Below are 70260 nucleotides of genomic sequence, written 5' to 3'. Positions count from 1 at the left end.
TGGCATTAGGATGTGCCCCAGGGTCACACTGTTTCCAAGGCATGCCCAAGGGGCCCTCAGTGACTTCATCCCTGTTGGTCTCCTCTAGCTAATGCACTCGCATTGACTCCAATTGATCTCACTGATTAACAGTAAAGGCCACCACGGGTTGAGTGCCTCACTCATTCTCATAAACAATCCTCATATCTTCCTTTGCCAGATGAGGGGACTGAGTTATTGGCAAGCTAAATCAGTCGCCCAAAGTCCCGCAGCAGTGGGGAGTGGGCAGGGCAGGGACTCAGAGGGGCGCGGCCTCCTCACCAGCTCAGCCCCTGCCACTGCAGTTGGGAAAATGCAAATCGATTCGTGTCTCTCCTGGGCTAACCCCTCTTCCATGGCTCCCCATTTACCCCAGGGACAAAAATCTGTGCTCTAAGGATGGCATTCTATGCCCTTTTTCTCCTGTTGACCTCACCTCCCCAGTCAGCTTTCCTGCTTTCAGTGTATTGAGCCACTGCTGATTCTGGAAACCATCATTTTTTTCATAATGGGCACCTTTTATAAAGGAGGAATCGGATGGTCAGAGGGGACGGAATTTGTATAAGATCCATAGAACTGTTGGGGGACAGAGTCAGAATAAACACTTAGGTGTGGCTTCTCCAATGCCTTCCATGTCCAAGGTTCCCAAATGTTAGGGGGCCTGTTCCGATGGCAGCTGCCTGGGCCCAACCTGGGAGATGCAGGGGTGTGGGGGCTGGTAACCTGCCTTGTCAGTGATCTCACCCTCCCCCTTCCCTGCCATGAGTTTGAGCACCTCTGCTTCCCAACACTCCGCGGCCACCAGGGCTGTCTGGTGGACTCCCAGTTGTCGTAGAAACTGTAAGACTTCATCCTGTGGGGCTTTTCTAGCCAGTGGGCCCTACCCACCCAGGGCTCTTATCAGCCAGAGCCCACCTCCCAAGGAACGCCTGACTTCTCACTCCCCTTCTCCCTCAGGGTCCTGCACGCTTCCCTCCCCTTTGTCTCTCCTTCCCTGGGGGCAGGTACATTTCACAGACCTGAGGAAGGGCTTGATTGTGCTCCTCGTCCTGCGGAGGGCTCTAGACACAGAAGGCCAGCCCCATCCCAAATCTCTGATTTGGAGGTCCCAGGTGATGCTGCAGCTGCTTCAGGACCACACTGTGAGAACCACAGGTATAGAGGATGTGAGATGCAGGGGTGACCAGCCAGCAGGCAGGGGGTGGGGGTGAGGTCACCATTTTCTACCATGTACAGCTGTGCCTCAGTTTCCTCATCAACCAACATGGAGAACAAAAATACCTACTTCTCAGAGTTGTGCTGAGGTTTGAATGGTGCATGAGAGTAAGGGACTAGTAATTTGCTTTTCTTTCCCAATCAGAAGTCCTTTTCCAGGCTGGTTCCTTCCACAAATGTTTCTGAGCCAATGCATGTGTCTCCCCTGAGGTTCTTGGGCTCCGGTTCCCACAGGGGCAGGGGGAATTTTTGCCATCACTCTGATTTCTGTGGGACTTAAAGCACTAGCTCTGTGGGGCAGGGGCTGGTGGTTCAATAACCCCATTTGACAGACGGGGATACTAGTGGTGGCTGAGCATCCTCTCTGCACACAGCTGGAAAATGGCAGGGAAGGGAATCAAACTGGGTCTCAGTGTCTAGTAGCCCTCAGTGCTTCTCAGGGAGACCACCGCGCTCACCCGGAAGGAGGAGACCCCCGGCGCCCGGCTTCATCCTCTGCCTGGGGCTTGGTGTAGACAGGGTCAGCAGGGCGATTTTTCAGGTTACGGCGCCCTCTAGTGGTCAGCGTGCAAAGGCGAGGAAGGCCTAGAGATAAGAGGCTTGAATTCCAGTAGCTAAGAGAAGGAGGTGGGGATGGAGGTGGGTATCTGTCGGAGTTTTAGGCAACAGGCTCAGGTGCAAAGGTCCTGAGGGCGGAGGAAGCCTGGTGAGTGCGCTGGCGGGATCTGGGCTGAGTGGGGCAGATGGGAGGGGGACAGTGATGGGAGAAAGGGAGTCAGACCCAACCTCACAGGGCCTTCAGAGCCTCCGTGGGAAGTTTGCTTGTCCCCTTGGTGCGCCAGGATGGTGTCATGGTCAAGGGGTGGGCTCTGGCCCTAGGCCATGTGGGTTTGAATCCTGTCTCTGTCTTATGCCAGCTGGGTGACCTCTGGCAAGTTGCTGAAGCTCTTTGTGTCTCAGTTTCTTCACTTGGGCAATTGGGATCTTAACAGAGCTCCCCTCATAGAGCTCCTGTGAGGAATGAGTCTGCACAAGTAATACTCCTGGAACGGGGTTGGGGGGGCAGGTTGGAAGCGCCCGGTGAGTGCTGGCGGGTGTTGTTGTTGTTCTAGTTATTGGAGGGTTCTGGGGCGGGGCGACAGGATCGGAATCCCAGTGGCAGGAGGACTCTGGCCTCTGAGGAGGGTGGCTTGAAGGGGCATGGAACCAGGGAGAGTAGGGAGGGGCTGCTGCAGCCCACCTGAGGTGAGATGGTCACGTGGACTGGGGTGCTGGTGGGGAGGAGACACATTCCACATGTCATGAGGAGGTCAGATCAGTGGGGCTTGGCTGATGGATTAGATATGGTGGGGTCCGGGCGTGAGGGAGAGAGCGGTCCCACATGACTCCCAAGACCCAGGACTGCACAGCTGGACAGAACACCAGCTGGGGACCAGGGGGTTGTTACTGGATGGATTGGTATTAAGTAACTGATGGGGGGCGGGGCGGGGCGCGTGCTGGCGTCTGCAGGAAGCGCAGGGCTAGTGCGCAGCTGCAGGGCGAGGCCTGGAGGAGGTGTCGGGGAGTGGACGGCTGGGAGGCCCAGTGCTCCAGGTGAGAGGGTTTCTGGGTCACCTGCGTCGAGGCCGCCACCGCGAGGGAGAGGATGCGGATGTGAAGGAGGCGAGGCCTGGTTCTGAGCACCAAGGAGAGTCCACTAGCAATGGCTGGTTAGGGAAGGGTGAGCTGGAAAAGATCCCTGGGGCTAGGGTTTCTGGACCTAGCAGCACCTGGCCCAGGAAGGCGCATTTCTGTCTGCCGGGCCTGAGCCTTCTTCCTCAAAAGCCTGTTCAGCTCCATCCACCATGTACATTCTTCTTGTTTCTTGTATTTTTGTTTTGTTTTAAGATTTTATTTATTTATTAGAGAGAGAGAGAGTGCAGAAGCAGGGGAAGCGGCAGAGGGAGAGGGAGAAGCAGACTCCCCGCTGAGCAGGGAGCCTGAGATGACTTGATGACTCGGGGCTTGATCCCAGGACTCTGTTATTTTAAAGATTCACCCCAGGGTGGGGGGATGGCTTAGCCCGGTGATGGGTATTAAGGAGGGCACGTACTGCATGGAGCACTGGGTGTTATACGAAAACAATGATTCGTGGATCACTACATCAAAAACTAATGATGTATTGTATGGTAACTAACATAACATAATAAAATTAAATTAAAAAAAAAGATTCACCACAAAGGCAAAAAACAAGGAAAAGATTGATAGCCTTGGCTACCTGAATTATCATTTTTTCTCTTTACGTATAAAACATCTAAGCAAAATTGAAAGTCAAATAAGAAACTAGGAGAAATACTTTCAACATATCTGGCCAACAAAGGATGATTGTTTTTACTAGTATTCTTACTCTTTGGGAATAACACTTAGCCAAAAAATCCGCAAAGGACAAGGAAAAGTAATTCACAATAAGATAGGCAGTACTCAAACAATAAAATGCAGTTGTTGCCAATAATAATACACAGTGATTGCAACATCAAGGAGAGGCCATATATTTAAAGTATCTAATTGATTAAGGATGAAAAATAAATCATACCCAGAGTTTGTGAGGTTATAGGGAAGTAGATAGTCCCACGTTGCTGGGGAAGTTGTAAATTGTTTCAGGGTTTTTGGAAAGTGGTTTAGCAGCAGAGGTCTAATGTCTTAGATCTTTGCATATTTTTTGACCTAACACTTCCTCTTCAAGGAATTCCTCCTATAGAAATTCCTATAGAAATTATCCTATAGAAATTGTGAAATGAGCAAAAAGAGCTTCAAGGACCCGCATGATAGGGCTGTTAATAATTGGAAAATGTTGCATACAATTAAAATGTTTATTAGTAGGAGAACGATGAATACATTATGGATCATCCAATCAATGGAATACTGTGCAATTCTTAGAATTAATGACAAAAATATACAGTAGCAATTCGGAAACTGCCAACACATGGTAAGGACCCTGGGGAGCAGCTGCCCTAGAAGCGACCGCTCAGCTAAAGAAGCCTCGGGGCCACAGGAGTAGAGCAGGGTGGGAGCCCAGGTCCCTGGGAGACTCTCAGGGTGATCCCGCCATGCCTCCCAGCCCTCTGGGCCTTCTGTCTTCCTCCAGACTTTCACTTAGGCCTGTAGTCCCTGTACAACCCCTCAGCTGGCCCGATCCTGTCCATCTCCCTCTTCTCTCTCCTCCCCTCCCTGCCCTGCCCTCTCTCTCTTCCACAACACGCACTTCCGCGTTCACTCACACACACTCACACCCTCTCTCGCACATGTCCACACTCACGTGTACCCGCCCACATTCACACACTTAACACTCCCAGAAACTCACACCCACCCCCCCACATATAGGAACACTCAGCCACCATATATTCATATGCACTCACACACTAACACGCACACACCCTTTCACACCCGCACTCCCGCTCAACACATCCTTACACCACCGCTACACACTTACATACACATCACTCCCACCCACACATCCGCACACTCACCCACATATTTGCACATGCTCACGCTGACACCTGGTCTTATATTCTCCTGCACTTGCACTTGACAGGCACTCACAGGCTCACTCCTGCAGCCCCCCGCCCCCCTTCTCTCTGGGATCAGCAGCTGCTGCTCTGAGCAGTCCCCTCCTCTCCTACCTGGGCTGCCCCTGAGGACGGGCTCCCTCTAGGTATTTGAGGCGGAAGACGCGTCCAAACTCACGCTGGGTGCCTGGGGGCCGAGGATGGCTCTGCAGATTCCCAGCTCCCTCTCCTTGAGATTCTATCATCTGGCCACACCGTCCTCCCTTCTGCCTCATGGCTGCCATCTGCCACCCCACTGGACGCCCCCCCAAATCACAGAAGACGGGAGCTCACTTGGGGGGACCTGGATGCTCACAGGAGTGGCCCATCCAAATGCTGAGCTTCATGCCCTCCCACCTCCAGTGACCTTCTCTTCCCCGGCCCCTCAGCCCCCTGGCCCCACTGCACACCAGTGACCTGTCATCCTCAGAAACTACTACCCTGCAATCCCCCCGTGGCTCTCCAGGTTTCCTGTTCCACTCTGAGAACACAGCTTCCCCCGGCTGTCTTTTCTCAAGCCCCCTCCTTCTCCCTTACTCACAGCTGATGATCTCAACTTATTCTTCATGGAGTAATAGAGGTCTCCAGGGGCAAAGCTCACATTCCCCACCACCAAACCTACCACCTTCCCACATGGTGGACAACACCTCCTCTCTCCTGCCACACAGCAGATGTCCTTCTCCCCACCACAGCCACCTCGCCTTTTGGGCTCTGGGTCTCCTTGGGCTTTCTCAGGAGCCTTGCTTATTTGATTTTCCCTCCCTTCCACATCACTGATGTCTTCTTTTTTAGCTGATCTCCCTACAGCATCGTCCACAAACTATGACCCATGGGCCACATCTGGCCTGCTAACCCCCTGAGTGCAGACCACCTCCATCTTTGTCCCGGACCACTGCGGTGGCCCAGCACGTCTGTCTGGCCTCTCCCAGCCCCCGGTCATTGTCCACAGCTTCTCCAGAGCTTGATTGAGCACCTACCTTGTGCCAGATGCTGGGGGTAAAAAGTGAGTAAGATAGACTTGTCTCTGCTTCCATCCAGCTTCTGATAGGGTGAGAGAGAAAGTAAACCGACAGAATGTGATAAATGCAATGAAGAAAGGACACCTGGGTGGTTCGGTCAGTTAAGCAGCTGCCTTCGGCTCAGGTCATGATCCCAGGGTCCTGGGATAAAGCCTCACATCAGGCTCCCTGCTCAGCGGAGAGCCTGCTTCTCCCTCTCCCTCTGCCTGCCATTCTCCCTCCTTGTGCTCTCTCTCCCTGACAAATGGATAAATAAAATCTTTTTTAAAAATGCTATGAAGAAAACGGGGTGCGGGAACACACATCCGCATAGTGTGGTCAGGAAGGGTATTTCTGAGTACGTGACATTTAAGCTGAAACTTTAACATGGCAAGACCTTGCAGGCCCTAATGTGGAGCTTTGGGCTGGATGACATAATCTTTGAAGGATTTTAAGCAGAGGAATTATGTAATTTGGTTTACGTTTTGAGAAACTCTCTCCAGCCGCTGTGTGGCCATCGGATAAGGTGGGGTGAGGTCAGGAGAAGGTGGGAAGCCTGGACCGGCCAGGCCATGTGCACAGCCCTCTGCCGGGGGAATGACACCAGCTGACAGCATCCACACGCATGGGAGTGGGGTGGGATTTGTCTCGTGGCGAAAATTGAGGTGCTGTTTCCCAAAGGAGGGGAATGAAGGCTGGGCAGGAAAAAACAGCTGTCCACGTCAGGGACCAGAATGGAAGGTATCAAAAGGAATATTACGGAGGTGAAGAGCATAAGGAAGGAAAGGGCCGTCTCCACCTGGGATGTGTGGAGGCTCAATGAAAGAAGAGCTAACATAAGTAGAAAATATGGAGGGCTGTGCACTCCGGGAGGAGAGATCTCTCTTCCCTGCTGCTGATTCAGGCAGAGATGGAAGAAGAGTTAGTGACGTTCTATGGTGGTTTCTCGAGGGTGTTCAAGCTTAAAAAGCTGTGGTCCACATTGTCCGGTCTGAGAGACAAGCCAATTTCAACAGCTATCAGAAATAACTCCCTCTTGGACACCTTCACCTGCTGTCTTCCTCACCTACCGGGTAGTCATTTGTTCAAGTGGAGAGCCATCTGGGGGTGCCTACTAAGAGGTGGGCACTGCTCTGAGCACCAGAGATCCAAAAGTGAACTAGATCTTATCCCTCCTCTTGAGGACAAAAGGTTTACTGAAGGAGACAGAGAAGTAAGCAAGTTAGTACAGATTAACCCAGCCCGGTGGTACAGGGGTGAAGGGTGGCATCTGCCAGGGAAGACTTTCTGGAAGAGGTCATGTGGAAACTGTGAGGTTTGAATGGAGAGCAGGTGAGTAGGAGTGACCCTGGTAAAATGTGTGTGAGTGTATGCACTTGGAGTGGGGGCAGAGAGGGAAGCATGTGTACAATTGGTATGACTCTCAATCCATAAACCCAGGCATGCATGAAATGAGCTTTTTTTTTTTTTTTTAAGATTTTATTTATTTGACAAAGACACAGTGAGAGAGGGAACACAAGCAAGGGGAGTGGGAGAGGGAGAAGCAGGCTTCCCGCGGAGCAGGGAGCCCGATGCGGGGCTCGATCCCAGGACCCTGGGATCGTGACCTGAGCAGAAGGCAGACGCTCAACGGCTGAGCCACCCAGGCGCCCCTGAAATGAGCTTATTTTCCTCACAACTTCATTTCTACTTTGAGACCCCATTCCACTGGGTTTCCTCCCTTTTCCCCAAGGTCATGGCCAAGTTCCAGGGGCTTGTATCAAGCCAAGATGTTGATGGGGAGTGGACGTAGAACTCAGGAGCTGATCCTCAATTCCATCCATACGGTGACCCAGACTGGTCCTAGAGCATCAATTACCTGCGGAGCCTTTGTGCCCTTTTTGCTTTCTGCCCTGTGGAGAAGAGAGATCCCAGGTAAGGGAGGAGAGGAGAGATCCCAGGTAAGGGAGGGAAGTGCCAGGGGTCAAGGAGACTCAGTTAATATTTAAAAGCTAAGAGCCTCCCACTTTCATAAAATTGGCTTATTCTGGCTAGGGCATAACAAAGTGCAGGGTCAGGGTGATGGGCTGTAGGAACTGTAGGGGAGCAAGAGAGGGCAAGAGTTGGAGTGGACCCCACCCATCCTCGCTCTTTTATCCATGAAGGAGGGGGTGGCCTGAGCCTGACAGGGTCACTGTTCTCTCCATCAGCAATGGGTGGGCTCTTAAAGGCCATCTGGGGGTCTCACAATTTCACTCTTCCCAGATCCTGCAGTGAGAGGTCTTCTGGGTAGTTTGGGGCTACCACCTACCTCTTGTGTTACTGTAGAAACCAAGGGTAACAAACAAGTGCCAATCACTTTGCTGGCGTCATGGAGCTGACATAGCCCACTTCTCAGCCCCTACCCAGGGCACAACGCTGGTTTCCCTTGCAAACAAATGGGGAATGATAAACAGCCCTTGGACACTCATTGTCCTGATTTAATGATTTAACTGCTTAGCATTAGCTGGGCAATTTTGCAATTTATCAGGAAAACCACAGCTCTGGGGAGAGGCTTAAAAGGTGAACCAGGGCTTAAGTGTTTTCTATTTTATGTGAAGGAGGAAGGGAGAATAGCAAGGACTATTTACAAAGATATATTCAAAAGCTATCATCAAGGTACAGTATACATCCTCTCCAAACCATCTCCTTATACTTTTGTTGTTGTTGTTGTAATTGGCCTGATAAATCACCCAGACTGGAATGAAGCTGCCTTGGGACTTTTGCACCCACTGTTCCATCTACCTAAAAAACCTTTCTTCCTTTTCTCCACCTGGAGACCGTCTGCTCCCCCTTCAAGATGCTCCTCGAGAGGTGCCTCCTTCCAGAAGTCTCCCTTGACCCTCTCAGGGTAGATCAGGGCTCTGACATCCTCCTGGGTTTCGCCTGGTCGCTCTGCTGTGACATCTGCATCCGTTTCTCTCCCGCCCCCTGGTGGCGAGTTTGGTGAGGTCGAGGGTGTACTGTTAGATTAACCTGCTCCCTGGGCTGGGCTCCCCTGGGCCAGCTCTCTAGACGGCTGCCTCGCTTTGTCACATCTCTTTTCCCACTGTCCAGACCCTTCTTGCATTAAACAATGATAATGACATTTCCAGGATTCCTATGCTGAAACCCTGATCCGTCAGCGCGACTGCCTTTGGAGATGGGACCTTTGGGGAGGTCAGGAGGGTTAAATGAGGTCGGAAGGGTGGGCTCGTCCAGTAGGACTGGGGTCCTCATAAGGAGAGGAAGAGACGCCAGGGCACTCTTGCTGTACATGTGCGCAGAGGAAAGGCCAGGCCGGGCCGTGATGACAGGAAGAGAGTCACCAACACACCACCCTGCCAGCACCCTAACCTTGGACTTCCAGCCTCCAGAACGTTTCTGTGGTTTAAACCACCCAGTCTGTGGTATTCTGTTATGGTGGCCCCGGCAAACTGGGACACGAGTGTAGGGGAGCCCCCCGCCCCCCCGCCGTGGCCAGAGCAGCAGGTTTAGCAGCACTGCCATCCTTCATCTATATTTGAAGAATTTTTTTTCTTTCCGTTTTTTTCTTTCCAAAATTGTGGTGGGGTGCCTGGGTGGCTCAGATTGTTAAGTGTCTGCCTTCTGCTCAGGTCATGATCTCAGGGTGCTGGGATCGAGTCCCACTATGGACTCCACGCTCAGCAGGGAGTCTGCCTCTCCCTCTCCCTCTGCTTCTCCCCCTGCTTGTGCTCTCTGTCTCTCTGTCTCTCTGTCTCTCTGTCAAATAAATAAATAAAAGCTTAAAATAAATAAATAAATTAATTAATTAATTAATTGTGGTAAAATACACATAACATAAAATTTATCATCTTAACCATTTAAAAATATTTTATTTATTTGAAAGAGAGAGCAAGAGTGAGCTGGGGGAGGTGCAGGGGGAGAAGGGAGAGAGAGAATCTCAAGTAGACTGCACGCTGAGCACAGAGCCCGACGAGGGGCTTGATCCCAGAACCCTGAGATCATGACCTGAGCCGAAATCAAGAGTCGGCCGCTTAACTGACTGAGCTCCCCAGGCGCCCCCCATCTTAACCATTTGTAAGCATACAGCTCAGTGACATTAAGTACATCTTTATTGTTCAGCCATCACTATCATCCTTCTCCAGAACATTTTTCATCTTCCCAGACAGAAACTCTGTGCCAGTTAAATACTAACTCCACACACCCCCTTCCCCAGTCCATGGTAGCCTCTCTTCAGCCTTCTGTCTCTATGAATTTGACTACTCTAGAGACTGCATGTAAATGGAATCATACAGTATTTGTCTCTTTGTGACTGGCTTATCTCACTCAGCATCATGTCTTGAAGTTTTCTTTTTATTGCATTTCCCACTTGTTTAATTTTAATGTGCCTGACACAGGGTTGTATGTGTGGGTTAGACTGAGCCAGTCAGATCAGTGGCCTGAGGTGGGGACCAGAGTTAGGGGCCAGGGCCTGAGGGTTGTATGTGTGGGTTAGACTGAGCCAGTCAGATCAGTGGCCTGAGGTGGGGACCAGAGTTAGGGGCCAGGTAGCATCCTCCTAGTATTGCAGGGTCTGGGGAAGAAACCTGTCCTGGTCCTAGCCCCAGTCCTTCCCCAGCAAAGCTGCAGCCCAACCCAGACTTTGATGTAACCTCAGCCCGGCCCCAGTGTCACCCTAACTTGTCCTCCTCAAGCTTCCCTGGACCCACAAGGCCATTTACAGGAGCCGGGATTCCCAGGTCATCTGGTGACATCTCCAGGATCTGCTAGGGGTGGGGTGGGGGCAGTAGATTCATCCAGCCCCTGGACCTTGACTGCCTGTCCAGCCGTTTCTTTCTGCTTGAGTCTTTGCTCACTCTCTCAAGACCACGAGAGGGCGACCATGCTCCATCTTCTACAAAGAAACAGCCGCTCCCAAGGAGGAGCCAGGAAAACCCTCTTCTCTGGACCCCAGGACTTCCAGGTTCACGGCCTGGACGGTGAGAACAAGGAAGAACTCGTTGTTCCAAGGGGATGGGGCCCTCCCAAGGCCAAGCTGCTCCTGACCCTGCGCAGGCTACTCCATTGCCCTGAGCCCTAGCAGGAGCCTTCTTATCCGGAGCTTGGGAAGCCTGGCCTGTGGGAGGAAACCTGCCTAGGAACCAACTAGCCAGCAGAGTCCTGGGATCCTCTTGGAGGAAGAGAGGCTGGTTGTAGCAGAAGGAAAAGTCTCCTGGGGACCTCTGTCTGGGCCCTGGTCTGTTCTTCCAGCAGGCTGCCCTGCGTCCTCTGTGCTGGGGCAGCTCCCTTCTGCAGAGCGTGCTTGGGCCAGTCTCTGCTGGACGTCTGCTGTCCACCCTCCAAGGCCCAGCTCTTGTGTGACTTGCTCAGGGAAACCTCGACCCGTACCCAGGCCTCTGTTAAGAACACCACCAGCTGAAACCCCCCTTCCCTATCCTTTCTCCCGAAAGGGTGGAAAGACAGGAAAACTGGCCCAGGAAGGAAGGTCCTGGAGTCAAATCTGGATAGCTCTAGAACTACCTGGAACTACCTCTCAGAGGGGGCAGAGGCTGAAGGGAGACTAGAATTGCTCAGAATAATGGAGAGTGTTCTGGTTTTTTTTTGAAGGTGCAGGGTGGTACCAGAAAGGGAGAAGAACACTAGCTAGCAAGGGAGACTAGATGGGAAAGGCCAGAGACATCTCATTGGGAAATTTCTTTCACTTCTGTCCTGTGCTGGCAATGGGCATCTTCTATCTCCGCCCCTACCCCCCTCCCCGCTCCATCCGTCCATGGTGGGGCAGATCTCCCTGGGGGACGTGGAGGTGGGCATGGCCAGTGCTGAAGCTGTGAGCAAGGCCAGGCTGTAGGCAGCTCCCCGCTCAGTTGAGCTGGGGGAAGGCCTGGCCCTTCCCACGCCCCTCCTGGAATGTAGGGCTGCTCCTGGGAGTTGAGCAAAAGTGTGACTTTCGCTCTGGAGTCTGAGGTCAATCAGCCTCCCAGGCCTGGTCCAGCATTCTTGATGGGGAGCCAAAACAAGCAAGGGGCAAGGGGCCGGGGCAGACTCAGAGGCCTGGCAAGCCCCCGCCATTTGATTGCCCCTTGCTTTCATTCCTTGTGGGGAGGAGGTGTGCTAATGCCAGAAATTCCACCCTGGGGGGAGGGGATGTAAATACCAAGGTTCTCCTATTTGGTAGACCCTGCGCTGGTCACCTGTAGATGCTGCTAACAGTGTCACAGGGCCAACTCCTGAGGCAGTACAGGGCCTGAAGGAAGGCCCAGGGGACTGTGGAAGACAGGCCCAGCTGGGATGGGGGGGTGGGTAGTGGGACAAGGGAGGGAAGTGATATAGCACAGCCTATAATACTGGTAAAAAGAATAACCACCGTTACTGAGCACCTCCTGAATGCCAGCCACTTCCTGACTCAGTTGGTTCATCTTGACACAAAAGGGGGCTGAGACCACAAAGATCCAGAAACTGAGGCTTAAAGAGGGTCAGTAACTTGTCTAAGATCCCACAGCAGAGGCAGGCCTGGCCCCCAGGCTCATCTGTCTTCTCTGCTATGCTCTCATCACCTCCTCACCTCTGCCACCCACCTCCCCGCTAGGCACCAACATGCTGGGAACAGCTGCTCCAAGCTGCGAAGCCAGGGTGCAGACTCCCCTGGGCAAAGGTCCCCAGGAGACATTTTCTTTCTGCTACAATCGGCCTCCCTTCCTCCCCCTGCAGGCTTGAGGGGATGGTCCTACAGGCCCCACCTAGGAGCAGGGAAGTGAGGCATAGAGAAGGGGGCTTCCCATTGTACAACTCAAGAGGCCATATCCATGCAAGCTTCAGGATGAACAGCACCCCCGGGGGCCGCTTGGGGAGGCCAAGTGCCCCTGCTTGTTGGGGAAGAGTGTGGATGTGAACTCAGGTCAGTTCTGTGGACTCCTAAGCAGGCCCTTTGGACTCCTGGGAGGATGGCTCAAGCCTTTCCTGGGCAGTTGCGGGGAGGCAGGTGAGGGGCAGTCTGAGGAGCTCTACTCAGGGAGAAAGGTTACACCTGGGCAGGGCAAGCCAGGAGGGGAGGGGGCTGAGGAAAGCTGACTGGCTGCCCCAGGCACTTTGTGTTGATGCAGCTGCCCTGGGCTTCTGGAAGCTTCCCCTGGGTGCATTTAACAGCCAAGGCGGGGGCTCTGTTCCCACTGTGGATGCCTGGAATATTCGTGTTTTCCACATCCCTGTGTGGGAGCCAAAACCAGCTTCCAGGAGCCAGGAGAATTGAGCCTGAAGGGAGACGGGAAGATTCTCTGGCCCTGGAACTGGCCTTTGTGTAAGTAAGGGACCCAGCTAGGCAGATTTCTCTCTTTGTCCTTCTATGTGCACAGCCTGGTTCCCTCCCCTCCTTGCCCCACATTTCTTCTCTTTTCTCCTCCCCCTCCTCTTGCTCATTCCCCCCAACCCCCTTCTGATAATTTACCCACAGACAAACTGTGATGCTGTGGAAAGAGTCAGACCTGGTTCAAATTCCGGCTCCACAGCTCACAGCTGTGTGATTTGGGGCAGGTCATTGCCCTCTCTGAGCCTCTCTTCCCTTGTCTGTAAAATGGGACTATAATATCTATCTGACAGACTCTTGGTGGGGTCAGTGAAATCACAAGTGCGTATGTTCCGGGACCATTTGCCCTTGAAAACCACTGGGTCTAGATCCTGGGAACTACTTTGGTCTTTGAGAGGCCATATGGAATGGCATAAAGTTACTTAATCTGAGTCTTGGTTTTCCCTCGTATAAAATGGAAGTAATGTTGGGACCTACTTCAAAGAGCTAGAGTGGGGAGTCAGAGATGTCATGGATGTCCTTAGCACATGGTAAGTGTTCAGTAGGTGATTTGTTATTATCTTTGCGGAGGATTGTTTGTCCTGCAGGAACCCGGGCAATGAGGGAAAGAGAAGTCTCCATATAGAACTCCTCTGAGGCTAGCTGTGCTTCCAGCAGTGGGGTGGTGAGGGTTGGGGCACAGGCTTTGTACATTGAAGCCCTAGAATAGAAATATGATGTACCAGGAAGCATGACCCAGGCATTAGTGAAAGCCTGAACAGCCTGGAGAAAGAAGGATGTTTAAATTATATCACCAAATGATCTATGGTCTTTATGTCTTGAATTTAGTCTGTCCTAGCAGCCTCAGGACCACGCTGGTCTGAACGTGTCTGTTTATGAGTCTGCCTTCCCCTCTAGATTGGTTGGTCCTTGAGGGCAAGGGCCATGTCATCCTTGGTTTCGTGTCAAGTGTGGATATGTGACAGAAATTGATTTAGAGATTGGGCTTTTGATCCAAGGGGTCAAAAGACAGATGCCCTGAGACTTTTCCTGAAAGGTTTCTAAAGGGTCACTAAGCTGGTATGATATGAGTGAGGAGCCACTGGGGACCATCTTGGTTACCACAAAGGGAGAGCCTGCCTGAGAGTGATGTCAACCCAGAGGAAAGCAGAACTGAGACAGAGGCAGACGCCTGATGACATAGTGTGAGCACCTGGATCCAGCCATTCCTGAAGCAAGGGTTGACCAGTTTAGTTGTGTGAGTTGTTTCTTAAGTTGTTTTTCTTGAGTTGGGTTTCAGTCTCTTAAAACCCAAAGAGTCTAGATTAGTATGGTCTTTCCCCACCTTTATTTAAAAAAGAAAAAGTCTTGATTATCAGAAGATAGCTATGAAAATGTCCCCTGGCCTAGTAGAGATAAGTGATATCTTTCAGAGGCACATTTTGCCTTAGCTCTGAAACAGGCACATCTAGGGTCCAATCCTTCTTCTACCTTGAAGGGACCCTGGTTCCCTTACCTGTAAAATAAGACCAACATTGTTGTGAAGAATCATCGAAAGAAGTAGGAAAATCATGGTTTCTTCAGCTTCATAAATGCAACTTCATTTCTCTTACCCCATTGCTCCCCAAACTCAGTGTCACCAAACCAGGCTACTTCAGCAAGCCAGGAAAAACAGGCCTAAGCAGCTCCACCTTCTCCCTTCGCCTGCTACTCCTGATACCATGCAAGGCTCCACCCCCAGAAATCTGGGTCCTAAAGCCTGGTCTGGAGGAAGCCCAACCGAACTGGTCAGCCTGGCCTGGTCTCCACTGGAAGCTTGCAGGCCTTTATCTCCACCGTGACTAAATTTGGATCTCAAACTCAGACAATCAGCCTGGGAATTCCTGACGAATTCCAGCAAGCGTTAGCTGTTTTCATTGGTTTTTACAGAGACGGGAGATATTTTTTCCAAGTAACAAGTTTAAAAGCAATAATTTGTCATTAGAGAAAATTTAGAAAACAGGGGGAAAAGTCCAATAATACCATTATCCTGACACAGGCCCCATGGAGATTTTTGCTTCTTTCCTGTTGGTTATTCCAACACAGTCTTGTTTGGAGGCTGTTGTTTGTTCGTTTGCTTGCTTGCTTGTTTTTACATCCACGAGATCAGAGTGTCTGTGCAGTTTTATATCTTAATTTTCCCACCATGTTTTGACATAAACATGTTCCCGGGTTACAAACTCTTTGCTGAGTGCCAGACGCGGTGCCTAGCACATCACCAGCATGATCTCGATAATGCTCACGCCCATCCTAAAATCAAGAAACCTTACAATTCTTTCTTTGCAGATGAGCAAATTGAGGCACAAAGAGGTTAAGTGTCTCTCCCAGTCATGGTAAGGACAGGGCTGTCTGGCTTCACGGGCCATACTATTAACTAGGTATACATGTGTATCACAGTGCGTTCAATGTTTCTTAGAGAGATAGAGATGCCCATTGCTCCTGCCTGCCCAGCACTAGTTCTTCTCTGGAGACTGTGATTTCCTACTCTCAGTTCTAGGAGAGCAGCTATTGGGTGGAGTTGAGCGCCTATGCTGGGTCTGGCCAATCAGAGGCCCGTATCTCCCTGGCCTCTGCGATTGGCTCAGGAAGGGACATGTGATCCAGGTGGGCGCACACAGGGAGGCTGTAGGCTGCGCCTGCGTTGTGCTGTGGCCAGTTGTCTTCAGAACCTGCCTGGGAATGGGCCGCTGCAAAGGAGGACAGAGCGAGAAGCGGGGGAGACCAAGTCCCGTTGCAGCATTTCAGATTCTGGATCCAGTTGCACCTGAAGTGGGTTCTTGGGTTCATGATACTGGACTTTGCAGTTAGCTGAGCTTTTTAATTCCCTTAAACCAGTTTGAGTTTGGTTTCTGTCACTTGCAACCGAGAGTTCTGGCAAGTTCACCATTGCTGTTGGACGTTAGGGTGGCTTATACAATTTTTTTTTTACCATTATAAATAATGCTGCAATGAACATCTTTACATACAGAGCTTATCCTTGATTAGAACTATTTCCTTGTGATATTTTCACAAAAGTTACTTGGCAAAAGGATCAAACATTATCAGGATTCTATGGACATTTTGCAAATCGTTCCCTCAAGGTCGGCAATGTTTTGTATCCCTCACCTTCACTCCCCAACAGTATGTGCAACTGCGATTTTTTAAATTGAGTTCTGAAGAAGCTTTCTTTTTTAACAAGCCAAAGTTGTATTTGTTTTTTAAACAGAAAAATTATGTTAATATAAAACAGGTAAAAATAGACAAAAACCAAAACACACAACACACAAAAGCACAACACACAGGACCAGTGCAAACCCTTTCCAACCCACTCCCCCCAAGTTTTAAAACCTTTATTACAGATCCCCAAAGATTAGATTGTATTGGAGAAGTCACAGTATTGAATCAGAAAAATAAGAAAAGAGACATTTTTAAAAAGGTCTGTATACAGGTAGTGGGGGGATGGGATGAGAGAGTACACTTCATCACTCCTACATCAAAAACATAATGCAGAAGGGTTTCAGTGATGAGCACATATGTCTAGAATACTACTATGTATGCTAGTCCCCTGCCCACTTTTTAAAGTTGCTTTTAAAAAGGATAAAAAGTGCACAGACACTTTCATAAGGCACAGACAGATTGGTGTACAAGTCATTTCATTAGGGGCTTGGGGAAGACAAATACCAAGAAATGCCACATGTTCCTGAGCAGGCATCCCTCTGCCAGAACTGGGGCAGGGATGGGATTGGGCAGGGAGAGGTTACTGCCTCTCGTTCTCCAAGACTGCACAAGCCCATTCTCAACTGGAACTGATGGGGCTCTCTGGGGACCTAGGTATTGATTCCAGCAACCACTCCCAAGCCTGAAAGTAGCAGGTAGCCATCTCTCCACGGGTCTCCCTGGTGGGACCTGAGGGTAATCATCCAGCGGTGGGGCCTTTGAGGGTTCTGCCCAAGGCCATTTTGGCAGCAGCTCACTGACTACAAAATACCTGGCATTTCTAATGCAGAGGAGGCTTCTCAAAGCAGGCAGGAGGCTCTGGGTCAGGAAAGCAGTCATGGGCACTCACCAGAATAGATCCCCAAAGGCAACAGAATGGCCAAGAAAGCCCAAAGGATTCTGTCCCTAGCATCTCATTATCCCCTAATGTCTCTACCTCTGAAGGCAGAGCTAGGGTGCTGTCCTCTCTGCTCCGCATTCCCAGCACCCCACACCTAGTAGGCACGCAGCAGATGCTTGTTGAATGACTTTGTGTGCATGTATATGTGTTTTACCAAACCCCTGAGCCCTCGTAACTTGATTTCGGATTTCTCCTGTAAACCTTTAATGAGTACCTACTATGTGCTAGCACAGGACCCAACGCTGGAGGGAGCAAATAAAAGTTTACAAATCTGTCCAGCTCCGGACTGTCCGCTCCCTGCGGCTCTGTCTTTAGGCCCAGTTTCCAACACTGCATGCAGAACCCAGGCCATGCTGATGAGCGGGTGTTTAGCAAAGTGTTACCGCACATAGAGGGGCAGCTGCCCTGGGCAGCTAAACCCCAGCAACCTCCCAGTTCTGGGAATGGACTAGGAAAAGGAGCTTGTGTTGACTTGGAAACAGCCCAATTTCTCTGGTGGTTCAAAATAAGCAGGCACAAGACCACAACAAGGGAGTATCTTCTGGTCGCCCCCTTCTTAGCCCTAGTGTCCCTGCCTGAGGGGGTGGCAGTGTTGAGGCCCAGGAAGGTGGTGGGACAACGCCCTCAGCCCCTCCACGAAGTTGCCCCGTATGTGCACCCCTGTGTCACCAAAGGAGGCCTTCAGGTTGGACTCAGGATCTCACATAGCTCAGCTCTGCCAGGAGAAGGCAGGCAGCGGGAAGGTGAGCCTGAAAGGAAGGACACTTGTCCTTCTAGGGTATGGGTGGCAGAGGGACCACAGCCTGGGGCTGGAAGCCTCCATACAGGCGCCAGTGCCCAGGCTCTCTCCAGGGGCTGCCCAGAGAAGTTTCAAGAAAGAAAACTCAAGGCAGTCTCAAGCTTTCCGGGGCTTGGGGCCAGGCAGCGGAGAGAGTGGGATTCAGCACCAGACACTCCTGGGTTTGAATCCCAGCCCTACCACCTACTGCATGTGATCCTATCACTTCACTCACAGGACCTCAGTTCTCTTACCTGTCAAACGGGAATAATACCGTGTTTTGTCAATTCTAAATAGCACAGCTTTTTTTTTTTTTTTTTCACATTTCAAGTCTCTGATTAGAATGAATCATATAGCTGTGGTATCTTACAGTTAAAATTCGCATTTTTTCCCTTAGCGGTACATAAAATGGTGTATTTTACAATCAGTGGTGTTTTAGATGTGACTCAGTGGGGTAAGAAGACCTGCCTCACAGGATTAATGCGTGGAGACGCCTCTCCAGCCCAGCGCCGAGGCACATAATGACGTGAAGTGAAAGAGAGGGGTTCCCTTTCCTCTTTCTCCCGCCATGTGGGGGCCATGTGAGCAGCTCCTCTATAGCACTGAATAAATCAGTTTAGAGCATCAGGAAATGTCTGATTTTTAGAAGACAAACACCCCCTTAATTCCTCTTGGAAACAGGGAGGCTATTTATAGCAGCTGCGGAGCAAGTTAAACAGGCCACCAGCTCCTTTTGATCCAGGTAGCAGGTCACCAGGAGCATGGCCCGGTCCACGTCAGGTCCAGGCCCTCAGTCACTGGTTTCCTGGTGGTGGCTGTACATGACCCTGGCTGGAACCCAGGGGTGGGGGCAGTTAGGAAGAGCAAGAGGCAGGGGAGACCAGCTGCCTCCCACTGGCTTCGAGGACCACCAGAGCTTGTGATTGGCTCAATCCAGTCAGTGGGCACTGCTGCCTGGAGAACCAGCTCTGGTGGGGAGGAGGTCACGAGTCCTCTCCCACATGGTCTGGGCCCATACATGGGGAAATTGGAAGGCTCCTGCTGGCCAAATGCAGCTGGGCACTGAGTGCTACCCAGCGTCTCCGGCTCTTGTCCTCCCCAAAAACTTCCGTCACAAAATTTAAAGGTGGGCATGTTTCCCAGATTCACTAGGGGGACAATAACCAATCAGGGGTTCTTGCAGGGGCAAGAGTGGGGGTTCTGAAGTTGAGATCAGGTCGGAACACTATGACCACTCCAGGCAGAGAAGAAGCAGTTGGTCCAAGACCTAGAACATTACAAAGACCACCTGGTCTTACAGGCTTTGATTTGATGAGGGCCCAGCTAAGCTGGGCTCTGGGCCCCCAGGCACCCAGCACATATGTGTTCTATGAATGCAGAAACTCTCTGAATGTTCTCCTTTCTCTGCCGTCATCTGTGCAGCAGAGGAACAGATTAGGAATTGTAGTAAAAATGTTACCTGTTCTTTGTAGGGTGTCTTGGGCTTTTTAGATGTTATGCTGGTTCCCTCGTGGGTTCTGGAGTGGGACGGACAGATTGAGAACTGAGAATCAGAGAGGCCCAGGGGCTTCCTTAAAAGTACAGCACAAGATAGGGCAGAGGTTAGGCCCTGAACTGGGGGCAGAAGGGAGGAGTGGGCCTGGGCCAGCCTATCAGCCCAGGGGTGGTCTGGGAGTCTGCAGACATGGGCCTCCGCAGGGGTGCGGAAGTCGGGGACAGGGCCAGGTCCCAGGAAATGCCTGCAAATGGCCCTGGGAAGGGGGAGAGTCCCAAGGTCAGCATTTTAATGTCTCAGCTCTTAACATCTTAATGATCATTTAACATCTTAGTAATCAGCAGCTAAAGGGAAGCTGAGAATCAGAACCAGTTGCAAAGTCTTTTCCTCCTACCGTTTCCCCAGCAGGCTGTCCTAGTGATGCCCACTGCTGCTGGTGAATGCCAGGCCCGGGCTGACAACACGAAATGTGAAGAGCCGTCTGCGTGATGGGGTGGCCTTTCCAACTGCAGGTGAGTCACCTGCCTCCAGGATTCTTTCTCTCCCCCAGGAAAAGAGAACCTGCTGCTTGCCTTCTTCTTGGGGACAGCAAGGGATGGGACAGACGAAAAGCATCTAGAGGGACCGAGTCAAGGTGCACTATGCTTATTATTAGGCTGTCTGGGGTGAAGGGGTGAAAAGTCTTCTGGGGATGACACCACCCAGAGCTCTCGGTGGGCCGCAGCACCCATCAAAACTCCTCTCCAGGACTGAGGAAGAAACTAAAAAAGCAAATTGTTCTTTTCTGTTCTCCACCCACCTTCCCCCCAAGGCGTTGCTGCTTTGGAGCTGTAAACAATGAGCTATTTTTTCCTTCCCTTAGAAAATCCGAGTGTCCCTTTTCTATACCATCCAAGGGAGTTCTGTTTAGGTGCAGGCTTCATACATTCAAAACCAGCTGACGTTACAGCCCCAGAGAGTGAACAATTTCTAGTCACGCTACCGTCTGGGCTCTGGATTGCACATTCCTTAGTGTTAAATAACCTCCCAGAGCCAGGATCCCTGGATAAATACCTATGCGTTCTCTCTCACTCGTTCTCTCACACACATTCTCTCTCTCTTCTCTGGCCACTCCCTCCCCTCACCCTCTCTCACACACACTCAACCCAACTCCAGCAAAAAGCATTGCACAGGGAATGCTGTTTCCCAGCCGAGAGGTCACCGAGGGACAGGGTGGTCTGCTAGGCAGTTCCTGAGCTTGCTTTTGGGACGGCCTTTTGGGGGCAAAGCACTTTTGAGCCAGAAGCAGCCCTTGCCTGGGCTCAGATCCCCAGGGCCTCATCTCCATGACTGTCACGCCTTGCCCACCATTGGAGAGTGGCAGATGGGATGGCCACTGCCCTTGGACTCCCTGGTGGCCACAGCAGTTGCCTGGCTCAGGGGGCCTTCAGAAAGGTGACCTTGCTCTGGCCAAGGCCCATTGGTGGGCCAGGCTACGGCCTGTAGATCTTAATGACATCCTTGATGGGTCGCCGGCAGATGGGGCAGCAGGCGCGGGCCTGCCTCTTGAGCCGCAGGCCACAGCTGTGGCACAGACACATATGTCCACACGTGTAGATGACTGTGTCCACTTCCCCGTCAAAGCACACCGTGCACTCGCCATTCTTGCTGCCTGCCGGCTCCGGTGGGGAGAACACAGGGGACACTGGGGGACTCAGCGGGGAGCTGGGTGCGGTCACTGCAGAAAGGGAGAACAAGACAGACCTTAATAATGTGGTTTTCACGTGGGTTCTGCTGGGGCAACCCCAAGAAGGCAGAGCTTCTATGGCCGAACTTGTGGGGAAACAATTTTGAGAGACATCAATTTGGGGTTTTTCTCCAGGGCTTTGCCCCCTTCCCTACCCTCCCTCCCCCAAGCATCAAGCACCATGATCACCCTTTGGGATACGACATGGAGATTTCTCCTCCCTCTAGATGACTGTACAGCCGAGGAAGGAGAAGATGCAGGGGGAAAAGGTGGCCATCCTTGCTTAGCCTCAGGAAGGCTCTGGCACAGCTGAAGGAGCCAGGCCAGCCACCAGCCCCTACCCCCCTCTAGGGTTTATACTCCTTACCCAGGGATGACTCAGATGCTGAGGAGGACTGGTTGACACTGAAGGCCATATCAGAATCGCTATCATCCTGGGAGCCGCTGAGGGACCCTGATGGGGACGTGGTCGCAGGGCTGGACTGCAGGGTGCCTGAAACCAAAGAGACTCCATCAGGGGTGGTAGAAGGTGAGTCCTGTTCTGCTAGTCCCTGGCTCTTCGCTCTTTTGCACCTTAGCTTCCCCATCTGTCTAATGGGGGGATAAGAGTTACCTCCCAGGTTTCTGCTAATGATTGATGGAATTGTACATGTGTGGTGGACACCTATTCTTTGCCTGCTCGGCCTCCAGTCCTGTTTATTTCAGAAACAGTACCAGGATTTTTTGTTGGGGCACTTACTTCACCCTCACTCACATGATCCAGGCCAGGCCAAGAAGAACTTCCACCCCTTGGTCTCAATGATGGTTTAAGTAAGGCTATATAACCCAGTGAAGGTCAAAGAGGTCTTCATGAGAACACTACAACTGTTGGGAAAGAAGGGGTGCATCCATTGGGAGGTAGGTCTGGCACTATAGAGCCTGCCTGAGAGTGAAGCCAACATAGGGGAAAGTGAGCTTTGGGATGGGATCCTGAGGACATGCTTTTAAAACCTCGATCCATCTGTTCCTGAATCCATCCAATATACTCCCAGACTTTTGAGGTATGTGTACCCATACATTTCCCTTTCAGTTTAGGGCACTCTGGGGTTTTGTCACTTGCAACTACAAGATTCCTAACTAGTCGTAGTCAACACGAATGAGTTTTCTCCCTTATGTTCACTGCTGGTTCAGATAATAATGGGTTATTTCTTAGGTGAGAGAGATGCTCCTTCCCTTACCCTACTTGAGGATGGATGGACAGATAATGCAGTGCTAGGGTTGCTGTCAGGTAGAAATCAGGAGGGCAAGTCCCTGGCCTCCAAAAGAAGTCACTTCTATTCTACCTTCTCTTCCTGACCACTCAAGGACTCATCCTGGTTCCTCTGGAGGTGCTGGGGAGGAGGGTAAGGAAGACTGATTCTAGGCTTAGTTCTTGCCAAAGCCCCAGTGGGGAACTTAGGCAACTCATCTCAGGGTAAATGGTGACTATGTCTGGTCATTCCTTAAAAACAAAAACAAAAAAACCCAACAAACGATACCACCGCTTCCTTGTTCCTCCTCTGCCTGCAAACAGCAGTCATTGTTGTTACTACGTATTAAACATGCTGAAGGTGGCAGGCACCTGCTGAAAGCATTATATGCACCTCATCATTTCATCCTCATGACAACGCCAGGATGCAGGTAATTGCTCCCTCTGTACACAAAAGGAATCCAAGGCTCAGAGAAGGTCTGTGATTTGCCCAACATCTTCATGGCTGACAAGCTATGTGACTGGGACAGTCAGTTAATCTCTATGTACTTCAATTTTCTTATCTGTGGATGGGATAATGATTTTGGTTTCATAGAGGCATCAGGAGTATAAAATTGAATGAGATAACAGGAAATGTTCATTCTTTCTGTTACCATTTGGACTGACTTCTTGAATCATGAAAATGGAGCTGTGCTCTCTGGGAACCTTCCCTGACCACCACCTCCATTCTACCAAATGGGAGAGAAGCCCCTCTGCAGTGGCCCACATCACATGGTGCAGCTCTCCATTCAGGTGTGTCTGTAAGTTCCTGCTGGGCATGGCCTATGTCCTGTCCTCTACCATGCTCCATCCTGGAGCCCAGGGCCTGGCCCACAGCTGGTGGGTGCTCCGTGTCTATTGGTGGCATGAATGAAGGCAAAATCATGTCAAAATAAGATGGTTCAAGCCTCCATCCCATTTTCTGTGGATGCTGTTATTCTGATGTCCTCTTTTAAGTGTAGTTGTGTTTACTTTTTCTCCTACAACTTAATATGCCTCATGTATATAAAAAATAAATGTGATATAAGTCATAACAGAAATAAAAATTGCACTGACCATTTACCGACTGCATAAAGCCTTCCAGGCCCTGACCCCAGTGGGAACTTAGGTCCTCGTTGGCAAAGTGTGGGCTTGGGAGCAGCAACATGGACATCCCTGGGACACTTGTTAGAACTGTATTTCGGGGCCGCCCCTACTAAATCAGAAACTCTAGGTGGAGGCGGAAGGGCGCTAATAGGCGCTCAAGCCTGGGAAGCGGGCCTGGGCTTCAGCGGTGCGGCTCGAGCTACCCAGTGGCGGCCCGGCGCACGCGCGGTCGGTCGGGGAACTCACCGAGGAGGCGCAGCTGGCCGGCGGCGCCGCCGCGCACGGCGAAGAAGGCCCAGAGCGCCTGCGTGGTGTCGACGCACAGCAGGCGGCCACGCGGGCGCCCGTTGACGCCCAGGAGCACGTCGCCGCCAGGCCGCAGCGTGAAGCTGAGTGCGTCGCCGCCGCTCGGCACGGGCCCGGCACGCGCAACCACCCAGTACTCCTTGCGGTCGAGCAGCGCGTCGGGGTCGGCCGGCAGCTCCGCGGGTCGAAGCCCGCCCGGGTCGCACGACGTGATGCCGAAGGCCAGCGCGCTGGGCGCCGCCAGCCCCGGGCGGCCCACCTCCACGAAGAGGCTTTCGCCGGGTCGCAGCGGGCGTTCGGAGAAGACAAGCGTGCGGCCGCCGTCGGGCCGCGGCGCGCAGGCCACTTTGCGGTCGGCGGACAGGCTCACGTCGGGTCCGCGCGTCGCGTGGAAGCGCAGGTCAGCCTCGAGCAGCGCCGGCGACGATGCGGGCCGCGGGCGCTCGCGAGGCCCGCACGGGATGGCGGCGGCCGAGGCGTCGGCGGGCAGCGGGCCCGGGGCGCGGCCCAGCGCCAGGTGACCCAGCTTGGCCACCACCTGGTTGTTCTCGAGCTCGTTGTTGTCGAAGTTGGCGGCGTCGTGGCTGCTGGGCGGCAGGCAGGCGCTGAAGCGGGCCTGGCTGAGGCGCGCGGGCGTCAGCGTATCGGCGAACGCGCTCTCTGCGCCAGGGCAGAAGGGGGGCCGTGAGGGTGCGGGCCGCCGGCGGGGAGCCCCCGGCACCCGCGGCCTCGGTCCCCCCACTCTCCCCCGCCCCCTCCCCACAGCCCCTCACTTTTTCTAGTTCACGTGTGTATTGATTCAAGAACCACAGGTGCACAGCATCTGAATAAGCACAATCCTGTGTGACTTCTCTTTGGGATGGGCGGATAAGGCCCTCCCTCCGTTTTTCCTTCCTTCGTCCCTCCCTCCCTCCTTCCTTCACCCTTCCTCCCTCCTTCTTCCTTCCCCCACTCCAGAGGTTTTCTCATACTTTGGAAGATTTGAAAACCCTTTATTGTTGGCCTCCCCAACTAGAACATAAGCTCCAAGAAGTGAATCCTTCTGCTCTTTATTTGTGGCTTTATATGACAGGCGCTATTTTAAGCTCCCTTCGCGTGTTATCTGAGTCCTCACACAACCTGTGAGGTGTGTTCTGTTATTACCAGCCATTTAACAAAGAAGGGAGGTGAGGCACAGAGGGGTTAAAGAATTCGACCAAGCTCACACAGCAACTGGCAAAGCCACAACAAGAACCCAGGCTCTTCAACATGTGCTGAATCTGAAAGAACAGAGCCCAGTGCTGCACAAACATTGAATATGTTAGCTTTCTGCAAGAGATGGCCTCATTTTATAGGACAGAAAACTAAGTTTTAAGTCACCGTCATGAAAATATTTTTGAATAATTTTTAGTGGGATGGAAACATGTTCTTGATACTACATATTATATAGTTAAGTAAAAAAAAAAAATAGTGTTTCATTTAGGTAATACAGGTCCTCATACTTTGGTAGATTACTTGTCCATTGTCTCCCCAACTAGAATGTGAGTCCTTGCCTGTCTGTTCACCACCACCTTCTCAGGGCTTAGCAGGGTTCTGGGCAAAGAACCTTCATTCTTTATTGTATGAATAAATGAATGAATGAGGTTTCTAGAAGACTGCCACTCTGAGTAACAAATCAGGGAAAGAAAGAAAGTCACTAAAGTATTGTGAAGTTTTTTTAGTGATAAAAATATTCTCATTAACCATAATAAGTAAAGCAAGAAAAAGTGTTTTTCAAACTTCTCTAACTAGACTCCTCTAGCTAAGATTTGTCATTCTGTAATTTATATCATGGAAAAAACTATTTCTTCCTCTTTAGTTTTCCAAATATAAAATTAAGTCATAATAGTGAATATGCTTTTTGAAAAAGCATGCCCTAGCCCCTAGTGAGAGTCTGATAAGTTACTCCCTACCCCACCTGCAGAAATCCACAGGGCAGATTTTATAAACTGGCCATCCACGTTCTGACCTGGCTCACAGAACTGTTTGTTTGGCCTACTGGTGTATTATCCAGTATTTCTACAATAAATACGTATATTACAAGTCTTACCAGAAAACCCCAATATTTTAAAAAATCTTTTTCAATTACTAGTTAATAATGTGGGAAAACACCAATGATATAAATTAAGTGAACAAAAGAAGATACAAAACAATATATTATTTGATTCCAATGGTGTGGGAAATGTATATATAGGATGCATAGGAAAAATACAGGAAGGATATACATAACAATGTGAGGGTGGTTATCTCTGGATGGAAATTTGCTTTACAGTTTTTAGATTTTCTCACTTTTCTCTAGTGAACATGTATTGGTTTTGTAATCAGAAAAAAAAAGGCACATATAAAAGATTAAAATAAGGTTTTCTGTTTGTTTTTTTAAGACATTTTAGATAAGTGGATGTTTCTGGTATAGCATCCACTTCTGGTGGAGCCTCCTGGTGTGATGCACTCTCCCAGGGCTCTCTGTCCTACACATCCTGCTAGGCCAAGCCTAAAGGCACTGGCCGTGGCTCACCCTGGGTCTCTGCCCTTGCCAAAGTCTGCTTCTGTCCCACCCCAGTGCTCCTCCTCCTTGCCCAAACAGCTCTACATAGGAGTCCATCCTTCAGTGCAGCATTCTAATTAAGAGCATGGCCTGTGGAGATGGTTCAAGTCCTAGGTTCAGCGCTTCCTGGCTATGTGACTTTAGGTAGGTCACTTAATCTTTCAAAGCCTCAGCTTCCTCAGCTTAAAATGGAATAATCCTGGTCCCCCTCCCTCATGTTGTTACAAAGATGAAATGAGATGTTTTTATGAATAGTGTAGCACAGAACATGGGACAAAATAAGTGCTCAAACCATGTTGTTATCATTATTCCTTCAGTGTTTTTTGAACAAAATGTATAGAGCACTCGCCATGTGCCAAATGCTGTGCTGGGTGCTGGGTGAAGAGAGGTGAACAAGCAGGCACAGCTCCTGTGTCCATGGAACTCCCATTCCAGTGGGAGAGACAGACTTTAATGAAGCATTGGACATAAAACCGTGTAAGTACAAACTGTGGTGAGTGCTACTAAGGGCCACTGTCCTGCACGGCTCTTTAAAATGAGCATGTTTCAGTGGGGGAACTCAGACTCTGAAAGGCATGGTGAGTTACTCCACGTCACGCAACCAGAGAGTGACAGAACTGGAGTTCTCTGAGCGTGAAAGGGGAACTTGGTCAGAAGTGAGGCCACAACGGGTCTTTGTGACAGTGAAGATGGAGTGAAGACCTGAAGGCCACGGGAGTAGACTGGTGCCTGGGAAGTGGGGTATAACCATTCCAGGCAGAAGGAATAGATTGTGTGAAGGAACAGCATTTCTGAAGTGAAAGCTTAATCTGCGAGCCTGGTGTAACAACATATGTGACAGCATTTAGCCTGATACCTGGCACACAGCAGCCCCTCAGAAAAGGTTGGTTCTCCTCACTTATCTCTATGCAAGCAGCTTTGTCCCCATCAGGCATTGTCCCTGAGTGAGACAGGCCCAAGACAGCACAGTGCTGGCCTAGGCCTGACACTTCAGAATCCATCTCTCAAAAGATTCTCTGTGGAGAACCAGAAATCCCACAATACCAAGAGGCCCCCAAGGGAGCTTATCAAGATTTCCTAACTTTTAACCTGTGATTTGCCTACAAACTCTCTAGACCCGATGAAAGTATATACAGATATTTTTTTGAGACCCTACCTACCAGAGGCAGTTCTGCACATTATCCCTATCAGTCCTCACCACTATCTCATGTAGCTCTGTAAAGTGGGCACTTCTCATAGCGGGAGAACACCGAGGCTCTGAGAAGTGGAGCGAGTTATTTAAGGTTGCACAGCCAGGGGTGACAGTAATGGGATTCCTTCTCAGGCTATATGACTCCAAAACCAGATCCCCTGACCACTAGCAGTACTGCCTCCAAAGTTCACCTTTGTTCTACTCTTAGAGCTGCCAGCACGTGGACTCAGCCTCCAGCCAAATGGCTCTTGGAGTTGCAGTCCCCACGAGTCTAATATGACCCCTGAGAGAATGAGTCTGACAATTCTGCCCCCACCCCAAACATCTGAATAGCAGTCCCAGGCCAGGCACAGGGGAGACTGGGGTGGCTAGGATTGGCTCCACAACCTCCCACTCTCGCTGGGCCATGTCCAGAGCCTGGCTCTGGATCTGGGAGAAAGCTGGATTCTTTCCTTTCTTTCCTTTCCCTAGCTCTCTCAGGTCAAATATGTCTGGGACTGGAAGTAGAACAGAATTTATGTCTCAAGAGAAACCATATTTGTGTGAAGACAAAAGAAACCTAGAAGAATTAGAGACAGAAAGGGCCATCCATCAGTCACTTCATTGTCTCCAAAGGTGATTGAGGATATGCACTAGAGGCAGAAGGGGCAGGGCATGCTGGCAGAATGGATGTAAGGCAAGGAAAAGAGGAATCAGGAATGACTCCTGAGGTTTTGGACCAGTCAACTAAGTGGGTGGTGCCCTTCAGTGACAGTGGGGATGGCTGCCTGAATGTGTTCAGTGTGGAATACCTTTTGGATGGTAGGAGGAGATGTGAGTAGGTAGAGGGAAGTCTGGACTTCAAGGGAGCCATCAGGGCTGGGAATATGGATTTGGGAGCCAACATCCTAAAGATGGGATTCAAGGCCTGGTGACAGGCTTGGATCATCATCTGGAGAAAGGGTAGATGGAGAAATGGTCTTGCTCTATGATGGCTTGTTAAACTCCATAGATGTTTTGTACACTTTTCTACATGCATATTGTATTACATGATAGAAAAGAAAGCTGACAATAGAACCCTGGGGTTCTCAGCATGTGGAGACAGGCAGGGAAGGAGCCAAAAAAGAAGCCAAGGAGGAGCAGCCAGGGAGGCTAGAGGAAAACCAGAAGCTTGTGAAGCCAGGAGGCATGAGCAGGTCAGAGAGGCAGGGAGAGACCACCTGTGCCAAAAGTGAGAGACCAGGTAAGAAGAGGCTGAACTCTGGATCTGGCAGCCTGAAGTCTGGTGAGATAATGAGGACAGCTTGGGAGCAGCCAGATTTCAGTGCATGAGGCAGGAATTGGATAAAATCATTGTGAGGAGGTACATGAGCTCCAGCTACCCCATGTGTCACTGCTGCAGCTAGGAACAATTTTCTTCAAAGTACCTGGTGGTGAACTTAACCCAGGAGAAGATGAAGGACTAAAATGCTGACAGAGCTACTAGTCATCAAGATCAAGTCCTGCCAGACAGGGTCATTGCTAATTGCATTGGTAACTGGTAGAGACCAAATTTTGAACCTCCTCAGTATCCATTTTTTCCTGTACATATTACAAAGCCCTAAGGAACATAAGTTGTTTTTGGTTCAACTTCAAGAGGAAGCCTCGTTTATAGTCCCTAAAAATTACAAGCTGGTAGTTATATCATTGTTTGAATTGTATGACAATGCACCAGGCTATGGATCCATCATTTCTTGTCTCCACCTTCTGAACAGGTTCAGTTTTATATGCAGCTGAATTCTGTGCAGTGGTGAAACAAGCACACAGCCATACACAGTGTAGAATAAACATGGTAGAAAAGTCTTTTGGGGGTTTCTTTCCCACTCCCTAAATTGCTATCCACTTTTACTGTTTGAATAGTAGAGTTAATGTGGAGAACAAAGTGTTTGACAAAGACTTGAACTTATGGATCCAGATGCAGGGCCTAGAGGTCAAATGCACCACCAATTATACATGGCCACATATCCATATATATAAATGGTATAAACATATGTGATACATAATTTATTACTGTTTCTACTCATACTTCTTTGTACATTAAAGAAAGTGGACTTTATTTTAAATTTCACATTAAACTTTTAAAAATAAAAAAATACATATTACTGGGATGAGCTAAAGAGGATTGGGATGAGGGAGGTGGAGAGGGTGGCAAAGATATTTTTGAGAAACTTTTGCTCTGAAGAAAGCAGGGAAATGAGAAAGTAGCTGGTGGAGGAGATTGCCAATGGCATTTTAAAAATATATATATTACTTGAGAAAGAGCACGAGCCAGAGGGATGGAGGGAGAATCTCAAGCAGACTCCATGCTGAGCACACAGCCCAACATGGGGCTCAGTCACATGACCCTGAGATCATGATTTGAGCAGAGATCAAAAGTCAGAAGCTTGACCAGATGAGCCATGCAGGCGCCCTAAGGGTTTTTTTTTTTTTTTAAATGGAAACCAGACCTCTTGTGTGTGCTCATGGGAATGATTTTGTGGGGAGGGAGAAAGTGAGGGTGGAGAAAGGGACAAATGATAGGAGCAATGTCTCCAAAGAGGCAGGAGGGTACAGGAGCAGAGCTCCTTCAGCCCTGGCCACAGGAGGGCTTGCAGCAGGGCAGGGGTATTGGGGCTTAAGAAGGAAAGATGCAGATGCCAGGTCTGTGGGCCACTGAGCCCATGCTTTTCCAACCGAAGAAGGCTGGACCAGGGGATACAGACCTCCATTGGACTCTGTCCGGTCCTGGATGTGACCTCAGTTTCCTTCTGCAATGTGAGGGCCTTCACCCCCGTCTCATAGGTCTGTGGGAAAAGTTAATGGCAGATCTGTGGAATAACAATGTACTTGGCACTGTGCCTGGCACAGAGTAGGCTCTCAGGAGCCTGGGAAACCACATTCCTTCAGGCCACCCTGCCAGGCAAATGCCTTACTATCAGGCAGGGAGTTGGGTGCTGGCCTGGACTGGAGAGAATACATTAACTGCAAAAGCCAGTTTCCCTGTGCTGCTGCCCACTGAGGCTCTGGATGAAGCCACCTGCAGCCATTCCTCCTGTGTGATGTGGGGTGCTCACAGGTCCCATGCTGAGGCACCCCCACCCCCAGGGTCCTGGGCCCAACCCCCTCCCTTATCATGACCACATATCAGCTGGGTGACCTTGGGCAAGTCCCTGCCTCTCTCTAGGCCTCAGTTTCCTCACCTGAAGCATGGGGTGGTGCATTTGACCTCTAGGCCCTGCATCTGGATCCATAAGTTCAAGTCTTTGTCAAACACTTTGTTCATAACGCTAATAAAAAACAAACATGAACTCTAGCACCACCAACTGATGGGTAACCTTGGCCAAATTATCCATCCATGCAGGGTCTGCAAATGGGGATGATGCTATTTCCTGCCTCATAGTGTTCTAGTGAGGACTGGAAAACATCACCCAGGTAAAGTTCCTGGCATAGTTCCTGCTGCATAGTAGGTAACTAAATTAATGAAGGGGCTCAAGGCTTTCAAAAAGGGTAAATGACTCCCTTACAAGGCCTATAGAGAGCTACTGTTTCTGGGTGTATGACATCCTCTCCCCCTTCTTCAGGTCCCAGCACCCGGCTTTTCTTCTAGGAGAACTGCCCCCACACCCACCTCCCAGTTCCACTGATTACCTTGAGGAGGAGGCCTTAACTTGGCCAGTCACTGTATCGCATCCTCCTGGCAATGGAGAGCAATGAGGCTAAACCTTGAACTTTAGCTAGACCTTGTAGGAAAGCAGCTGTCCGGCTAGATTTGTTAATCTGGTGGGATGAGAGACATGGGAATGGAGCTGCTGGTGCCCCCCCTCCCCCCCCTCCAAAAGGGAGCCCAGCTGAGGATGATGCTAATAAAGATGACAGCAGGGCAAGAAATAAAGGCAGGCCAATATTTCAGGTGCTGTTCATTGGACCCCTGCATCAAGCCAGCCTTACAGGCAGTCGTTCCCCTGAATTTTCAGTCACATGAGACATTAAATTTTTTTTTTCCTTGCTTAAGCAAGATTGAACTGGTTTTTGATACTTAAAACCAAAGATTTCTGACAACATAGGCCACAATGCCATGGCCTTGGACTGGTGTTGCTTATTTGGTCTGACCAGCCTTCTACCACTGGGCAGAGGAAGGACAAAGGGGCTATATGACAGTGACCACTACTGCGTTGTCTGTAAGAGGGACAGAGGTGCCTCAGGACATGGGGCCTGAACTCCAGAGCTCCAAGAAAGAGCTTCTCAGAGGAGCCAGGGAGAGGAGGGGGAAACTTGGCCATACCTGCCTCTCTAACTACTAATTCAACAGAATGTCATTTGCCTGGGCTCAGCCCCTTCTCTTTGGCCCAGAGGAGCATCTAGAGAAATCACAGGTTCTCAAGATGGCCCACTCCGGGATCCAGCAAGGCCATCCTGGTCCGTGCCCCAGAGAATGGTAAACCCCAGAAGCCACAGTACAGCCTTGGGGGAGAGTGTGCCCTGCAATATAGTTTGCTTGGGTGGGGGGGCTGGTGGCGTCCGAGTCCGTCAGTGCAGGAGCTGCTAGGGAACAAGAAACCAGACAGATCTAAAAATGGGGCAAGTGAAAAAAGAACAATGGAGTGATTCTTTGCCCAGTCCCATGCATGTAAAACTCTACTTTTTTTTTTTTTTTTTTTAAATACTAAACACCAGAGTGGTGCCTATCTGGCAGGGGAAGGGGTGAATGGGAATTTAGAGTAGGGGCTGGGGGTGAAGTAGAAAAGTCAAACAAGAGAAGGGGCTTTTGTGGTCCAGGGATGACCCCCATGCCTTGATCTGACATGTCTGAAGAATTCAGCTCGGCACCCAGCAGGGAGGAGAAACAGGCGCCCGTGCAAAGGTGACTGTTGTGGTCACAAGCCTGGCTATGCCCTGGGATCACCCGAAGAGCCTTGAGAGATCTAGATGCCTGGGGGCCACTCCCTGAAGCTCTGATTGAATTGGTCTGGATACAGCCACGGCTGAGAACCACTGAACTAACGACAGACGACAGACGGATGCATCTGCGTTCTAATCCTCGCTCTGCCACTCACAGACTTGGTGGTTTTAGGCAAGTCACTTCCCTTCCCTGAGTCCTGAAGTCTTGGGGCTAAATCCCCTGTCTTGAGGAGAGAATGAGCAGGTCACAAGAGAAGGCACACCAGACACGGGGGTCTGCAGCTGGACCCCCCTGCAGGAGGATGCTGGGCTAGGAACATAATTGCAACAAGTGAAAGAAATACATGAGGCCTATGAACCTTTTTCTTTCTGAGACTTAACTTTATTTAGCTCAAGTTCCAGGACAAATAAAGGGTCCCCCTGTCCCATAAGACAGGGGGATGTTTCTCAGATGAGGGGTGCCAGATAAAATCCGGGATGCCCAGTGACATTTGAATTTCAGAAAAACAAATGCTTTTATAAGTATGGCCCAAATATTATATGGGACATACTTGTACTAAAAAATTATTTTTCTGAAATTCACATGTAATGAGGTGTCCTGTATTTTTATTTGTTCAATTTGACAAGCTTACTTAGATGATACTTGAGCTTGTTGGTTTTCAGTCTTTATCTACTGGTCTAAGAGAAGTGAGGGAGGGGTGAGGGGTCTCTATTCTGGAGTTTTCCATTCTGGAGTTTCACAGCTGACAATCACTAAAGGAACTATGTCACCTCCTTGTTCCTTGTGAGGAAAAGGAGATCAGAAGGCTCTGGATTGCACAAACACTGGCTGCCTTGTATTTATCCACTTGGTACCTTAGACACCATCATTAGAAAGCCCAGTTCTAAGAATTGGGAGAGGGAGATCCCACTTAGGATGGGATTTCTGTGGTTCTCATGTTGCCTCACCCGTTGCCAGCAACAGTAGGGTATTTGTTGCCTGAACTCAAGCCAGAAAAATCATAAAAGCTTAGCTTTCTTATTTTTATTATAACTTTTTTTTTTTCCTGATCATGAGTCGTTAGTAACTTTGGTGGTAGTGGTGGGGATCACCCATAATCCCTTTACCCAGATGTCCCCGATGTCAATTTACTCTTCCCCTGGGAAGGAAACATTAAGCTTTGATCACATGCCAGAAACTGCCCCATTATCTCATGTAACCTTCAGAAAGAAAAATAACTTTATTGCCCTTTCTCATTGTAAAAGCACTATAAGCTCTTCACACATTTTTTTTTTTTTTTGGTAAAGTAACTCATAGATGTATAAAGAAATGAAATTCACCTAGAATCCTATCACTCAGAAATGGAATTCCTTTGAATCTCACTTGTAAACCTGGTCCTGTAGCACAGGGCTTCCCATCAACCAGCACATCTCCAGCACTACCTGAAGATAAGGAAACTGAGGATCACATCTACCACGTTACACCAGTATTCCAGGGGGTTCTCTCCCTTTCCTCCAAGGGGCTTGGGGCATTAAAGGGGGCTCAGTAAAAGTTTGCTAAGTGAACAAATGAATGGGGGAAGAGTCCATGACTCCTCAGATTAAGTCATCAAAGGTTCCTTCCAGTTTGTATTTTCAAAAAACCCTAACCCACTTGTGCAAAATTACGGGGTGGATATGATTTCTTGGCGGTTACCCCAACACATGGGCTATATGAGGGAGCAGGTGAATGAGGTGTGATTGTTTCCCTGCTCTGAATAGAGAGCTCCAAAACAGAGTGACAGGAGATCTAGGAGGCTTTAGAAACCTACATCTCTTGGAGGTGAAATGCAAAACCTTCTATGGAAAACTCGAGTGTGGGGCAATGTGGTTAAAATGCCCAAGTAAGGCCCCAGCATAACAGGGTGGGTAGCTATTTGTAGTCTGGTCTGCCTAAGCCTGGAATTCAGATGTGTGCTTAGCCCCACATGCAAATGGGCAGAGATTCTGATTTCTTAGCTGTTATTTCTTGAGTACCTTCTATGTGCCAGGTACTGTGCTGTGTCCCTTTCAGATACCCTCATGTCCCCCAACAAAGCCAGGAGGTAATGCTACCGTGAACCCATTTTACAGATGAAGAAACTGAGACGCATAGAGGTTTAGTCACCTGGCCAACCCCACACGCTGGCAAGTCGAGAGCCAGGTGTGGAACAGAGGTCTGTGTGACTCCCAACCTTCTACTCTTAACCACTCAGAAGTTCTGCCTTCCTTCTTCTGGGGAAGGAGGGCACAGCTGGGATGCGTGTCTTTTCCCTCCTTGCCCAATGGTGGCGTGGGTGGTAGTGGAGAGCAAGGAGCCTAGGCCAGAGTTTTCCCTCAAGGTGCAAGGCAGAAAAACCAGAAACAGCCCAGACATTCAGATCCAGCAGCTATGGTACATCTAGATCTTGGAATACTACTCAGCAATTAAAAAGGAACAAACCACTGATTCACACAGCAACAACATGGATGAATCTCAAAAATAATGTGCTGCGATAAAGCAGCCAGACAGAAATGCATATATACTGTATGATTCCATTTACATGAAGTTCAAGAATAGGTGCAACTAGTCTATGGTGAAAAATCAGAACATGGGCTGCCTCCAAGAAAGAGGGGAACTTTCTTGGGTTATGGCTGGTGTGTAAATCCGACCAAACTCAAACTTAAAAAACAAAAACTTTAAATCTGTGTATTTACTGAAGGTAAGTGACAGGTAGGGCTGTGTCCAGATCCCCTGAGAAACCTGATCTCCCTTCACTTCCTCAGAAATCAAGGTTGGGCTGGCTCACATGTAACCTGTGAGTTCAAGAGCTAAGGCCACAAATACAAAGGTCAGTGGTTGCCAGGGGCTGGAGGTAGGGGAGAATGGGGAGTGACGGCTTAATGGGTATGGGTTTCCCCTTTGGGGTGATGAAAATGTTTTGGAACTAGAGGTGATTGTTTCCAACTGAATGCCACTGAATTGTACACTTTAAAATGCTTGCTTTGAAGTTATGTGAATTTTAAATCATTTAAAAAAGTAATAAAAGAGGGAAAAAAGGTCTCAAGGGCTTCTTCCCCAAAGATTCTCGCCACCAGGATTTTAACATTAGTGGCTGCCTCCTCTGTTAGAGCCAGGGCTAGCCTGGCTTGTCTGCCTGCCTCCCCAGTGGACCTTGAGCCCCTTAACGGTGGCCACTGTAAATAACTCGAGGACTGGGGCATAGATTTGATTGTTGAGTAAGTGGATGTGTGAGTGACTGAATGAATGAGCAAATGAATAAGTACCTGTGTGAATGACTGAATACACGAATGAGTGAGCAAACACATGCATAAGTGAGTGAATGAGTGAGCAAATGAACAAGAGAGTGAAGGAATTAGCAAAGGAATGGACAAAGACTGAGTGAGTGAATGAGCACAAGTACCTGATGTATGAGTGAACCTGAGCCAGGGCCTGGACTCTGGACCCAACCCTTGTGGGTTCCAGTCCTGGCTTTGCAACACAAGTTATTTAACCTCTCCATGCCTCAGTTTTCTCACCTGCAAAATGAGTATGGCGGGTTGTGGTAAAATAATAATAATAATAATAATAATAATAATAATAATAATGAGTTAAAATGTGTAAACTGCTTAGAACAAGGCTTGGCAAAGTAAGCCCTTCGTGTTTGCGAATATTAAAAAAAATACACATCCATGCGCACAGAGGCCCAGTGCCTGGACGGCGCGCGACCTACCGAGGAGCTGCACCTCGTCGGTGATGCCGTAGACATCGATGAGCGCCCAGAGCGGGCCGCCCACGGCCACGCCGCAGTGGAAGAGCACGGGCTCGCCGTCGTTGACGCTGTAGAACACGCGGCCGTGGCGGTCCGCCCAGTAGGCCAGCACGGTGTCGCGCAGCGCCAGGTTCTCGGGCAGCGCCTTGGCCCAGTAGCCAGGCCGCGTGACAAGGTCGGGGCAGGCGTACTTGGGGATGTCCTGGGCGCTCATGAGCGATGGGTCGTGCGCCGTGAAGCCGAAGCGCAGCGCGCCGCTCCAGCCCGGGCGCACGGCCACCAGGCGCAGCCGCACCTGCTCGTACAGCCGGATGGGCCGCTGCGTGAACGTGACGCCGTTGCAGAAGCTGTTGCGTCGAGTGGCCCGGCGCGAGTGGCCATCCAGCCGCACGTTCTTGCCTTTCGCCTGTGCGTGGAAGCGCGGCGCTTCGCCCAGGACTGGGCGCCGCTCGGGGCCCGGGCCGCAGCACGGCCGGGTGGCCAGGAGGCGAGCCGGCGGGCTCGGGTCTGCGGGAAGAGACAGGCAGGAGGGTTAGAGCCCCTCAGAACTCCGCGAACAGGTTCGTCTTTTCATAGTCATTTGCATTTTAAATTCCATCTTAATTAGACCCGTAATAAACTTTGAGAAGTTTCCAGCTACCGCCAGCCTGCCCAAGGCTGTCACAACAAAGTCACTATGATCTGTGACTTCCCCTCCCATTTACCCATAGAAAATGAAGGCATTCTTTATAAGCAAGGTTGGCTTTTCTAGAACATGCACCTTGGAGGGTTCGTTTCTAAGGGAATTTTGCACCAAAGGACCTGGAGAATCTTGGGAGGGTCTCTTTTCAAAGGAGCTGGCTGCTGGCCACAAACTCAGGTGGCTGAGTGTTGAGGTGGGGGCTTCATCATTACCACCTGTCCTCCTCCATCCCAGGGGCAGTTCTGGCTCTGGCAGCCTGGGAGGTGGCAGGGTGGGTCATTACTGCACGAGTCTCTGCTGCTCATTCACAACAGCAGCTGAGTACAATTTTCGTGGCAAGTGCTTATAAATCGCAGGCAACCCCTGGCACACAGTGGTCTGTAATCGTGGCAGAAGAATAGCCACCTCAGGGAATGAGAGGCCACTGCTGGGACCACTCCTCCCACACCCAGCCATGGGGTTCACTGTGCTCTGGGCACGTTGCTGGGCTTCCATTAATACTGAGACCAGTGGGAGCGAGGGCAGGGGAAAATGAGAGATGTGAGGACAAGGCAGGCAAGCCATGGCTCCCCTCCCCAAGCCCATGGGGGAGGATGCCCCAGTTAGGAGGTAGAAAGCCATGCTGGGAAGCTGGAGGCCCCTCTCTAAACAGAAGCCAGTGATCCACAGAAGACAAAATACAAGGACTGAAGCCAAGGTCCTGCGTAAGAAAAACAAACAAATTTAAGGGACTTTAATCGTTCATTCATTTAACAATGTCTAGTGAGCACCTAGTGTGTGCAGGCACCATGCTAGGCACTGGAAATACAGCAGTCACCAAGAGGGATAAGGTTCCCACTCTGAAGGAGTGGGCATTCTGGGGCGGGGGGCAAAGTCAGACAAGAAGTAAAACATACTCTACCTGGTGCGAGGCACCACAGAGAAAAATGCAGTCAGGAAGTGGGGGGGAGAGAAGTATTAGGATTTTCACAGAGGGCCTCTTTAAGCGGTGACTTTTGAGCAGAGGTGAAGGGAGTGAGCCATGAGGGTAGCTGGAGGAAGAGCTTTCCAGGCACGGGAACAACACGTGCAAAGACCCTGAGGCGGGAATGAGCTGGTGTGGCTGAGAAACAGCAAGGCAGCCAGCTGGGGTGGTGTGAGCAGGTGGGGGAGGTGGAGGCAAATGAGAGCAGGGCCCGAGCAGTGAGGGGTGGCAGGGAGGGAGGGGGTGCTGTGGTCGCTGCTTGTTTTTTCTTGAGCCAGTTTATCCTACGTGAGAGGGACATTATTAGGGGTTTCGGGCTGAGAAGTGGCTGAGGGGACTATTGGCAGGGGGGTGGCCGAGGAAGCTGGGGGCTAGGGCAAGGCCACTGGATTATCCCAGGCACAGATGAGGAAGGCTGAGACTGGGAGGTGGGGCGGTACCTGAAAGGTGGTGAGAAGGGGTCAGATCCTGGATATGTTTCGAAGGTAGTAGAGATTTGGAGTTTTAAGGTTTTAATGAGAGATGAAACATTCCGTGTACTTGCTTTGGATGGTTAAAATATAGTCAATAAATAAGACTAGTAATGGATACTTGACGGGGAGGCAGAGGTGGTGAGGAGGGATAGGGAGATACTAGGGTTGGATCCTGGAGGGCAGGGGCTTTTCCATTTCCTCTTTGATTCTCCCGTGCTCAGCAAAGGCCAGTCACACACCAGGCACTTGATAAAAGCCACCTGCCGCCTCTGTTATGTTAGAGCTAGAGCAGACCTCAGAAATCATCTCTGATAAGCCCATTTTACAGGTGGGGAAATGGGCCCAAAGAGGGATGGGGGCCTGCCAAGTTCAAGGTCAGTGGGCGTCTGGGCAGGCCGCCTCTGAGGCAGGAGGCAGAAGGGCAGAGGTTACTTTCACCCAAGGAGGATAAGGAGAGCACTCTTTGGCTTATAAGCCAGCTTGAGCTAGGTTTCTGATCTTTGCAGCCCAAACTGCCTTGATTGGTAGGAACCTTGTACAGGACAGCGGGGAGAGGGAACCACAAAGGGCTTTCGCAGAGCAGGCCCAGCACTGCCTGGTAGGGAGGGGCCCCCCAGGCAGCACAGAGGGTGGACCTAGAGCCACACTGCGGGTCATCTCCAGAAGCACAAGGATAAGAGCAAGGGCCCACTGGAGAGCTATTTTGGAGGACAAAAATCAAACAAGTCAGGGAAATACGACCCGGTGTAAACCATCAGGAGAGGCCGCCCAGGGACCAGAGCCCACGTTCTCCATGCACGCTGTAGCCTTGTGCAAGCCACCCAGCTTCTCTGGGCTGCAGCTTCCTCCCGTGTCCACAGGCCAAATCCTCCCCAAGGTCCCCACAGCTGACACACTCTCCAGGGAACATTAAATATGACCACAGATCAAAAGCCCTTCTGAGCACCAAAGCTCACAAGCCACGGTTATATGATTACTTTCCTCTCCCCCTGACATCTCTGCTGTTTCCCCATCCTTCTCTCTCAACTGGAGAATTTCTTTACCAAACAGCTTGGGAATCCTAAGTAGATACCCTTTCAGAGCGACCTGGCGGTTGAAATGAACACTGGCTGGGGAGACACACTGCTTTGTTCCTACAAGGGGAAGCTTCCTGTAAAACCAGCTATATGTTAGGACAAAACACAGCCAAGTGACCTGCGAAGTTTACATACTTGTTAAATCTTGATTGTACGATCCAACTTCCTTCAGGGAGCGAGGGATAAGCACTCTTTCTACCCCCTCAGAGGCCAGTGTCCTGACATGAGGTAGAAAGACCAGAGTGAAAGTATCTAAGAGGATGTGTTATTTATACAAATTGAAAATGCTTAAGATGAAAGAACAGTAATAAGTAATCTCCAAATTGTACACCACCAACTGCTTTTAGCTCGGCTCAGGGAAAGTGGCTTCCACAAGAAACAGAGAAATGTGAATGCGGGCCCCAGGGGCCCCGCAGAACATCCTAGTTCAGAGATGTTAACGGAAAACCCGACGTTTAAACACCACAGCCACGTGATAGAAAGTTCGGTGAGGAGGAGGAAAATCCCTCCTTTTTCCCTACCTTCACAGCCTAACTCACATGGCATTTTCCATGGTCTCTGCGCGGCCCTTATCCATGGAAGAGCCCCTGGCTGTGCCCTCCCTGTGCGCTATGCCTCATGCCAGAGGTCTTCTGGGACATGGGATTGTAGCTACTTCTCAAAATCCTTCACCTGCAGGATTTTCTAGGCGAGAAACAAAACTCCAGGCAGCAGAGACGCTTCCCCTCAGCTGCGAGAAGCAGTGTAGAGATGTCAGCCCAGCAATGTCTGATCCCAAACCAGCGTTCTTTGCTCCAGTCCCAGCCTGTTTCCACAAGCGGTGCGGAAGTACTAAGTAGTCCTCAGCACCTTTTCCAACTTCACTGCAGTCAGAGCCCGCATCCAGTTTTGCTTCCTGCCTTTTTGTTTTCTAACTCAACATTACATAAAAAGCATTTTCCCCACATGGCTCCTGAACACTCACAGTGCTTAGGTTTCTTGGCTGCAGAATATTCCATCAAGGGCCACAGTGTCCCCCACCGTTCCCCTCCTGGGGATCACTTCAGCTGTTCCCCCAAATGGCCAAGTCTGTGGGCACAGAGGTTCCTAGCTGCTGCCAGCAGCACCAGATTCAAACGGGCACGCTGTCACTGGTGAGAAAACCTTCTGCCAGGAAGAGGCCCCCACGCCAGGCCAGGGAACAGGCCCCAGGCCCCTGTCTTCCACCGAAGGCTGAGCACCCGCTGGCCTTGTGAGGGTGCCGCCTATGGCCAGGGAGCCCCCTCCTCTTCTGGCTAGGAGTCAGACCTGGGGACTCTAAGGACAAGGCAGGACGGAGGGGGTGTTGTGCGGTGGCAGCCCAGGAGACCTCTGCAGTAGCCTAGGAGGGAGCAGGAGACATTCCTGGCCCAACGTCACAGTTGACCAAAGGCTGCTCCAGCCCTGCCAAGACCAGAGGGGAGGGTCTTTCCAGCGTTTCGTCAAGGAAGCAATGCCTCGACTCTACATGTAGGGGCAGAGATTGAGGGGGGTGGCACTGAGTGGCTGTGGACAGTTAGGGAGGACGGGACTCTATTCTGACTAAATAAATGTTGTCACTGCCCAGCCTTGGACAAGTCCTTCGGTTAGACAGGTGGACATGAGAGCAGCTCGGGTGGTGGCTCATGTGTTTTTCCCGCATCTGTGCTTTAGAACACACCTCGTGGGCTCTGGGTTCAAGCCTGTGCTTTGCTGCTCATTTGCCTGGGGGCCCTGGGCAGCCACGTCACTTCCCAGCACCGCAGTTTTTCATCTGGAATGGCACGTGACCTTAGACCCCTGTCTCGGGCTGCTGAGAGGCTGGGAGAGCGTAGAGAGATCGGGCAAAAATCTTGGCACATAGTAGATGATCACCAAATGTTCATTTCCTTCCCCGTGGGAACAGCAGATCCAACTCCTGGGTGAGCCCTTCACCTCCATCCCTCCCAGAGTTTCATTTCCTAAATGAGGCAGTTAAAGAGAACATAGGCTTGGAGTCAGACAGATCTGGGTTTAAATTCTGTTTTGTCATCTCATAGCGGTGTGATATTAAGGTCCATGCTTAACTTCTCTGGGTCTCCCCTACAAAACTGGCAGGAGTCCTCACTACCCTGCAAGACCGCTGTGAGGAGTTTTGAATTTGCGAGGTAAATCCGTCAGACACGATGCGTGGCACGTAGTAGGTGTTCACTAAACACGTGGTCTCTCCCATTAGTCACCTTACTTCGTTCCTTTGACAAGAAGGTTTCTGATGTCCTTTGACATCAGAGACGTCTACTTGTAGGTCTGGGGAAATACATCTGGACATGTTTCTCCATAGAGGGCTGGTGACCTTGGCCAGGAAAGTCCTCTTGAAAACCCTGGGGTGGCCTTCCCTTAGTGTCCGAGGACAGAAGCCCATTTTTAGGACGCCGCAGCAGCGTCCCAAGTGTGCCTCGCTCATTGCCCCAGCCCGGGCTCTCCACTGATATAAAAAGAGCCTGAGCAAATGGCATCCACGGCCAAGAGGATGGCAGGAAGCAGCGCTCCAGCTTCTCTGGCCGCCAAGATGACAGCCTCCAGCGTGCTGGCATTCAGCAGATGGCATCCTGGCTGAAATTTGCAGCAGGTTCCGCTCCACAGGGAAAGGGACTCGCCAGCCGGGAGAACGGTCTATTCTGTACCCTCCTTTCACACGCAGCCTATTACTGAGCCCCTTACGGGCCGGTGAGCGCCTCTGTTTATTCGATTTAGTCTTCGGTCCCAAAGACTAAAGGGTAGGTTTTACCACCTTCGTTTTCCAGAGGGGGAAGCCAAGGTCGCAAAGCTGGGCGGTGGCAACAGAGGGCCAGGCCTGGGCCCTTCCTCCCACACCCCACCCCTTCTCCAAGGCAGCCCCCTGGAACCATTGGGAGCAGGGGTCGTGGCCCTTGTTAAGGGCTATAAAAGCTGTATAAGCCTTTCTCCCCTGAAAAATACCCACACTCTGTGCACACAGTTTGGCATACAATTTCGGGGGCTTCCTGGACTCACACACCCTCTAACCTCAGACAATGCACCTCTGGTGAGAAGTCGCTGGTTCAAGTGACATTTGCCCAGGTCCACAATTCAAATCAATGCTGTTGGCAGTAGGAAGCAACATGGTGTGTGCGTGTGTGTGTGTGTGTGCGCGCGCACGTGTGAGCCTGTTCTTTAGAGAGGAAAACGCAAGGCTGGTATTGGCAAGGCTTCCCTCCACCCAAAGCAGGACAAGAATATCGGTCTTCTCTGGCAACAGGAAGTACCTTTGCCATTGGTGGGTTTGGAAGTGGGCTAGAAAAAAACTAACCAGCCTTCCCTCACCTCTGCCAAATGGGGCAGTGACGGGCACCCAGGAGACAGACGCCAGGGGACTGGGACTTTGTTCTCTGCTTCAGAGGCCTGGTAGGCCAGCACCCAGGATGGAAAGGGGCCAGCCCACACTGGAAACTGCCACCCTGCTCCTCCCCGCCCCTTTTCTTTGCAAACAAAACCCGGTCACCCCAGTGCAGCCGGGAAGGCCCCGCGCTCCTGTCAACAGTTACGAGGAGGCTGGGGAGGGAGGCCGGAGGTCACGCGACACTGCTTGTTGGGAGCAAGGCCCACTCCTTCCAGGCCTAAGTGGCAGCCCTCTTGGCTCAAGTGGGCTCAGATGCGCCGAGTTCCCAGGGGGTGAGGTCATGCCAACGCCCCCTCGAAGTGTGCTTAGTGGAGTCAAGATTTCCTAGCCCTTTCTGACCCTCTGCTAGGCCCCTTCACTGAGGTCTCTTCCTGATAAACTGCCCCAGGAAATTCGCAGGTGCCAGTTCCCACAGTTAGGGCCCCACTGCCATAGTGGGGCGGGGTGGGGGGAAATGTGCCCTCATTCTTTCTCAAGCACATCACTTCCTCCTTCATCTGACATTTAGGGAGCGTGCACTCCATGTCAGGGCCTGCACTGCTACAGGGACCCATACGCTGACAAGCCACACACGGTCCCTGCCCTGTGAGCTGAGACCGGCAGAGGGACAGACACCGACACCAGGACTGTGCAGGGTGGGTGGTGGGGAGGGCCCGGGCCATGGGGACACATCTCAGAGCGGCCACTCTACAGGACTGAGGCAGAAGTGGCTGGGAGGATGATAGGGATGGAGAAGTGTGTTTGATGCGGAGGGAATAGCACTTAAGGAACTAGAAGGAGTGTAGGGCAGAAGGGAGAGGGGAAGCTGGAGCCAGAGTCCGGGGCTGCATCACAAAGGGTCTTAAAGGCCATGCAAAGGGGGTTAAGTTCCTGAAGAAGGCACTGGGGACCACTGAAGTGTTTGGAGCAGGGAGGAACCCCTGCGGATCCACCTCTCCAAAGAATGAGAGTCAAGCCCAGTTTCTTCCCATAGAAACTGTCCCTCTCTCTCTTCTCTGCCTATCAGAATGACCCAGCATAGCGGGAGTAAGAAAAACAGTTCAGGTTGTTTTGTTTTTTTAAAGATTTTATTCATTTATTCGACAGAGAGAGACACAGCGAGAGAGGGGACACAAGCAGGGGGAGTGGGAGAAGGAGAAGCAGACTTCCCGCTGAGCTGGGAGCCCGATGTGGGATTTGATCCCAGGACCCCGGGACCATGACCTGAGCTGAAGGCAGACGCTTAACGACTGAGCCACCCAGGCGCCCAACAGTTCAGGTTTTGAATGTTGCTTCCAACTGCTGGTCCAGTCCTGCCCCTTGGCACCTGCTTCTCCTCCAGGCAGCCCCTGGCAGCCGCCTGGTGATAAGCTGGCTGAGCCTGCCCCCTTTCTCCTTCTCTTCGCCTTGAGTGTAGCCTCTCCCCTGGCCTGGGTGGGGCCCAGCAGCCTGACTGCTCACTAACCTGCAGGGCTCCATCCCGACTCTTTGGAACAGCAGATCCACTGGTCCTTCTCAGGGCCAAAGCAACGCTGGACAAGGAAGCTCTCCTTGAACTCCGCTGTTCTGGCTCCTGGAGCCGAGGCAGTGTTCTTCGCAAGCCCCACTGCCGGGCAACGTTTGCTGACTCAAGGGGCGGGGAGCCCGCGTCTGCGGCACACCACGTGTGCGCCATGTGCCTGCCGTGCGGCCCGTTCGCCCCTCACCACCCGCTGCCGGCTGGCTTCCAGATGGCGACACCGAGGCCCCTCTCTGCACACCCTTACAGAGGCCCCCCGGCGTGTGAGGGCAGCGTCTGCATTCACATCTGGTCCTGTCTGACTCCAAAGGCTGCACCTCTCCTGTTGTATGCCTCACTCCACCCCAAGGTCTCTTAGGGTGCCTCCTGACCTGCAAGAAAAAAGCTAGACTATGTCCAAGTAGCTTAAGCCACCTTCTGATAGAAGAGGTGGAGGGATGCCCTGGCTTGATCTCGGGGAGGGCTGGGGGGGGTGGATGTCATCAGTCAGCTTGTTTTGAGCTGCTCAAAGGCCACAGTTTGGCGGAACTCAAGATGAACAATAAGCAGCATCTAAAAAAGGAAAGCGGGTGACTGATTACAGCAGGGCAGGGATGGAGCCCCTGTGCCTCACGTCCCTAAGGCCCAGAAAAGGAATTGGGGGTGGGGCTCGGTCAGAGAGACAGACTTTCCGGGGGGCAGTGCAGAGACTACAACTGGCCCTGCGCTCACCAGACCTCCTGTGGTCCTCCTGGGGGAGGTGACTGCCACCAGACCCATTGCCAGTGAGACAGGGAGGCTCCGAGAGGTTGGGAGAGCTGCCGAAGGCCACACGGCCAGGACGCGGTGGAGTTAGCGTTTGAACCCAGACCAGCCTGGTTCACAAGACTAGGCAGAAGAATGCTCTGGCTGCTTCGGGCAAAGTGTAGAAGTCATCCCTGCACGGAAGGATCAGAGCACAGTGCCCGGCACACAGTAGGTCCTCAGCTAATGTTTCCTTCCCTGCCACGTTTGGCTCTGAGGCCTGCAAAGAAGTGACTCTGAAGGATGCCTCTCCCACTCCGCTTCCTTCTCTGAAGACCTAGCTTTCTCGTTTCCCTCCGCCGCCTCCATCATGCTGACCATCCTCTAAGAGAGTGAGGATTGAGGGTGCTGCAGGAAACCTGTGTGGTTCAGGTAAACAGCTGGGTCAGGATTGGACTCTGATGTGAATCTGAAATCCATGCATGCTCTTGAGCATTCTTCAGAATTGCTTCTCTAGCCAACCAGCGGGTACTTTAGATCTCTCACAGGGACCTGAGAGGAACAGGACTATTGGTCCTATTGTTCCTCCCACCTCCACCCCAGCCCCCCATTGCAGGAGCACAGATTCCTTGCCTTCAAGGGGACTTCTGGAGTCCTCGTCTTGTGTTGGGCTCAGACTTCTCATGGAGTTCCCTATTTATACCTCACTGCCTCCCTGTAAAGGAGGTACCATCATTATCCCCATTTTAAAGATGAGGAAGTAGAGGCTCAGAGAGGGACATGCCTTGCCCAGGGTGACCCAGGTTCGATATAGTAGAACTACTTGAACTCAAGGCTGCCTCCAAAACCAGTGCTCTTTCCATCACCTCTCTTGGGATTCCAGCCAAAGACCTCATCTATAATTGTTCTGGGAACCGGCACAAAGTTCTGGTCCCCAGTGTCCCATCTGCCAGATAGGAGGTAGGTTCTGAGCACTCTCTAGTCCTAGGAACAGAGCCCCTGGGGGACTTGTCTGCAGGGATGAAGGCCTCGGCCATCCTCAGAGTGAGGGAAATTCCGCTGTCCCATCTCCTGACCTTGAATTGCCCCGAACCTTGAGGGGAAGGGAAGCTCTTCTGTGGAGTGGAAAGTTACCAAGCAGACCCGGCTTGGGAGATGCAGGGTATGCGTGTGCCCACCCATCTCTTAAATCCATCATCCTTGGGGGAAAAAGGAAAGAAAACATGTGCCCAAGGGATAGAATTGTAATATAAACAATGCGTAATGTTGAGGATATAAACAGAATACACTTGTGAAGAGCTGTGGGCACCCTGCCGAGTGCCAGTACTGCCCCGGACACCCCCACCCCACCCATTTCCCCAAATGGCTTACTCATAAAAGCACTTTCTCCCCACTGCCCAGAGGTGAGGCAAGAGGCCAGCTGAGTCCCAGTAATAAGAATGAAGAGTGAGGGGCGCCTGGGTGCCTCAGTCTGTTAAGCAGCTGCCTTCGGCTCAGGTCATGATCCCAGGGTCCTGGGATCGAGCCCCACATCGGGCTCCCTGCTCACTGGGGAGCCTGCTTCTCCCTCTCCCACTCCCCCTGCTTGTGTTCCCTCTCTTGTTGTCTCTCTCTGTCAAATAAATAAATAAAATCTTAAAAAAAAAAAAAAAAAGAATGAAGAGAGAAAAAGGGACAAGGGTGAGCTGGGACTGATGTCCAAGGATGACTGTCCCGGACCCCGGTGAGGGCAGGTGGCTGCATCTTTCTGTGCCTCAGTGCCTGAGCTCTAAAATGGGCCGAAGAGCTTCCAACTTGAAGAACTGGCAGGAGGATGTTATAAATGAAAGACTGTGAAGGGGCCTGTAGGTGTTCAGCAGGTGAACACCGGAGAGCATTCCCTTAAGACCCCAGGGTCAAAAAGCACTTTAATGAACAATTCATCCCAGACCCATCTGATCCTCAGTTGCCGCTATGATGTCCATATCAAGTCCCAGCCGGGCTAAACACCAGTGCCACTCCAGCTAAGGGCACTTCCTCCTCACGCCCTCGTTCCACCTGCAGACTGCGTCCACAGTTATAAAGTTCTTCCTTTGAGCTGAAATCTGCCTCCACATGATGGCCCTGCACTGGTCATGTCTGTGTTTGGTCCACGGTGCCCTTCCCCATCAGGTCTGCTCTCTGACCGCCGGGATCTGCAGAGAGCTCTCAGGCCATATTGCTAGGGATTCTCTGCTCCCCTGGGGATGACATGGGCCTCGCTTTGCTGTCTAGAAAGCCCTCAAGACATCAGCTGTCCCCTGAGCTGCTTTGAAAGGGGGTTGGAGATCTACACATCAGGCTTCGGGGACTATCGGCTGGGGTCCCCTCAGTGAGCCCCTAGGCCACTTGGAGACCGTCCCCACCCTGCCATGCCCAGACGCAGGATGTGAGACAGACACCTAAAGAAGTAAACAACCAAAACCGAATCTGCCAGGACACTTACAGATTTCTGCTTAATACCACGAAGGCTTCCAGTGCCAATGTGAAACAGTGCCCACCTGACCTCCCACCCTGACTCGGCAGGCATCCTCCCCAGACTGACATCCTCTCCTAGCAGCAATCGTGTTGCGCTACCGGAGCTGTGTGCCCTTGGGCAAGTTATTTTCCCTCTCTGTGCCTCTCTGTTCTCTCAGGAGTCAAAAGGGAGTAACAACAGTAGCTGTCTCCTGAGGCTTGTCCTGAGGGTCAAATGCGGGGACCTGCTCAGAATAGTGGCTGGCACAGACCGGCTGCGGGACACAAGTTAGTGGTTCTTCTCTGGGTCTGTCTCCCTCAGGAGCACAGGGCTCAGCGCAGAGCAGGGGCTGCTTCCCCAGTGAATTCATAATCATAACAGGCACCCCGTGTGAGCCCTTACTATCTGTCAGACGCTCCGCATGCCTGCGAAGTAACATCATCATCCTCTTTCTGCAGAAGGGAGAACTGAGCACAGACAGGTCGAGTTGCTTGTCCGGCTCCTAAGGGGCAGGACCAAGATGCAGCCATGAAGGGCCACAGCCTGTGCTGTTCCCAGCTCTGCCGACAAGGACAGCACGGCAGGGGGCCAGGACGCTCCTCACCTGCGGGTGGGTGTGGACGACAAAGGGCTCACCCGAGCCCCATGCCCTCGCTGACAGATGGGTGGCCACTGGCTGGCCCTCTGGGCGCCCAGGGCCCTGTGAGTAGCTGGGCTCAGGGGAGAGGGTGTGGGTGCACCGTGACACCTGCAAATGGCAGGTAGGGGTGACCAACCGCAGGCCAGTGTTCACCAGGCAGAAACATCAGGAGCCTGAGCCCGAGAGAGGCAGGAGGAAGGGGTACAGAGTTCAAGTTCACCCTTCTCCAGGGCAGGATTCCCAGAGGCCACCTCTACCTTTTGAGTTTCAAAGTCTACAGGCCTGGGGTGAGGTCGGGAGGGGTGAGGGATGCACCTTTCCTATGGGCAGCTTCATTCTGGCTGCTGTGGACAGAAGTGATTCATCTTCCCAGGACAGAGAAGGTGGGAAGATGCACCCGCAGGCAGGACATGTTGAGAGCTGGGGCTCAGGATGAGGACAAGGGGCAGTAGCCCCAAGAGGCCACAGGGCGCCGTGCCCTTTGGCGATGGAGGAGAAGGAGCTTTGGAGCTGGCTAGGCCTGGGGTCAGATTCCACTCTGCCATTTCCTGGCTGCCTGTCTCAGGGCACGTCTCCTTTCCCCTGTGAGCTCAGTTTCCTTATCTGTGGAATGGGAGACTACTGGAAGGCTGATCCTGACGGTTTAAAGAGGACGAACGAGATAAAGGGCCCGGTATGCGGCAAGCATGCAGAAGCTCTGAGCGCTCTACTGTAGGCCAGGTGAGCGCCTACTACCTACAGGGCTGTACCCAGGCCTCCTTCCTTTTCCCTCCCCGCTTGAAGCACACACCTGGCTTCTGGGCTTCTATTTTAAGCCCTCACAGAGCACAGCGAAGTACAGAAAGCCCTTTGGTCCAAAAGAGGGCAGAGCTGACTCTTCTTGTCAGTGGGGAAGATTAAACCGGGGAAGATTAGACCGTGCTTATGGCCAAGCCTGGTGAAAATGCTACGTCCCTGCTGGCAAGCTCGGCCCATCAGCCCAGCAGGGAGCGTGGCAGCTAAGAAATCTAAGCCTCCTGACTGCGGGCTGGCCTGCAAGAAACCATCCCCTCCTCTGACTTGGCCTCTGCCCACCGCTCGAACCCCACGGATCACCTCCACTTGCACTGGGACCCCCAGAACGCCACAGCTCCCCACGTATGCCCTGTTCTCCCTCCACTCAGGCCTCTGCACATCTAGCCCCTCTGTCTTGAACAGCTTTTCTCATTTCCTTCTCTTGGCTAACTTACCTGCTTTCTGGTCTCATCAGACAGCACCTCCTCCAGGAAGCCTTCCTGCATCCTTTTCTGGGCTCTCAAGGGCCCCCACTTACGGTAACTGCCCTGTCCTTGTTGGTCTTTCCCACTAGACCTTGAGTCCCTAAGCCCAGGCTGTGACCCCAGGCTCAGCACAGAGCCCAGCCTGGAGGTCTGGTGAACAAATGGAAATGGCAAAATGCAACGTGCTAAGAAGAGTCTTCTCATCAGAAATCTGGTGTCCCAGACAAAGCTGGAGAAGCCTTGGGAATTGCAGCTGTTGGTACACATGAAAGGGATGCCTCCCAATCAAGTCCTGGGTTCAAGGCTCATGATCACCTGGGACTGGGCTTTCAAGGCAGGAAGTGAAAGGCACCTCTCATCCGTCCCCATCCAGGGACCCCAGGGGTAGGTTCAAGTCCTCTCTTTCCACAGCGGCAACAATAACCATGACCATGAAAGCCCCAGCCATTGTGCTAAGTTTACCTGCCCTATTCCATTTAATTCTTGCCACCCCAACCACCAGGGAGCTACCCCTATCATCCCCACTTCACAGTGAGGAAACTGAGGCACACAGAGGTAAGTACCTTGCCCAGAGTCACTCTATTGAGCAATGGCTGAGCTGAGATTTGAAGCCGGGCAACTGGACTCCAGGATCTGTGTTCTAGACCCAAACACCAGACCTCCCGCTGCTGTGGACCAGCGAGTGGTCCCACCACAACTCTTCATCGCCGGGGCCCACGGAGTCCAATGCACACACATGCACACACAGAACCGAAACAAAGTCTATGAAGCAAAAATTCTCCTTACTACCTCAATGCACCGTATATTTTTTTATTCTATTCTATGTCATTAAGGATTTTTTTAAAAAGTTGGTCACGCACGACCCACAGTAGACAGACCAGTTGGTCTGGTGTCCAGGCCTTGTTTGGGGCCCTGGGCCCCTACCCCTCCCTCTCTGAGGCACAGGGCAGCTGCACTTAACCACCTAACCAGCTACGTGTCCTATTCTATTCCTGCATCCTATTCCTCTTCCACTAGAGGCCAGCTCCACAGGGGCCTCCGGTGGCTTCCATCCCATTCACAGCTGAACCCCCAGGGCCTGGCACACGACAGGTGCCCACAAGATGTCCGTTAAACGAATGAAGGTGCACACTCAGGAAAACATAGGGCAGGACAGACCCCAGAGTCACTCCAGCCTGGGCACATGGCCCCTAAGGACAGATGTTGCCTGCCTGGAAAATGGGACTAAATATAGCCCCTCTAAAGGGTTGTTACAAGGATTTAAAATAGATAACATGGGTAAAGCCCCTGACTCAGAGCTTGGCACAGACCAAGGTCAGCATACTTCCCTCACTCCAAGCTCCAGGATGCCTGACTATTGAACGAACACTAAAAAGGGCCATTGACTTGGTTAAGCATGGACCAACTTGATGATTAAACCCAACTGGCAGTTTGAATTCTGTCTCTTCTCCAACCAGAACTGTGGGTGAGCCCGAGAGGCGCGCTGAGGGAAGGGTGGCAATGTGCTGGTGAGAGAAGGGGCAAGAGCCCCGCCGCCCTGGAATTCCAACCTCTCCCAGCCCCACTTGTTTACACTTTTATTTTTTTCCTTACAAACCCCAGATTAAGGGAAACGGGGCCCAGAGAAAAGGACCATGTGGTATTAGGAATAAGACAGACCAGGGTCTTCTAAACCCAGCTTTGCCAATGCCTACCTGTGTGAGTTGGGTCAAGTGTTTTAACCTCTCTGTGCCTCATTCTCCTCATCCATAAAATGGAGAAGAATGGCACCTTACTTTGCAGTATTGAACTGCAACTAGAAAGAGAATGGGTAACGCACACAGTAGGAGCGTGGCAAATGTGAGTTTCCTTGCTGGCTCCTGGACACTTCTCTTTATAGGGCATTCGTCTGAATTTGCTGATGCCCTTTGTGAAGACTGCCAAGGGGCTTCCCACATCAATCATAAAGGACCCTCCCTTTCTTTGACATGTCATTATTGCACACAATAACATGACATATTTACTTTGGGGCACCCAACACATGTTGTCTGAACCATGGATTGGGAGGATACTGCATGTCGGAGGAAGAATGTAGAACTTTGGAGCTAAATCAACCTGGATTCCAATCCTGGTTCTACCAACTGGATGAGCCATGTGAGCTGGGATGAGTCATTTTATCTCTCTGAGCCTTGGTTTCCTTATCTGTAAATGGAGATGATGATCCCTACCTTGCAGGGCTGTTGCAAGCATTAAATTCATTCATTCATTCAACAAATATTTACTGAACATCTGTGTACTAGCCACTGCTCCGGGTGCTGAATATACAGCAGTGAATAAAAAGACAAAATCCTCCCTGGGGAGACAGGTGATTAAACAGCTAACTACACATATCGTGTGGCACATGGTGATCATGCTAAGGAGAAACACCAAGTGGGGGCGAGCAGGTGGGGCATGCCGGGGGCAGGGGTGATGGCAGGACCCGCATTGGAGCGGAGAGCTAAAGGAAGCGAGGGGGAAACCATGTGGAGGTCTGGGGGAAGAATGCTCCAGGCAGAAGGATCAGCAAGTGCAGGAGCCTTAAGGAGAAGCATGCTTGGCATGTAAATGAAGCCACATATGCAGGAAGCCTGGCATGGAATCCAGGTGCTCAGCAAATGCCAGCTCTCTATTTCAAGTCCCATAGAAGGAACCCCACGCATGTGTCCTTTTCCTGAGAACGAAAGCACAAGGATTTCTACAGGGCAAGATTGAGCCAAGTGTTCTTTCAGCCTAAGATGCAGGCAACATGTGAGCTCTACGACTGGTTTTTGAGCCCCTGCCAGCCACTAGGCTCTGGGTTGGGCAACCAGGGATACAAGATAATTGAGACACAGTTTCTGTCCTCAGGCAGCCCTGAGGCAAGTTCTGGACAGGGGTAACGACAATGCATTGTGGTCAGATGAACAAGCCAAGCCTTAAGAAGGTATCTAGGTAGCAGAGCAAAGGGTGGGATTGGTGTGGGTGGTCAAGGAAGGCTTCCTGGAGGAGGTGACAACTAAGCTGAATTTTAAGAAATGGACTAGACAAGGAAGGATATTTCAAGTGTGGGGAGCATCACATACTGATCACAGAGTTGTAAGAAATGGCACAGTGTGTGTGAGAAACTAATTACACACAGGTGGGAAAACAATAAATGGCCCTTCATGTTCTCAGCACAGCAACCTGATGTGTCTCAGGAAGTCCAGCTCTGTCCCCTTCCTCAAACTTAGGTCAAGCTTCAGCTCCAGTGGAGAATTTTAATTTTTCACACTTAGTTACTGCAGTGGGTAACAACCTTAACCCTCGGCTCCTAGCCCAGGTGGCCCAGTCCACAGAGCAAGAGCCCTGTGGGATGGACAATATATAAATCTCAAGCTATTTTTAGCCTGCCTGGCTGTGTCTGTCCCTTCATCCACCCTACGGCTGACCCACAGGTGGCAGAATGGCTTTTTTACTAGAACAGCATAAATATTTTTAATTAAGAAATCCTACAAAGGGGCCCATGCTGCAGCCAGGTGTCTGTGGCTGGGAGAATATCTGCTGCCATATTTGCCAACAGCCCTGGACACCTCCGGACCGGGTGGGTGGGTCCTTCCATCCCCACCCAGTCAATATCTCTGCTCATAAGAGGTGGAGGCCACTGGCCCAAAAGTGGACCTGGGTTCAGATCCCACCTCTCCCTCCGACTAGCTGATGACCCTCTCCTGGTGACTTTACCTGTCTGAGAATATGGGGGTTTTGAATGCAGTGGCCCTAAAGCTGCCCAGAAGCTTATAAACTAGGAGTTGGCTCCTCTTGCATAGGCCAGCCTTGGGCACATCCCGGGCACAGCATCATCCATTTTAAGACCCTCCAGAGGAAGAAACAATGATTTTTTTATATAAAGCCTAGAAGGGGGGACTATATGGGAGTGTTAGAGCACAGACCAGTGATATGTCTCTCTCCTAAAACCTCACAGTAAATTTGCACTGCAGCCGACTTGCTTCCCCACTGAGCTGGGCCTTGGTACTTTAAAAATACACACATCTCTCACTTTCTGCCTAAAAGATGCTACCAATGCCCAGCCTTAAGCCAAGATAAAGACTTTTTCTAAAGACTTGGGGTGTGGGGGACGACTGGGCAGGCAGACAGGGGGCCCAACCCAGACTCACCTCCTATTAGCAGTATGACCTTGGGTGAGTCATTTCTTCTCCTCGGAGCCTCAATTTCTTTATTTGTAAAATTGGGATAAACATCTTTACCACGAAAAGCTGCTTTGCATGCCGCCCTGGCCCTGGGGTATGCAAAATGCCTGACACAGAGCCCCCAGTGCAGTGATCTGTCACCCAAATCACCAGGTATTCTCTAGTAAGTCCTCCTCTGCCCCCCACTCCCACCTTCCCACCTCACCCCCATCCCCTTACTCTAGCCCCGGAAATTCTAAGGTGATGTTAACTAGGGGGCGATGCGTTCTGCAGCGGTGACTCCGAGGGACTAGAAAGCCCCCAATTGAGCGGACACCAGAGGGGGGCGCAGCCGGGGTGCGCGTGGGAACATGGCCAAACCAAGGCAGCATGTGCCGCGGGGGCGCTGGCGGCTGGAAATTGGGGTACCCCTGCAAGCGCCCCCCACTTTCAGCAGCAGCAGTCTCGGCACAACGGGTGGTTCTGGCCGTCGGAAGCCCTGGGGAGCCCGACTCCTGTCACCCCCCAGGGCGCCCCGGGCTCCCTCCTCAGCGCCCTCGGGCTGAAACAAAGGCGAGGGGGCGAGCGGCAGCGCCCCAGCGGCCCCTTCGCGCATCTGGCCAAGCAGGGAGAACGAGGACTGGGGTCCCCAAGGTAACCAGGACGCGGTACCCGTCCTCCCGGAGCGCAAAGCCCAGCCAAGCGGCGCGCGCGGAGCTGGGGTCCAGGAGGCACCGAAGACTCCAGCCCGCTGCGCGCCGAGGGCTCCAAGGGGGTGGGGTGGCTCTCCGGAAGTCACCCAGCGGGTCCCCTGGGGAGAGGAGAACCCCAGCGCCCGCCTCCCGGGCAGGGCTCCCCGGCGTACCTGGCAGGGTCCTGTGCACGGTGTTGCCCATCGCTGCGTCGGGGCGCGGCGTTGGCGACGGCGCGCTCCGGGTGCACGGAGGCTAATAACGCGGTGGGCCGGGGACCCGGGCCAGGGTCGGGCCCCGGGGCATCGCGGCTGCACGGGCGAGCCGGCGGGCGGCAGCTGGGGCGGGCGCCTGGAGGGAGGCGGTGGCAGCCGGAGGAGGAGGCGGAGCCAACCGGCCCGAGCCCGCCGGCTCCGCCTCCGCCTCCCGCCGCCTCCAACCGCGCAGGGAGAGGCGGGGCGGCGGCCGCCGCATCTTTTGAAAGTTTGGACCGGGCGGCGGGAGCAGAACCGCCGAGTCTCCCGCTCTCGCCGCTCCCGCGCCCGGGGCAGGAAGACGTGCCGCCGGTTGGGTGTCCTCGGGGTGCCAGGCCTTTCATTCATTCCTTCCAACACTTCGCTAAGGCCTAGTGTGTGCCAGGCCCTCTTGCAGGCGCTGGGCCCCAGGGGGCCAAGCCCTCACCCTGACGGTGCACTAATGAGGGGTGCGGGGGGGTGGGTGGGGTGGGGATGTACACGCAGGCAGAAGGTCGCCTAGGGCAGTGTAAAGGGCGGGGTGACCGTGGTGGGGGTGTGCTCACGGACCTACAAATAGAAACCTAGGCAGTATCCAAAGGTTGGGAGGAGGGAACATATTAGAATATTTATTAAGCGCATGCCAGGCACTGTGCTGGACACTGTAGGTAGAGACAAGGCATGTAAGTGGTGAAAACAAATAACAAGCACTTTATTATTTTTATTTTTAATTTTATTTTATTTTTAGAGTTTTGTTTTTTTTAAGGTTTATTATTTTGAGAGAGAGGGAGAGTGAGCGGGGAGAGGGCGAGCAGGGGGAGGGGCAGAGGGAGAGGGTGAGAATCTCAAGCCGACTCCCCGCTGAGTGGGAGCCCAAATGGGGGCTCCATCTCAGAACCCAGAGATCATGACCTGAGGCGAAATCAAGAGTCAGAAGCTCAAGAGACTGAGCCACCGAGGCGCCCCAAAATAACAAGCAATTTAGATCACACAATATAATGATCAAAGCCAACAAGAAAATAAGATAACTGTGCTATAGTAACTTTGGGGGGCTCAGGGAGAACCTGGGGCCATGGCAGCTCCATCTGAAGAAACAACAAGGAATCAGCCATGGGAAGAGCTGGGGAGCATATTCCTGGCAGAGGGAGTAACAGGTATTCCTCATTCACCCCACAGGTATTCTGAGCAGCTCTTTCCTGTACAAGAACCCAGACCAAACTCAATGGGAAGTGAAGCCTGCTAGTTCCTGCCTTCACAGGGCTCTGTTTTGCAGATTGGAACACTGAGGCTCAGAAGGTGCAATGACTTACCCGAGAAGACCCAATTCTCAACCAGTTTTTTTTTTCCAACTCTACTTTCCATGCTCTTGTATCCTTTATGAAATATGTGTTATTACCCCCACTTCACAGATAGGGAAACTGAGGGTCAGGGAACGGAAAAGAGGTGCCCAAGATGTCCCAGCTGGTAAGGGGCAAAGCTGGCCTGGAGCTATGTGAATGAAAGAGGGATATCTAGGACAGAACCGCCAGCTCTGTTTCTCCAGTGCCTTCTGCCTAGGATTCCTGACGCATCCCAGAGGGTTCTCATTCTTCAAGGTTAGCTCAAAGCCTCCACCTCTGGGAAGGTTTCTCTATACCCCACCCACCCTGACTCATGTACGTCTGCACATAAGGTTGCCTTGTATTTGAGTTACTGATTTCTCATTATTACAGGTGCTCTCTCAGTTACTTAATTTTTAAACACAAGTCCTGTTCGAGAAAGGTACATTGGTTCAAAACACCTTCAATCCATATGAGTTTGGGATGCATAAACAGGTCAGAATTATTACCTAAGAAGCCAAGGAAATTTTCCTCATGCAAAGCAATGTGGTGCAAATGGGACTTTGTGACTACAAGGGTCACAAAGAGAGGGTCACAAAGGGTGACTGCAAGGGAGGTTGGTATAAACAGACCGTTTAAAGATCACTTTCAGAGCATCCAAGTAAGCGGCTGTGCTGTGCAGACCACAAAGGACATCTGCAGCAAATAAAGCCTCAACTGCCCCAATGTTATGCAGATGGTCCCTGTGGAGGGGACGCTGTTCGGTGGCCAACTGACACGTATATCTAAAAGGGCCGTGTGTTAGCCTCTTGGTCCCTGTGAATAACATCCTCTGTGGAGGGGCGCCTGGGTGGCTCAGTCGGTTAAGCGTCTGCCTTCGGCTCAGGTCATGATCCCGGGGTCCTGGGATGGAGCCCTGCAAAGGGCTCCCTGCTCAGCGGGAAGACTGCTTCTCCCTCTCCCTCTGCCCCTCCCCCCTGCTCATGCGCGCTCTCTCTCTGTCTCTCCCTCAAATAAATAAATAAAATCTTAAAAAGAAAAAAAGATCTGCTGTGGAAACTGAAAAAGCACCCTCCAACACACACCAGATGATGGGGACACTGGCATCAAAGCCACACATGAAGAGTTTGAGCCAAACAGTTTCTTGAAATTTGAGCGTGGACAAAGGCAGTCTTTCCAAATTAATGTTTTATGTAAAAATTATTTAAAATCTGTATGTCTCGCTAAAGAAAGAAATACTGTAAGTAGATGTCTATTTTATCTCCACCCTTTAAAGTTTATATTATTCAACTTTATTGTGCATCTTCTCATTGGAAGAGAAGGGATTGCTCTTAACCTTTCCTTGGGTTGCCTTATATTTGTGCATGTATGGTCATTGCTCACCCCTCTGAGGTACGTCTGCACTTTGTCCTGTCCCTCAGTTATACCCTCAGGGCAGGTGCCATAGCTGTTACCCTTCCATTCACTCCACTGGCAGATGGTAAGCCTCCTGTGGGCAGGACCCGGGTCGTATTCATTTATAAATCTCCAGTGCTCAGAGCAGGACTGGTGTACACAGATGGTCAATACACCTTTGAATAAACTGATTGCAGAGGTGCATTGCTCTGAACTGGAAAAAGAAATGGCAGAAGAGAAGGGCAGGAGGGAGGATGGGTAGGAAAGAGCTGTGAAGGAATGAGAATTAGTTGGTAGTAGCCTTGGATTCTGGTGTGATCACTAGTGATATGGGTGGGGAGAAACAAACAAACAGAATAGGGGTCACATTCCCAGAAGTATAGTCTCTAAAACAAAGCAGGGGCTTGCTGCTCCAGCCATTCGAGGAAACGATGCTTTGGGCACCGTACCTGAGAAGCGAGGCAAAGCTGGTCCACAAAGGTGGGGAAGGAGGCTTTGGGAGAGAGAGATCCCTGGCACAGGGGGTGTGCAAACAGAAGCAGGGGACAGGGGAAGCATCCTTGGACCTGGGCAGCAGCCTCTGGTCATAACCTCTCCCGCCTTTGAATTCCACGCCCCCCCACCCTTTCCCTTAACCACACCCAGAACCCCACAGACCGTGCTGCCCTCCTTTAGTACCAGGGCCCGTGCTTGGGTTGCCGGGGCCCCTGGGTGGGGCCGACTCTCTTGGTTGTGCAGTGTTGGCACAGCCTCCCAGGGCGGTGGGTATGGAGGGGAGGCCCTGGCCAGGTTTACTGGCGTTACTCCCACAGGGCATGCCCTGGCACGCGCTGCCCCATGCAATAGCAGGCAGTCAGGTGCACCTCGTAAAAAGGGCACACACTGAGCTCGGGGGGAGGATGTGTGAAAAGACCCCTTCTTCCAGGGAACCGAAGGGTATTTGCCTACACTCCTCCCCGCGACTCACTCAAGAACACAGAATCCAGGTTGCAATCAAACCACAAAGCTGGGTGTTTTAAATTGCTACAGGAAGGCTCTACCTTTCAGTAAACTCCGCCTATCAAACCCTCAGTTCCCGGCCCCAGCAGGTCTTCACCCACAACAGCAACATTTTTTAGTTCCTGGTTACAAAGCGCCAACCGGGGAGCGGGCACCAGGCTGTGCCCTGGGAGTGAGCCTCCTCGAGATCTAACAGTGTGGTCATTGACACAGTTCCCATCTTGCACGAGAGGAAACTGGAAGCAAGGAGAGAGGAAGGAACTGCCCAGTTCACACAACCAGGAGGAGGCAGAACTCAGAGGGTTCTCTGTCCTCTCTTTTTACAGAGGAGGAAACAGGCTCAGAGCGGTGAAGCCACTCGGCGAACCAATCATGCTTGTGTGGAATGGAATCGACTGCGCATTACCTGGCAGCCAAGGCAAAAAGGGAAAGAGGCTCATCCCATGCTTTACTTGTCCTGTTCCCTTGCAGACACACACTTGGTGCCGGAGCAGGTGCCAAAGGGGAGCTCTTCCCTGGCGTGTGGGAAGGCTGATGGGCAGAACCTTCCTCCTGACTTTGCCTGAAGACACATCAGCAATGTCCTGATGGATGGCTCCCATGCTGGCCGTCAGAAAAGAGCAAGGGCTGGCCGTTTCCTGGAATCCGGCAGAGGCAGCTCTGTGCGAGGCTGGGGGCATAGGTGCCTGGAACTCAGCTTTCTCATGACACAGGGACAGAGCTCAGACACTCCGAAACACATGATCATTTTGGGTAGGTCACACGAGCGAGGCAGTGGCTGAAGGGAAATTAATTTATGATTCCAATAGCTGGCACTTCCTGTGCACTTACAGTGCTGATTGTGACACAGGCAGAGCTAACATTCGGAGTGCCAGGTGCTGTCCTAGGTCCTTTAGATGTATTAAGCTCACAATAGCCCTAGGCAGTAGTACTATTAATGGGCCCATTTTACGGAGGGGGAAGCCGAAGCCCATAGAATGTAGGTAGCTTAACCACCAGCACACAGGCATAGAGCGGTCTGACTGAACATATTAGGCTGATTTATGTAATCCTCACGACAACCCTATGAGCTAGGAAGGGAGATAAGGGGTAAGGTGTTGCATCCCAGCATTCATATTGGTCGCTTTTTAAAATCTTCATCTCCATTCTATGGGGCCTGCTAGGAAGCTCAGAGAGGTGAAGTGATTTGCTCAGGCCTCACACCCAGGATGGGGACCCAGCCCACTCTGACCTCAGAGTCTATGCACCCCTCCTCTTGGCCCCTCAGGTAGCTGAGAGTTTGCAGAGCCCAGCCCATCCTAAGAAAAGCAACCTGCAGGCTGGCCTGTGCTGACCCATTTTCAGAGTCCAGTGCCCAGCCCTGGTCTGACCCTGGGAGAGCTCACCGCTCCCTGCTGACTTCCTGGAGCTGTGGAGAACCCACCCAGGGGAATGTGGACTTTAAAGAAAAACTGGAATAATGTATTGTAAAGGGCTTAAGAGTCTAGGTTCAGATCCTAGCTTGGCTACTTACTACCTGGGCAACCTTGGACAGGCTACATCTCCTCTCTGTGCCTCAGTTTCTGCATCTGTAAAATGGGCTGCTAAGAGCCCATATTTCATAGGATATTTAGAAGACTAGATGTGTCCATCAAAGTGGCCTGGCATATAGTAAATGGTCAGGATAGGTGAGCTTGGGAAGGGCTCGTCTGTTTCTCTGCTCTCCCACTCCTGGACTCACCCCTGCAGGCCCACAAGCTGGTTGCAGCCCTTCTCTGCCCCAAACCCTTTCCACTGCAGAGAGGGTCCAGATGGGGCCAGAGTGGGCTGGGTTCTAGTCCTGGTTCTGTTTCTTCCTGCCTGGGTAACTCTAGGCAGGTCATTTCATCCCTCTGAAGTTTTACCTCCTTCTCTGTAAAATGGAGAGATCATCTACAAGCCGGCCAGACCTGTCCGGGCACACGAGGCCCACTGCCTCCTGGCCTATGCATCCTCTAGTTTCACTGATCCTCCCATCTTGTTGGCTGTGTGTCTTTGTATTTTTTTTTTTTAAGATTTTCTTTATATATTTTAGAGAGAGAGAGAGCACAAGCAGGGATGAGAGGCAGAGGGAGAAGCAGACTACCTGCCAAGCAGGGAGCCTGATGTGGGACTCAATCCCCGGACCCCGGGATCATGACCTGAGCCGAAGGCAGACACTTAACCAACTGAGCCACCCAGGTGCCTGGCTGTGTGTCTTTGTAGTTACTGAACCTCTCTGAACATCAGTTGCCTGATCTCTAAAGTGGGGATGGTAATAATGCCAACCTAATAGGTGATACAAGCTTTCGGTGAGATTGTCTTTGGAATATCCTTCACACAGAACAGGTGCTCAATAAATGTTTAATGAATGAATGGACGGACAATCCCAGGGGCAAGAACTGGGTCTCACTTACAGATCATGAGGTGTTGGCCAAGAGTTCAGGCCCTGGAATCAGGGTGCTGGGTTCATTGTCTGGCTTCCCTCTTATCTAGTTGTGTGACCTTGAGCATCTTACTCAACTTGTCTGTGCCTCACTTTACCCGTGCATAAAATGGGCTAATAGTACTAGCCTTATAAGATTGTTTTGAGGATTAAATCCTTACATATCAAAGCTTAGAACAGTGCCTGGCGTGTGGTAAATACTCAATAAAAGTAAGCCATCATTATTATTCATTACTGATTTTTGTTATTCCTGAAGTCAGTTGCTCAGCAAAGAGGCACATTTTCCTAGAGGAGGGGAATAGAGTAGGGGACTCAGGTGGGCCTAGTGGGGGAAGCCGCCCCTCTTGGCCCTGAACGCTGCAGTGTCTCCATGTCTTGGGGCAGCTCCTCTGGGCCGGGCCGGGGCTGGGGGGTTGTGCCAACCTGGGGTTGATACGAGGAGCGGGTCCCACCTAGTGCACCGGGACGCTTGGATGCCTATTGTCCTGTGGTCTTTCTGGCAGTCTCCGTTGCCCTCAGCCAGCCCTACACTGGCCCAAAGCATCAAAGGAGTCACAGAGGCCCCAGGGCTGTGTGAGCGGCAGCAGGAACCTGAGCTGGGGAGCTCAGGTTGGCAAGGATTTGAAGCAGAGTGGGGTCGTGGGCAGCTGGGACATGTGTGTCCTCCCAAACCACACCTTAATGTGCTGGGTCCTGTTTGTTCAGAGGGCAGGCACCCTGCACCGCTGACGGGTTCAGGTGGGCTGTGGGAGGGTGGGGGGGGGCGGGCAGACACAGGGCTTCCTCCAGCTCCGGCAGGGATGCTGCAGAGGGGAGACTCCCGCTCTGGGCCCCAGCTTAGGTGCCTACCCAGCCTGCTACTGCCCAGCTAAGGGTCCCTCAGCATATCACGTGCCCACCCTGAGCCTCAGGTTCGTCATCTTCCCAGCTGCCTGAGGTCAGAACAGGCTCATGTGTAGAATAAGATCCAGTGTAAAGCACACCTTTCCTCCCAAATGCTTGTGTGGCATAAAGCAAGATTCAGCGGCATTTCTCAGGGCATTGCCAGGAGCTTGGCGACACCATTACAAGGCCGGAGAAGAGAGGCAGACCTCAGTGGGACAAGATGAGCTGGGGGAAGAATGTAAGCCAGGGGCCGTAGCAGGTGCAGCAGGCCCTGGTCTGGGGCCCTGGGGCTAGATGGCTTGGGTTCAAAACCTCCTCTCTACCCTTCCTTGGCCATGTGGCCTCTGGCAAGAGACTTCCTTCACTGAGCTTCTGTTTCTTCCCCTGAAAAATGAGAAGAGTGGCAGGGTCTGTGTCCCTGGTTAATAGGAAAAGTAAATGAGACCAAATGGCCCTTCTGTTGCCTCAGCGCCTGGCAGGGAGCCTGGCACAGAGTGGCTCTTTAGCTTCAGGAACCACCACTACTGTCCCAGGAGAAGGGCTGGGGCCTCTGTCTGCTTTCTGTGCTGAGGGACTATGCTTCTATTTAGGGATCCACAAACCACCCCTGCCCATGCTGGAACCTTCTCACTGTGGCCTGGCTTTTGCTTCGAGGTTTCTGTCCTGTGCAGCTCGAGGAGAGATGCCTGTGTTCTGTGGCCAGAGGAGCTCAGGCACTGACTGGGACTTGAAAAGCCCAGGATCAGCTCGGGGCTGCAGGGGCCTCAGGCAGGCCTCAGGCTCCTCATCTGTAAAATGGCCAAGAAAAATAAATCAGAGTTGCAGGCTTGTTGTGGGGGATCAGATGAGATTCGAGTGGGATCGTGATATCCAAGCTATGCGTATCTCAACCCCACAGTCGGATGCGCGGGGCCCGGCTGGCAGCCCAGGCTTTGGTCACATAGACCTGGGTTCAAATCCTGATTTTCCCTCCTACTTGTCCTGTGACTTATGTCTTACTTGCTTTTATGTCTCAGAGCAATGCGGACTCAGTGACAGGGCAAACTCTGGGGAAACAAGGACCCTGCATGAGTGAGGGCCATCAGTGCCCACAGAGGTGTAGAAAGAGCAATGTTCTCTTCTCTCCCTCCTCTCCCCGACAGTTCCTAGTCCCTGCTTGCTCGGCCACCCCTGAGATCTCGGGAGGGCTCTTGAAAATTCCATCCCGCGAGCATTGCGGGGGCACCTGTTCTGTGCCAGGCCTAGTGTCAGACGCTGGGGACCCCAGGATGAGCAGCCACTCCCGCTGAGCCACCAGCAAGGATTGCCCACCGCACCCCATCTGGTTCCAGAGAATTGGTCAGTCAAGGTGAGGTGGCAAGAGCTGGGTCCTGGCCCGTGGGGGTAGTGACTGGGAGGGAGCCTCCTTTCTCCTCTAGCCCCCAGAGCTCATGCAGATGAACACTCTATGGATACCCAACACTGAGGGCACTTTCCAGGTCACAGAGCCATTTCCCTGTCATGGCCTTTTTGCCCATTTCACGATGAAGAGATGGAAGCTCAGAGGAGTGAAAGATTTGTGTAGGTCACATAGCTGGATATGAGGGACGTGGGCCCATCCTGGGGACCTTACGGCTAGGTCCTCCATCGCACTGACCCCTCACTTGCAGAAAAAAGAGGCTCCTTCAATTAAAAGGAAGGAACCAGTGAGAGGAGGCGTGAGTGTCTCCAAGAGCCAAAAGTAACCCCCAGCTTGGGCACTCGCTGGCTGGGACCTTGGGCTGGTCACGTGACCTCTCTGTGCCTCAGGTTCTATATCTGTAAAATGAGATAAATAATACAAACTCCCTAAGAGGGTTGTGAGGATAAATGAGCTAACAGGCCTGAGGCATTTACACCAGCTAATAAATGCCCAGAGACGTTCACTACACACTATGTATACAAGCATAAAGTCACAAATCTCTCCTACCATAGCGGAGGGTTTCGTAACTAGGCGTCACTAACAGAACCTTACCGAGCTCCTGGCTGTGATGTTTCCAAAGAGTTTATAGAGTCCCAGGAGAGAAGGCTGGTGTTTTAATGTTAAGTAAGAAAGGCTGATCACAGAATGGTAAACTCAGAATGATGTCAATCTTGTAAAAACAAAATAAGAAAATACAAAATGTGTATAGAAACAAGATGAAAGAAAATGCATCAAAATATGACCAGCGATTATCTTTGAGTAATAGGAATACGGGTGGTGTTTTTTCCTTTTGTCTACCTGCTGGCAATTTCTAAATGTTCTCTACTGAACATGTATAAAACTTCTTTCAGGGGAGAGAATTCAATAAATTACTTTTCAAGAACAGAGTTTTATCTGGGAGCTGAAACCCTGCCTGATCTGTTCTTGGCATGTTGGCATGGATTGGATTATCAATTTTCTAGCAATGAGTTGAACACTGTTGGATGGGAGTGTGACAGGTAGATTTCAGTCCAACCATATTCACAAGGCCTTAGTGTTGGGCCCGCTTCAGAGTGTGCACGGGCCGTGGGTATGGGGGCAGGGCCCAGAGACAGGCATAGCTCGAGGTACTTTGGATACCAAGCTGGCTGGGGGTACAAAGAAAACATTCTGGGAATGTTGCTGTCTTCATGATTTTGCCATATCCAAATGTTGTCTGCACTTCCACTCCCTTCCTAGTTTTTAAAAAATTGGTTCACCTAAAAATACTCAGAAAACTATAAAACATTATTGAGAGGAATCCAAGAAGGCCAAACTAAATGGAGGGACATATATTTATGGACAGGACTCAATATGTTACAGAATTCCATTCTCTGCAAACTGATTTATAGATTCAATGCATACAACCCAAATCACAATCTTCACAGGTGTGTGCCTGTGTGTGTGTGTGTGTGTGTGTGTGTGTGTATGATTGAGTGATTGAGTATAACTTGGAAAACAGATTGTAAAATCTATGTGCAAACACAAAGGGTGAAGGATAGTCATTTTTTGAAAAAGGAGAGCAAAGTGGGAGGATTTGCTTTACTGGATAACAATACCTATTATAAAGCTAGGTAGGCAAGTCAGTGTGGTATTTTTTGCAAGGATAGATGAATAGATCAAGGGACTAGAAGAGAGATGCCAGACATATATGGACACACGTTTTATGACAAATGTGACATTGCCAAGCAGTGGGGGAAGGATGATCTTTTCAATGACTAATGCTGGGTCAATTGGAAATTTATATAGAGCAGAAATAAAACTTGATTCCTACCTCCCACCATTCACAGCATCAATTTTAGGGGGACTGTGGATCTAAATGTTAAAAGGCAAAATATTAAACTTCTGGAAAGTAACATAAGAGAATATCTTCATGACCTCAGAGTGGTAGAAAGATTCTTAAACAAAACACACAAAGTGCTGACCATAAAAAAGGATTGATAAAATAACTACATTAAAAGTTTTTTGAAAGACAGTAAAGAGGACAATAAAAAAGGAAGGTACAAAGTGGGAAAAGCTATATTGCCCACATATACCAACAAAGGACTTACTTGTTTCCAGAATAAACACAACTACAAATTGATATGAAAAAAGACTAACAACTCAATATAAAGATGGGGAAGAACAGGCACTTACCAACAAGAATGTTCCAATGACCAGAGCACCTGGGTGGCTCAGTGGATTAAGCGTCTGCCTTCGGCTCAGGTCATGATCCCAGGGTCCTGGGATCGAACCCCGCATCGGGCTCCCTGCTCAGCGGGGGGGCCTGCTTCTCACTCACCCTCTACGGCATCCCCTGCTCATGCTCTCTTTCTCTCTTTGTCAAATAAATAAATAAAATCTTAAAAAAAAAAAAGAATGCTCCAATGACAATACATTTATAAAATGGTACTGAATCTCATCAACCAACAAAGAAATGAAAAATTAAAATCACAATGAGACAACAGGGCACCCCAGCCAGATTAGCTACCATTAAAAATTTTAACAATACCAAGAAATGGCAAGGATGTGGAGCAGGCAATGCTGATGGGAATACGGTGTGCTACACCACTTTGGAAAAGGATTTGGCAATATCTTCTATAGTTCAACATGTATCTATTCCCATGATCCAGCCAAACCTCTCCCAGATGAACCTCCAAAGAAATGCATATTTACATAAACCTAGAGACTGTGATTGCTCAGAGCAGTTTTCTTCAACATAGCACCAAACTGAGAACAACCCACATGTCCACCAACAGTAGGATGGATCAGTAAACTGGGATATACTCATACAATGGAATACCATACAGTAATGAGAATGGACAAAGCAGAGCTGCACACACCGACCTGGGTGACTCACCAACATAATATCCTGCAAGAGTACCTACTATATGACTCCATTCATATGATGTCCCAACACAGTGATAAAACTGTGGAGAAAGCAAGGAATGACCATCAGGAGAACGGTCACCTTTGAACAGGTGGGAGGGGTACCGAGTAGGATGGGCCCAGGGCTTCTGAGGGGCTAGAAATGTTCTATTTCCCGACGTAGGTGTTTGCTTTTTGATAAATTATAGAACTGCACATTTTAGTTTTGATGTGAGCTTTAACCACACACCATGTGTTCTCTCCCCGTTTTATATTTCACAATAAAAAGGTTGGGGGAATAAAGAGCCTTGCAGGGCACCGAAGGGAAGGCAGTTTGCAAGAGTCTAGCTCCCGAGGGAGCACCCTTAGGGCGGGGAAGCAAGGTCGTGGTAAGCCACCAAAGCCTCTCTCCACCAGGAGTCACCTGCATTATCCGTCTCAGAATAGAAATAACATTTAGAAGAGAGGGTTCACGTGTCCATTAGCACATTTCCTAACTGAAAAATAAACTCAGATAGTCTTCTGACTAGAAGTCAGGCCGATCTGGCTTCATGGTTTGGCCGAGAGGGTTGGCTTTGCCATTGGGTTTGCACGATGGAGTTTTCTGGAAGATGAAGAAGCTGAATCTACAGCTCCGAGGTTTTGATGAGATTTTATTTAGAGCCCTTGTTCAGTGTACAGCGTGCTAGAAATTACATCCTTTGCAGCTGTTTACATTTGCAATAAAAACATTTAGATGCCAATTAAAAATGTTTGTGCGTTGTATGTAGTTTTCAAAATTCTCGTAAGAGCCACGTGAGCCCCAAATTTGAAGACCCCTGTTTTCGTAGGTGTTCTGAGTGGCCTGTCAGGTGGAGAGAGGCAGGAAGGGCCCTCTGGGGGAGGAAGAGCTCAGGCAAGGCCTGGAAGCCAATCTATGCTGGGAAGGCTAGGGGGGAGAAAGGAGAGTGGGTATCTGGCCTGCCAGGGAGCCCTGAAGAGTTTCCCCGGAGGCCTGGAAAACGGAGCAGGAACAGGAAGAGGCCCAGGGACTGGGGAAGCAGAGCCCAGTGGGGCTGGCAGGAAGAAAAGGCGAAGGCCTGGGAGCCTTCTGAGGAACAGGTGGTAGAGCAGGTGTAAAAGAAGAAAGCAAAGAAAAGGGGCATCCCCAGCCCCCCCTTGTGTGTGGCCACAGCTCCTGAAAAGACCCAACAAAGCAGGCCCCCTACTCTGGCAGCTGCCTTGAAAAGGCCTTGTGCCCACCCATCTGCCACCAGCTCCCATCCCCCACCATTGCCAGGGTCTCCCGGCAACATTGGCCCCGTCCTCGCCAGATGGGGGGCAGGGAGGGAGGTGGAAGGCCATCCTGCCACCTAGCCCTCTGCCTGGGGACAGAGACTGCTGGGGGCCACCCTGTCCTTTACATCTCTCTTTGGGACCTTGTCAATACAAAAGATAGTAGCTATAATAAAGATAAAAGTTCAAACAGTGCCAAAGTGGCAGAAAGATCAGAGTGAAACTGCTCTCTCTCTAAGTCTCCACCGTGGGCAGCTGGCCATGTATTTTGGTCATCTTGTTACCTCTTGTCAAATACTCCCCGAGAGAAAATAACCAGGGCTTCAGAGTCAGCCAGCTTGGGTGTGCATCCTAGATCCGTCACTGCCATGTGACCTCAGACAAGTTCTTTACTTCTCTGAGCCTTATTTCTTCGTCTACTAAATAGGACTAGGAATGGTACCAATCTCAGAATATTGATGCCAGGACTCAGGGTCCTCCATAGAGTGAATTTCCTTCCCCGATCCCTCCTCCACCAAAAGTGAAGGTAATGGGTAGGTTTCCAGCTCGGGGAGGAGAGTAGGACACTCTTAGCTCTGTCCCCCCACCTCACCGCCCCCCCAACACCCACATACACACTCAGGGAGCTGAGGGCACTGCCCTAAGGAAGGTCCAGTGTGGTGGGCAAGACAGATACGAAACCAGATGTCTCATAGAATGTCAGGGTGATGCAGGGAATGAGGGAAAACAAATGAGCAGGGTGTGTGGGTGAGGGGTGAGGGTAGCCTCTCCAGCCAGGCGGTCAGGGAAGGCCTTTCTGAGGAGGGATCTGTGAGGGGGACAGGAAGGGAGCCAGGTGGCTGGTTGCGGCAGGGCGCACCAGGCAAAGGGACCACGCGGCTTGAGCTGAGAGGCAGCCCAGTGTCCTGCAGATGACAAAGGTCTTACCCGAGGAAAGGGCAGCTCAGAGGAACAAAACCAAGACACTCATTCAAGACTACCTAGTTAGTGAGTGGCAGAGCTGAGAGATTTTAACCCCTGTCTTTCTAACCCTAAAGCTCTTGACCCTGAGGTCTCCATAGCTGAATACGGCTGCCTGGTACTCCCCATGGTAATAAGGTAAGAGTGCTCCTCTCCTCCTTGGAAGACTGCGGACGCCGTGCGGGAAGTGAGTGCAGCAGGACCTTCTGCTCAGCCTGCCCTGGCAGGGCCCAGGGAGCCTCCCCCGCCTCCAGACTCCTGTCTGTCCAGTTTCTGGCTGCCCCTGAGCGGCACCCCAGAGGAGGGGCTCCAGGACCAGACACCCCTCTGTCCTATCCCAGCCACCCTGGGCCACTCTGTAAGAGAGTGAGGTTCCCACCCAGCCCAGCTGGGGTCCTTGCCCGTCCTAGGACTCAGACAGCTTGGGGGGCAGGTGGTGAAGCCCTCCCTGGCCTGGGCCTCCTGCCTGTGCAGGCCACTCTCTGGCCTCAGGCGCCACAGTTAAGGACTTGAACCAGGGCCTGACATGGTCCAAGAGCAGTTGCTGAGTACTAATGAGAGAAGGACTGAATGAATGCATGCATGAATGAATGAATGAGTGAATGAATGAATGAGTGAAAGAGGGAGTGGCTTGCTGAATGAAAGGGATGCCCAAGCAGACAGGTGGCATGGAGAGTGTGGGCTGCCAGGGCCTGGGAGGAGGTCAGAGGGGGATGCCGTGAAGGGCCGGACTCAGGTGGGCCTCCTTTACCCCTGCCTCTCAGGCTGATGTGCCATCTGTGAAATGGACCGGTTATGGACTCTGCGGTCCGTGGATGCCTCTCCCTCCCTGTAGTTCAGTTCTGGCCTCTGGCCAAAGGCAGTCAGGCTCAGGGAGCCCCCCTCACCTGAACCCCTGCACACACAAGAGGGGAGCCCCCAGATGAGCAGCTCCTGCTTACAGTACAGAGCCTGGCCCCATGGGCCTGCTTCACCAGGCTTTCACCAGCCCCTCAGTGGGTGTCACTATCCCTGTCTTTCAGGGGCAGGCAGAAGCAGCCACTTGGACCTGGCTCCCAGCACGAGGTTACACAGGGGCCCGGAACCAGAGTCAAGTCCAGAATTTGGACTCCAGAGACCCTAGGCATGCAATTGTCCCCTGGGGCAGGGCCTCTGTGGCAGGAGTTCCTTTCCCAGGCAAAGTTCTGGCCAGGTCTCTGAGAGTCTGCTCTGATCCTCAGCCTAAGGTGGGGTGGGAAAGGCAGTGGGGTGGGGACAATATTTCAGGACCTATCATATGAAAACAGGCTGAGGATCCCCCTATTTTTAGCAACCAAGCCTCACGTACCTGTTTCCCCCCCACTGGGAACAAAATCTCGATAAACATCCTTTCACACCAGCCAAATAATTCCTTAAATAAAATAGCTACAGTTGGCATCCCCTGAGCTCGAAATATATGCTCCTTGGATTTTTAATATCACATGTGGTCTGCATAATTTTAACCCAAGTGCATCAGCTGTTGACTGCCTTAGTACATGAGTCACTGTTTGGGGTGTCAGGATAACAAGAGCAGATTGGCAAGCTCGGCGGGTGTGGGGGCTCCTGGTGCTCAATCCTGGTGGTCTGTGTGAGGAATCTGGGTTCTTCTGATCCTGCAGGGAAAGGCCAGTAATCATAGCAAAGTCTACCAGCTACTGAGCTGGGCTTCCTATATCCATTCTGCTCACAGCAGACAGAGTCCTCCTCTGTGACATGACCCTGGCTGAACCCCTCTAGTGGTGTCCCTTCCCGGTGTCCCCTTGGACATCGGGAAGTCCAAGCGCACTTCCCCATGCCCACAAAGCCTACCTTGATGTGGCTCTTATGGACCTTTCCCACCTACCTTCCCACCAGTCACCTGTGCTTACTATGGTTCCTGCCACGATAGCCTTCTTCTATTTTTTAGGTACACTGAGCTTCATCTAGCCTCAGGGCCTTTGCACCTTCTGTTCACCCCACCTAGAATGTTTTTTCCTTTAGGTCTCCCAAGTGGCTCCATCCCATCACTCAGGTCTCAGCTCAAGTGTCGTCTCCTCAAAGAGACCCCCTCGATTCTGCTCACCCTGACTGTTGGACTTAACTTTCCTGCTCCTCCTCCCTCAGGGATGGGTTATCTTAGCA

At 51.4% G+C, this 70260-nt stretch overlaps 1 protein-coding gene, 1 long non-coding RNA gene and 1 pseudogene across 4 annotated transcripts; 2 read left to right on the top strand and 1 right to left on the bottom strand.

Annotated features, from left to right (window-relative positions):
• Positions 1-16277: 16277 nt before the first annotated feature.
• NEURL1B (neuralized E3 ubiquitin protein ligase 1B) lies at positions 16278-54655 on the bottom strand. Of its 2 annotated transcripts, XM_036120324.2 has the most exons (5): positions 54480-54655; positions 36231-36776; positions 23810-24529; positions 21578-21703; positions 16278-21201 (listed from the first exon to the last, which is right to left on the bottom strand). In XM_036120324.2, the coding sequence occupies exons 1-5, from the start codon at positions 54508-54510 to the stop codon at positions 20957-20959; spliced, it is 1668 nt and encodes a 555-aa protein (XP_035976217.1). In that variant the 5' UTR covers positions 54511-54655; the 3' UTR covers positions 16278-20956. The 2 variants fall into 2 exon arrangements, with proteins under 2 accessions (XP_035976217.1, XP_077923002.1); XM_078066876.1 differs by lacking the exon at positions 23810-24529.
• LOC118553364 (cleavage and polyadenylation specificity factor subunit 5 pseudogene) lies at positions 28323-29379 on the top strand (annotated as a pseudogene).
• On the top strand, positions 53940-57086 carry LOC118553338 (uncharacterized). Of its 2 annotated transcripts, none has more exons than XR_004925980.2 (3): positions 53940-54268; positions 55716-55907; positions 56904-57086. It is a non-coding gene; the product is annotated as an uncharacterized LOC118553338 (long non-coding RNA). The 2 variants fall into 2 exon arrangements; XR_013445627.1 differs by lacking the exon at positions 56904-57086 and adding an exon at positions 56595-56835.
• Positions 57087-70260: the final 13174 nt, after the last annotated feature.

This window comes from Halichoerus grypus, chromosome 2 (genome assembly GCF_964656455.1).
Source record: "Halichoerus grypus chromosome 2, mHalGry1.hap1.1, whole genome shotgun sequence".
Lineage (NCBI taxonomy): Eukaryota > Metazoa > Chordata > Mammalia > Carnivora > Phocidae > Halichoerus > Halichoerus grypus.
This window is presented reverse-complemented; position numbering and strand designations above follow the sequence as displayed.

Bases quoted from the DNA above. Each gene is read 5' to 3' on its own strand.
- NEURL1B (XM_036120324.2), bottom strand. From the start codon at position 54,510: ATGGGCAACACCGTGCACAGGACCCTGCCAG. The intron at 36,777-54,479 runs GTACGCCGGGGA...CTCTTCCCGCAG, and splicing joins CGTGCACAGGACCCTGCCAG to ACCCGAGCCCGCCGGCTCGC. The intron at 24,530-36,230 runs GTAGGTCGCGCG...GCCCTGGCGCAG, and splicing joins CGACGAGGTGCAGCTCCTCG to AGAGCGCGTTCGCCGATACG.